The sequence below is a fragment of the Ranitomeya imitator genome, chromosome 2 (genome assembly GCF_032444005.1).
Source record: "Ranitomeya imitator isolate aRanImi1 chromosome 2, aRanImi1.pri, whole genome shotgun sequence".
In the NCBI taxonomy this organism is placed as follows: Eukaryota; Metazoa; Chordata; class Amphibia; order Anura; family Dendrobatidae; genus Ranitomeya; species Ranitomeya imitator.
In genome coordinates, this window is record NC_091283.1 from 132,593,725 (window position 1) to 132,649,711 (window position 55,987).

General features: G+C 46.6%; 1 protein-coding gene across 1 annotated transcript; it reads right to left on the reverse strand.

Moving 5' to 3' along the window:
* Positions 1 to 11,996: 11,996 nt before the first annotated feature.
* Positions 11,997 to 51,461, reverse strand: GCNA (germ cell nuclear acidic peptidase). Its single transcript, XM_069747255.1, has 12 exons — positions 51,329 to 51,461; positions 44,322 to 44,367; positions 43,439 to 43,493; positions 42,301 to 42,347; positions 41,183 to 41,243; positions 34,725 to 34,810; positions 34,276 to 34,638; positions 33,244 to 33,391; positions 32,964 to 33,108; positions 31,997 to 32,132; positions 31,694 to 31,898; positions 11,997 to 12,437 (listed from the first exon to the last, which is right to left on the reverse strand). Exons 1-12 carry the CDS (start codon positions 51,389 to 51,391, stop codon positions 12,191 to 12,193), a joined length of 1,602 nt encoding a protein of 533 aa, XP_069603356.1. The 5' UTR covers positions 51,392 to 51,461; the 3' UTR covers positions 11,997 to 12,190.
* Positions 51,462 to 55,987: the final 4,526 nt, after the last annotated feature.

Below are 55,987 nucleotides of genomic sequence, written 5' to 3' on the forward strand. Positions count from 1 at the left end.
TTTGATAGATTGGACAACACAGATAACCGTGGTTATATGCTTTTGCCACTGTGAAAAAAGTTAGACCCCCTCCCAGCAGAGTACACTCCACCAGCTGGCACAAAGCTTAATGTCAGTAGGAGGCAGACACAAGGTTGCTCCATTTCTACCTTAAGTTGTTTTTTTACTAATGATGCCTTTTTTGCAGTTACAGGTTGTAATTTTGGGTGAAAGAGTGGAATTGTGTCACTCTGTTCTCCACCGTAGAGACTGGGAGCAGTGTGGGATTGCGTCACTACTGTATCCTCCCGTGTCTACCAGGGCCAGAAGCCACGCCAACAAAATGGACGAATTAGAATTAATGTTGTTGGAGCATAATTATGACATAGCGGGGATATCTGAAACGTGGCTGGATGAGAGCCATGACTGGGCTGTTAACTTGCAGGGCTATATATAGTCTGTTCAGAAATGACCGAACGGATAAGCGAGGGGGAGGGGTGTGTCTATATGTAAAATCATCCTTAAAACCCATCCTGCGTGATAATATAGGTGAATCTAACGAAAATGTAGAGTCCCTGTGGGTGGAGATAAGGAGAGGGGGAAAAAATAATAAATTACTGATAAGGGTTAGTTATAAGTCTCCAAAAATAAAGGAAGAAATGGAGAATATCCTCGTAAAGCAAATAGATGAAGCTGCGACTCAAGGGGAAGTCGTTATTATGGGGGACTTCAACTACCCTGAAATAGATTGGGGAACAGAAACCTGCAGTTCCAGCAAAGGTAATCAGTTTTTGACAACTATGAGAGACAATTACCTTTCACAACTGGTTCAGGACCCAACAAGAAGGGGGGCACTGCTAGACCTAATATTAACTAACAGGCCAGACCGCATAGCAAATATAAGGGTTGGGGGTCACTTGGGGAATAGTGATCACAAAATAATAAGTTTTCATGTCTCCTTTAAAAAGATGTGTAGTAGAGGGGTTACAAGGACACTAAACTTCAGGAGGGCAAATTTCCAACGGATGAGAGAGGATCTTGGTGCAATTAACTGGGACGATATCCTGAGACATAAAAATACACAAAGAAAATGGGAGACGTTTATTAGCATCCTGGATAGGACCTGTGCACAGTATATACCGTATGGGAATAAACATACTAGAAATAGGAGGAAACCAATATGGCTAAATAGAGCTGTAAGGGGCGCAATAAGTGACAAAAAGAAAGCATTTAGAGAATTAAAGGAAGTAGGTAGTGATGAGGCATTAAATAAATACAAAAAATTAAATAAATTCTGTAAAAAGCAAATCAAGGCAGCAAAAATTGATACAGAGAGACTCATTTCCAGAGAGAGTAAAAATAATCCCAAAATATTCTTTAACTACGTAAATAGTAAGAAACTAAAAAATGATAGTGTTGGCCCCCTTAAAAATAGTCTGGGTGAAATGGTGGATGAGGATGAGGAAAAAGCCAATATGCTAAATGACTTCTTTTCATCAGTATTTACACAAGAAAATCCCATGGCAGACAATATGATCAGTGATAACAAAAATTCCCCATTAAGTGTCACCTGCTTAACCCAGCAGGAAGTACGTCGGCATCTAAAAATCACTAAAATTGACAAATCTCCGGGCCCGGATGGGATACACCCCCGAGTACTGCAGGAATTAAGTACAGTCATTGATAGACCATTATGTACCATTATCTACCTACTGTATCCTCACCCATCCCTTGTAGATTGTGAGCCCTCGCGGGCAGGGTCCTCTCTCCTCCTGTACCAGTTGTGACTTGTATTGTTCAAGATTATTGTACTTGTTTTATTATGTATACCCCTCCTCACATGTAAAGCGCCATGGAACAAATGGCGCTATAATAATAAATAATAATAATAATGTACCACAGGACTGGCGTATAGCAAATGTGGTGCCAATATTCAAAAAGGGGACAAAAACTGAACTCAGAAATTATAGGCTAGTAAGCTTAACCTCTACTGTGGATAAAATCCTGGAGGGCATTCTAAGGGATGCTATGCTGGAGTATCTGAAGAGGAATAACCTCATGACCCAATACCAACATGGGTTTACTAGGACCGTTCATATCAGACCACTCTGATCAGCTTCTATGAAGAGGTAAGTTCCGGACTGGACCAAGGGAACCAAGTGGATGTAGTGTATATGGACTTTTCAAAAGCTTTTGATATGGTGCCACACAAAAGGTTGATACATAAAATGAGAATAATGGGGATAGGGGAAAATATGTGTTAGGCTAATTTCACACTAGAGTTTTCTTGCGGACGTCAAAATGCGTCGTTTTGTGAAAAAAACATCCTGCAAAATCTCCCGCAGGATGCGTTTTTTTCCCATTGACTTGTATTGGCGACGCATCGCGACGGATTGTCACGCGTCGCATACGTCTGCGTTTTTTGTCTGCTCCGGGAAAAGTGTCGCGACGCATCCTGCGGCATGCGTCGTTGGATAGAATGGAAGCCTATGGATGCAGGATCCGTCGTGACACGTCGTATGATGGAATGCAGCGCTGCAATACTTTTTCTACACTGAGCATGCTCAGAATCAGGATTTTGTAGCCAATTCACTAGACATCCCCAAATCTATATAAACCGGGCCTGGGCCTTCAACCCCAAATGTGCCAGAAGGACTACAGCCAGCATTCAGACAGCATAAAACCTATGCAGCCAGGGGCCTGACTGGGCTGCCAGAAGCCAGCATCAAGCTAGAGGCCTGCCAGCCAGTGTGAGTACTGCCATTTTTGCGTGTGTCTGTGTGCATGTGTTTGTGTCTGTATGACGTACTGAATACAGCCAGAGCTAAACCTGAATACAGCCAGAGCTAAACCTCAATACAGCCAGAGGCCTGCCATCGTCCTGCACCAGCCAGCGTCCTGCCAGCGTCCAGCTCCAGCCTCAGGCCTGCCAGCATCCAGACAGTGTGTGTCCTGCCATTTTTGCGTGCGTCTGTGGGTGCGTGCGTGTGTGCGTCTTTGTCCGCCTGTGTGCTTTTGTGCATCTGTGTGTGTTTGCATAAGCCTGTGTGTTTGCGTACGGCTGTGTGCTTTTGTGTGTGTGCTTTTGTGCGTCTGCATTTGTTGTGCATGCGCCCGTGTGCTTTCGTGCATGCGTCTGGGTGATTGCGGGTGCATGCGTCCATGTGACTGGGTGAGTGCACGTGCATTTTTATTTAGTAATGTGATGTATTTACCAAGTAGTCTGTGCAGCATGTGGTTTCAGTGTGTGAGCATGTGTCTTGCGTGTTTGGTTTTTATCTTTCAATTTTTCTTTCTTGTTTTATTGTTGGAAACATTTCCAGTTGATGTACGTGTATTTAAAATAAAGAGCATTGTAGCTCCTAATTGTGATGGTAAAAAAAAGAAAATTAAAAAAGAATTAATAAAACTTTTCTTAAAACTGTCCGTAGTATCATTTCACAAAGGTAAATTTTAACCTGGTGTATATACAAATGGCCACACATGCAATACTGAGTTGGTTTAGGGTGTATTGTTTAAGATAAAAGGTTATCTAACAATTTTAAAAGGGAAATTTAATTCTTTAAAGTTATTTTTAAAGGGATTTTTTCAAATCACATATGTGATCAATACATTTTGAACTGGTATGATGGCATTTCAATTTTACAAGAGGGTATTTTTTTTTTTGGGGGGGGGGGGGGGGGGGGTTAGTTGGGGGAAATGGTTTTACAGCTTGCACATACTATTGCAGTAGGGAATCCAGCTCAGACTGGTGTGCCTTGGGTATATTTTTGGGGAGGTTTATGTCTAAAAACTTTTGCTGTTGGCCTGCATAAACATTGCTCAGATCATTTCAGCAGGGTGGTTAGTAAATCTTTTACATTAGCTAGTTCGGAGGGGGGGGGGGGGGGAATGGTTCTAGCGATAAGTTCTTTATACTTGCAGAGCCACCAGGGACTACAGCTGCCTACCCGGACTAAAGCCACCAGGGACCAAAGCCGCCTGGAAATAATCCAGCAGGGAGCAAGCCGCTTTGCTGATGTAAGTATTAAAGACCCTAAAGCTTCAATTTCAATGTGTATAGTAGATTACAAGTGTCTGTATACTTGCAGAGGCACCAGGGACCACAGCTCCTACCCGGACTAAAGCCACCAGGGACCACAGCCGCCTGGAAATAATCCAGCAGGGAGCAAGCCGCTTGACCAGCAAATGCAATGCTGCCATACTGCTCTAGTGCAGGTCAGCCCCGAAGCCCCTCCAACACCCACACCTCCCCACACAGCCACTTCAACTTTCCCATCCCAGGCCCAATTCCCATCACAGGCCCAATACCAAACCCAGTCTCAATTCCCATCCCGGCCCCAAATCCCAATGTCTTCCCGTGTTTTCTTCCTTGTCCAGCTTTCCTTCCCCATTTAGTATTCCATCTACCCCAACACCCTCCCCCCCGCTCAGCCTCCTGTTCCCCCCCCTTCCACTACACCCCAACACGGTAGGCTTTCCCCACCTATCGACGTGGTCCAACCATCCAGCCCCTCCGCTAGTATCTCCACCCCACACTTTACTGACCTGTGAATGCTTTTTTTTTTGCATGTTAAAAAAAAATTATTTTTGTTAATCTTTTTAAAAAAATTTTTAAAAAATATATATAAAAGGTTTTAACACAAAGTTTTAATAAAAAAAAGTATTACAATGTTTTGAGAAAAATTTTTTAAAAAAATTTAAATAAAATTTATTTTGGTTTATATTTGTTTCAGTGCCTTCATTTTGGTTAGCTGCTATGGTAACAAACAAAAGGTAAAAAAAAATTACACACCACACGTTAAAAGGTACAACATATTTGGTTTATTACCAAGAATACCACACTTTTGGAAACTAATTAATAAAACTTGGTGTCAATAAAAACACTTTGTACAGAAACATAAATCCCCGAGACATGAAATAAAGATCTCACACTATGTTGTCTTGCCATGGAACCCGGCCTAAAGGTGACACAAAATACTCTGCAAAGTGGTCCCTAATTCTGGTAACAGAACCTGCGGAGCGAACAGAGCTGCTGTGGTAATCCCACAAGATTGTCTCTGATTCTTCATCATCCACGGAAACAGGCTCCTTGGAAAGTACATAGTTATGCAGCACCACACAGGCCTTCACAACCTCATACACTGTTTGTGTGTGCAGTCTTATGGCAGTTAGCAAAACTCGCCACTTTGCCGTTAATATTCCAAAAGCACACTCCACCACTCGTCTGGCTCGAGTTAAGCGGTAATTGAATACTCTTTGTGTTCTGGTCAAGTCTCTGCTTGCATAAGGTTTTAGTAGGCGTCGCGATAACTGGAAAGCCTCATCACCAACACATACATATGGCATAGGTGGTCCAGTTGTTCCCGGGAGTGGTCTGCCTGGTGGAAAATCATAGCGGTCTCCATACAAACAACGGCCCATCGGAGAATTTTTGAAGACTTACGAGTCGTTGGACCGGCCATAGGCTCCAATGTCCACAGCCAGGAATTTGCAGTTGGCATCTGCTATGGCCATGAGTACTATTGAAAAGAACTTCTTGTAGTTAAAGTACTCTAAGCCAGATCCTGCCGGTTTTGCAATACGGATGTGTTTGCCATCTACGGCACCCAAGCAATTTGGGAAATGGCACAGTTTCTCAAAAAGTTCTGCACTTGTCAGCCAGATGTCCTTTGTCGGTTGTGGAATGTACTCTTGGTGCAAGGTATCCCAGATAGCCAAACAGGTCTCTTTCACAATTCCAGAAATTGTAGATATTCCAAGGCGGAACTGGTAATGTAGTGAAGTTAGGGATTCTCCTGTAGCCAGGAAGCTGTGAAAAACAAACAAAAAGGTTAGTAAAAATTGCAAAGACCAACATAACATTTTTTAAGCAATTTTCACAAATATTACATTTTTTTTTTTAAGTTTCAATAAATGGCACTGTGGAAATTTTTGTTCTGTTGTGATGCACATTAAAAACAACATTTTTACATCTGTGCATTCCTATTATGGAGCAGGTGTAAAACACTGGAATGGCCACAAACAATAAAAAAATTAACATGCTGCAGAAAATGCAACGCAATGTTTCAGCGCAGTATTCTCTGCAGCATGTTCACTGCTGATGTTGTTTTCTATAGGTTAAAACATGTTTACATGACATTAAATATGAGCAATGATATATGATAAAAAAAAAAAAAAGGCGGCTTACTGCATTGTCACCATCAGCAGCTCTGCCGGTGTGATGGCAAGCCTCATCCATGTGTCCTGCCTTTGGATGACATCCCCAACTTGTTCCAGCAACAAATCAAAATGCTCCTGCCTCATCCGAACATAATTAAAAAATTTGTCTGGGTTCTGCTGCAACTCATGTAGAGAGTTGAATGGACGCCCTGGGTCATCCGCAGTTCATTTATAGGATGTATCCATAATCGTTGCCGGCGACGTCGCTGCAGAAGAATCTTCCGTCTTGCTGCTGCCTCCTTCTCCCGAACTATTATATCCAGCCGATTGGTCTCAAAAAACACATCAGTTACCACGTTCGCAATCCTCACAAGCAGTCCTTCCATCTCTGCCACTTTCTCTAAACCCTTTCAAAGAAAGGCTGTAAAAACAGTCAGTATATAGTTTTCCCTATTTTCCAGTAGCCAATCACATTTGGGAGACTCCCATTTTTAGGCATGGAAAACGGATCCGTCATAATAACGGATGAAACGGATGGTAAAAACGGACATAACGGATACAATTTTTCGACGGAACCGTCTAGCGGATTTGCGACGGATCCGTCGAAATACTGTATGCGTTGCATCCGTTTTTCACTATTTTTGATGCATCCGTCGATACGTCATGCCGACGCATTTTGACGGCCGCCAGACGATGCTAGTGTGAAAGTAGCCTAAGTGGGTTAAGAGCTGGCTCAGGGATAGGAAACAAAGGGTGGTTATTAATGGAGCACACTCGGACTGGGTCGCGGTTAGCAGTGGGGTACCACAGGAGTCAGTATTGGGCCCTCTTCTTTTTAACATATTTATTAATGACCTTGTAAGGGGCATACAGAACAGAATTTCAATATTTGCAGATGACACTAAACTCTGCAGGGTAATCAATACAGGGGAGGACAATTTTATATTACAGGAGGATTTATGTAAACTAGAAGCTTGGGCTGATAAATGGCAAATGAGCTTTAATGGGGATAAATGTAAGGTCATGCACTTGGGTAGAAGTAATAAGATGTATAACTATGTGCTTAATTCTAAAACTCTGAGCAAAACCGTTAATGAAAAAGACCTGGGTGGATGACAAACTCACATTTAGTGGCCAGTGTCAGGCAGCTGCTACAAAGGCAAATAAAATCATGGGATGCATTAAAAGAGGCATAGATGCTCATGAGGAGAACATAATTTTACCTCTATTTAGAATACTGTGTACAGTTCTGGTCTCCGGTGTATAAGAAAGACATAGCTGAACTAGAGCAGGTGCAGAGAAGAGCGACCAAGGTTATTAGAGGACTGGGGGGTCTGCAATACCAAGACAGGTTATTACACTTGGGGCTATTTAGTTTGGAAAAACAAAGGCTAAGGGGTGATCTTATTTTAAGGTATAAATATATGAGGGGACAGTACAAAGACCTTTCTGGTGATGTTTTTAATCATAGACCTGAGACAGGGATAAGGGGGTATCCTCTACGTCTGGAGGAAAAAAGGTTTAAGCATAATAACAGACGCGGATTCTTTACTGTACGAGCAGTGAGACTATGGAACTCTCTGCCGTATGATGTTGTAATAAGTGATTCATTACTTAAATTTAAGAGGGGACTGGATACCTTTCTTGTAAAGTATAATGTTACAGGGTATATATGCTAGATTCCTTGATAGGGCTTGATCCAGGGAACTAGTCTGATTGCCGTATATGGAGTCGGGAAGGAATTTTTTTTACCCTATGTGGAGCTTACTCTTTGCCACATCGGTTTTTTTTTTGCCTTCCTCTGGATCAATGTTAGGGCATGTTAGGTTAGGCTATGGGTTGAACTAGATTGAGCACAGGCAGACAGTCCTTGTCACTACACCCCGGCCAGCTCGCCTGCCAGAACTGGAGAGTAAGGCTACTTTCACACTAGCGTCGGAATCTCCCCGTCGCAATGCGTCGGGCAGATTCCGACGCTAGCGTTTAACGCACTGCACAACGGGTGCAGGGGATGCATTTCTCCGGCGCATCCGCTGCCCCATTGTGAGGTGCGGGGAGGTGGGGGCGGAGTTCCGGCCGCGCATGCGCGGTCGGAAAAAGCGGTCCGTCAGGAGCAAAAAATGTTACATGTAACTTTTTTGCTCCCGGCGGTCCGCCACAACACGGCGCAACCGTCGCACGACGGTTGCGACGTGTGGCAAAGCGTCGCTAATGTTAATCTATGGGGCAAAAACGCATCCTGCAAACAACTTTGCAGGATGCGTTTTTTGCCATAAACGACGCATTGCGACGTCTGGCAAAAAACGCCAGTATAAAAGTAGCCTAAAACTTCCAGACGCCTGAATGTCTGTGCCCAGGTCCCTTCCCTTGATTACAGCCGTCCTGAGGTCTGCATGCAAGTCTTTTGAGATCTGCCTTCCATCACCGGTCTGCGAAGGATTCGGGATTTTCAGGATAGGTTTCTACATGGCAGTGAAGGGGGCTCCATTTAGGAAAAAAAAAAAATTTCTAGGGAGAGTTAATATTTAGTCTTGCCCTATTATAACATGTGTACCAGGCACAAATTCTCCTTCCCTCATTGTAAGCGAAGATCTCCACGCTCCCCACATTCCACTGCGGCCTACAAGTACAAATTTAGTCCCCAGCTCCGACATAGGACTTCCAAAGGGCTGGGCCACAGTTCCAACAGTTCAGCCAATCAAACGCACCAGCCCTTCCGCCTGGCCATGCCCACCACCACCAATCAGAATGTCACTTCCTCCCATCGCGCGGGCATACTGTGTGCGTTCTTCTGACGCCGCCTACCCTTCCGGACTCAAACGGGAAATCTGGCTAGTTTTCAGGCTCCACCCCTCCTCCCCGGCACAATCTCTATGCTCTCTCCAGTGCAGCACCTTCCTCATGCCTCACCGCAGACTCAGCCCTCCAGATCTCACGAGCACTGCAGGCTTAGCTCTCCATATCTCAACCAGGATCCCAGTTCTGAGTAAGCTCTGCCCCTGAGTGACAGCTCTCATCAGCAACCTCACCTTGGAACCTCACCTCTCTATGCCTAAGCTCAGGGAGTCTCACACCCATCCTCCCCCTATTGTCCTATACTTCATGTTCTCCTCCTGTAATAGAAAGTTTAACTCTGGTCAGACCATGTCTCTCTGCCAAAAATACAATACATCCAATATGCCACTCCAGGAGCCCCCCACAAGTGTGCGTCCCCCACCCCCAAGTGGGCCACATCTCTCTCCCAGTCAGTAGCTGACCTAACCAAAGTATCCCACACTTTGGTCTCGGTCCTAGAACAGCTACCCAATCCTGTCTCTGCTACGGGACCCCGGTTAGCATCCCCAGGCGTTTCGGATAATCCTGTCTCCCATACCCATTAGGAGACCCCTTGCAAGAGCTCAAAAAAAAAAAGTGCCCATTCCAGCAGATAGTCCAGCTCCCCATCATCGTCCTCCAGGATCCTGTCTCTTTCAATCTCCCCTTGTTCCGACACTCCAGTGGCGCAGAAGTCAGATCCACATTCTGAGTCAGATTCTGATCTAGACTCCGAACAGATAACTAAACTACGACATGATGAATAGTACGATTCTAGCTGTTAATCAGACCCTTAACATAAAGGATGCAGAGACGTCTCCCTCGGAACAGACTGTATCCTTCAGAAGGATGAAGTGCCCTCGCTGTAGTTTTGCCAATCACGAGATCAACAGAATCTTCACTAAGGAATGGGAGCACCGGGACAAGCGGTTCCAGAAAAGAAAATGCATGAACACCCTGTATCCTTTTGTAGACCTGCTTCAGAAATGGGTAGTCTCCCATGGTGAATCCCACCCGATCTCCCGGCTTTCCACGACCATTCTCCCTTTGACAGTTCCTCCTTAAAAGGAGCCCTATGACACCAAAAGTTTGCTACATCAACCTTCGAGGTTAAGGGCTCGTCAATCGCTGCTATGTGGGTGGCCACATTCAGTTTTGGCCTAGGCGAAAAATCTTTGCCAGGGTATTCTTTCTCTTTCCACTGAACCAAATCGGTCAAACAGGCAAGTACCTCCTGACGGCTTCCCTTGATGCAGCCACCTGTTCAGTCCTGGCAGCCGACATCATCACTACCCACAGGGTCACATGACTGAAGGCATGGAACCCAGACTTAGCATCCAAAAAGCCCCTAACAGGCCTACCTTCCCTGCTTGGGTCATTCCCACCTGAGAAGACTCTCAGGGTGGGCGGCCATCTCCTATTTCGGGGCAAATGGCTCGCTGTAGTTGAGGACGTCTGGGTACGGGAAATAGTCTCCTACAGTTACAAGATAGGGAGTGTAGAAAATTCTTATTGTTTTTTTAGACTCTCGCACACCAGACTTCGAGTTTTTAAAGGCTAGCAACTTGCTTTCCAGGGCTAGTGTCATCGATTACGTTCATTCACCAGAATGCTTTTTGGGTTTCTATTCAATCCTGGCTTCCATGGAACCAGAGGAATTTGTATGCTTGGTGGATATTCAGGATACCTATCTGCACATTTTCTCTCACTACCAGAGATTCCTCTTCTTTGCAATCCAAGAATCCCACTTTCATTTCATGGCACTGCCGTTTGGCCTAGCCCCAATCCCCAGAGTATTGACAAAGGTAATGGCAACGGTTATGACCATTCTTTGCAGTAAAGGCATTCTCGTCGCCTCCTATCTAGACAACATCCCCCCAGTATGCCACGAGAGTCTACAGATCACTCTGGACAATCTCATATCTGGGCTGGATCAACACCGCAAAGCCATCTCTGACCCCAGTCCAAGGCATAGTTTTTCTGGAAGTGCTGTTTGACACCACATGAGCAAAAGTGAAAAGTACTCAACTAACACAGAATTCGCGCTCTCTGTACTTGTTTCCATACATTTGAAAAACAGAACTTTTTTTTTTTTTTTTTTATTCGGTTCAGGTCTGGAGACTGGCTATAACACTCCACGACCTTAAAATGCTTCTTATGTAGCCACTCCTTAGATGCCTTGGCTATGTGTTTCAGGTCTTTGTCATGCTGGAAGACCCAACCACGACCCATGTTCAATGCTCTTACTAAGGGAAGTAGGTTGTTGACCAAAATCTCACGATACATGCCTCATCCATCCTCCCTTCAATACCATGCAGTCCTCCTGTCCCCTTTGCAGAAAAGCACCCCCCAAAGTATGAGGTTTCCCCAACCATGCTTAAAGGTTGGGAAGGTGTTTTGGGTTGTACTACTCCTTCCTCTAAACACGATGAGTGGTGCTGATACTAAAAAGTTCCATTTTGGCCTTATCTGACCACATGGGCTTCTCCCTTGCCTCTTCCTGATCATCCAAATGATCATTAGCGAACTTAAAATTGGCCTGGACACGTGCTGGCGTGAGCAGGAGGAATTTGCCTGCCCTGCAAGATTTTAATCCATGATGGAGTAGTGTGTTACCAATGGTATTGTTTGAGACTGTGGTCCCAACTCACTTCAGGTCATTGAAGCCTCTGATCGTAGTGGCCGCAGTTTATGGGCCAAAATGAGGTGACAGATTCCCTTTATTTATTTCATGCAATAAAATCAAATTTAATCATTTAATAATCATAGTCTGGGAGTTTTAGGTTTTTTATGTTTAGATTCTCTTACAGCTGAAGTGTACCTATGAAAAGAATTGCTGACCTCTATTCTTTGTAGGTCGGAAAATGTGTAAAATCGGCAGTTCGTCAAACACTTTTTTTTTTATGTATTCGCCAAGATATATGCAGGCATTGAATACAAGAATTCTAAACTGCACTACAGTCATAAACCACTCTTATACAATTTAGGTCCATCGCCCACAGTTTTGGTCAAATTTATCAGGATATAGAAAGACACGTCTTCTAAAAAAATATTTTATTAAATGTATACAAAAATAGACATATAGAGGAACAGTGAAGCTACAGACTCTCAGATCTTAGAGAGCAAATTTGCCCAACTCTCAAATGATTCGATCTGTTAGATTAATCTAATTAGATTGACATTTTCTCATTACGATGGCGTTTCACATGTGAACAGATTCACATTCACCATAAAATTAACTGAAAATTTTCGCCTTGGTGGAAAAATCGGCACTGAGTTTCCGCATCACTTCTGCATGGCTCATCCCAGCATGTTCTTTCTTTGCAGACCCATAATTCTCTTTAACAAATTTGGCAAATGGAGTAAGCTGATTACCAGAGGGGGTTCCGTCTTTGCGGTTGGTTGGCTGTAGGACAAGTTTACCCTTACACGAAGCACAGACAAACTTCTCGGTGTCTAGAGACTTTGAATGCCGTCCAATTCTATGAGGAGATGGAGATCATTGGTTAGTAGTTGTTCAACTTCTCAGCAACCCGACACCTATATTGTCATAAAAACCAGGACATACACGGCTAGTCCTCACCCACAATAATAATAATAATAATCTTTATTTATATAGCGCCAACATATTCCGCAGCGCTTTACAGTTTCAAACACAACAGTCATAGGTAACAATGTTAACAATACAGTAATAAAGCAAAATAAGACGACCCTGCTCGTGAGAGCTTACAATCTACAATGAAATGGGGGAGATACAAAGTACAGGTGTGTATTTACAATGATGTATTTACAATGATGGTCCAGCCATCTTCAGGGGGTGGGGGGTAGATGGAGATAGTGAATGGGCTACACACACACACAAACATAAAATGACTGATTAAGGAACGTGATAGGCCGCTCTGAACAAATGAGTTTTGAGCGAGCGCCTAAAACTATGCAAGTTGTGGATGGTCCTAATATCTTGGGGTAGAGCATTCCAAAGGATTGGCGCAGCACGGGAGAAGTCTTGGAGTCGGGAGTGGGAGGTACGGATTAGTGCAGAGGTTAGTAGAAAGTCATTTGCAGAGCGCAGCGGTCGGCTAGGCCGATAGAAATGAGGGAGGAGATGTAAGGGGGTGCCGCACTGTGGAGAGCTTTGTGGGTGAGAACAAGTACTTTGAATTGTATCCTGTAATGCAGTGATTTTCAACCAGTGTTCCGCGGCACATTAGTGTGCCGCGACACATGGTCGGATGTGCCGCGGGGAATGTGTCTCCCCCGGCGGCTGCATTCTGCCGCCCCCGCACTGGGAGTCAGCTGTTCTCTGTGCCGACTGTCAAGCTGACAGCCGGCACAGAGAAGCTGCAGCGCGCCGGCTCCCGGAGATCAATTGTACTCATAGACATCTACCAGCTGCGAGTACAATTGAGGCTCTGACCGCTGGGTCAGAGAGACGCCAGCAGCGTGATCAAGTCATGTGATCACGCTACTGACGTCACTATCCGGCGCGCAGGAGAAAGAAGAGACTTAGTGGTAAGTGCTCCTGTAGTTGTGGAGCTGAAGACAACGAAGATTCAGCGTGGGGCGGGTTTATGGGGAATGTTTAGGCCATGTTCACACAGTGCGTTTTTTACTGCGGAACCGCAGCGTTTTTGCCGCTGCGGTTCCGCAGCTGTTTTCCATGCAGGGTACAGTACAATGTACCCTATGGAAAACAGGACCCACTGTGCACATGATGCAGGAATCGGGAAAAAAAGCCGAACTGAATAGCTGCGGGAAAAAAGAAGTACCATGTCACTTCTTTTTTCGGAGCCGCAGCGGTTCTGCACCCATAGACCTCCATTGTGAGGTCAAACCCGCAGTAAAACCCGCAGATCAAAAATATATCTGCGGGTTTTATTGCGGTTTGTGCTGCAGAACCGCTGCAGCAGGAAGTGCGGGGAAGCGGGCGGAAGTGCGTGGGCGGAGTGTGGCTGCCCCGATCCCACCCCCCCATGCTCCGATGCCCCCCTCCCCGTGCTTCGATGCCCCCCGTGCCCTAATCTCCCCCCCTTATACTTACCCGGCCTCCCGGTGTCCGTCCGGCCGTCTTCTCCCTGGGCGCCGCCATCTTGCAAAATGGCGGGAGCATGCGCAGTGCGCCCGCCGTATCTGCCGGCCGGCAGATTAGTTCCAAAGTGCATTTTGATCACTGAGATATAACCTCTCTCAGTGATCAAAATAATAAAAAAATAGTAAATGACACCCCCCCCCCCCTTTGTCACCCCCATAGGTAGGGACAATAAAAAAATTAAGAATTTTTTTTTTTCCACTAAGGTTAGAATAGGGTTAGGGGTAGGGTTAGGGCATTTTCAGCCATTTTAACCCTAAAAAACTTCCTAGAAAACACACAGACTCTGCATAGAAAACTGCATAAAAAAAAGGATAAAAAAAAGGATCAAAAAACGCATCAAAAAAGGACCAAAAAAGCACCAAAAAAAGGACCTGCGTTTTCTGCAAAGACCTGCAGTCCTGAAAAAAAAAAAAGGATGGAAATCAGGAACGTGTGAACATACCCTTATTCAGTGTTTGGGGGAGTCAGGATTTAATCAGTGTGTTGGGGGGGGGGGGGATTTATTCAGTGGGTGGGATATATTCAGTGTGTGTGGGGGTATTTATTAAGTGTGTGTGGGATTTATTAAGTGTGTTGGGGAGATTCAGTGTGTGTGGGGGGATTTATTCAGTGTGGGGGGGGATTTATTCAGTGTGTGTGGGGGAGATTTATTTAGTGTGTGTGGGGGTTTATTCAGTGTGTGTGGGGGGTTATTCAGTGTGTGTGGGGGGGTTATTCAGTGTGTGTGGGGGGGATTTATTCAGTGTGTGTGTGTGGGGGGGATTTATTCAGTGTGTGTGTGGGGGGGATTTATTCAGTGTGTGTGGGGGGGATTTATTCAGTGTGTACGTGGGGGGGCTGGAATTTATTTAGCATGTGTGGGGGGGCTGGAATTTATTTAGGATGTGTGGGGCAGGGTGCATTTATTCTGTGTGGAAGGGGATGGATTTATTCTATCGGAAGGGGAGTGGATATATTCTGTGGGGGTGAGTGGGAGATGGGGGTGGACAGTAGCGAGGGGAAAAATGTGTGCTGACAGTATTGGGAGCAACGGTGATGGGATGTGTGAGGACAGTATGGGGAGTCGGGGGAATGTGTGAGGAGGAAATATGGAGAGAGCAAAGAGGTATGTTAGCAGGGGGGGGATGTACATGAGGAGGCTATTAGAAATGTGTGCAGACAGTATGGGGGGATGAAAGTGTGAGTGGATACAGAATAGATACTGAGTAGTGTGAGGGTAACAGCCAGGAGGAGACAGTATGCCAAGTAGGAGGAGTGTAATGAAGGGGCACAGTAGAGAGACTGGGCTGTCTATGAGGGACACAGTATGAGAAGGCAGTGTGAAGTATGGAAAAGAGAGAGGGCAGTGTGGATGGCATGTACCATAAGAGGGACAGTGAGGATCATATGTGCTGGGAATAAAGTGAGGGGCAATTATTTACTCAGGGGCTCAGCCTAGGGCAGATATTTTTATTCCGGAGCATTATAATAACACTGCTATCTTTAAGGGTGTTGTGTCGGGATGTGCTGCAGAAGACAGGAGAAGATGGAAGTCTGCAGAAACGAGCTCTGCCGGTGGATGAGAAGAGTCATCATGGCATCTGGACAAGGTGAAGATGAAAAGAAAGAGGCGACTCCACAAACGTCGTCATCTATCAGGTACCTGGATGTAAATGTGTTTTTTTTGTGATACTAATTCTCATATTTTTATTTATGTTAGGAACATTAAAGGGGATGTCCAAGGTTGTGAGGAGTCTGCAGTCATACTATGTGACTGCAGACTTCTGAATTCTCACTGTGCACACTGCTATCATAATTCTCTGATGTTGGTGATTTACATACATGTGGTCACGTGCTGACTAGACATGTGTGGCCTGATTCAATGAAAATGAATTGACTGAGGCCGGACACGTCTAGTTAGAATGTGGCCAGAAGTATCCAAATCACATACTTGTGCTGTCATGACCGTCCACTCTGGCCACCGGCAAGGGAGAATCCTAAAAGTGTGCAGTGCTTGCGCTGTGAGAATTCAGAAGCCTGCAGTCACATAGAATGACTGCAGACTTTCATCTCAAACCTGGACGCACCATTTTGTGCCATTTTGGTTGGTGGTGTGCCCTGGGATTTTTTAAGTATAAAAAGTGTGCCGCGGCTCAAAAAAGGTTGAAAATCACTGCTGTAATGAATGGGCAGCCAGTGTAATGACTGGCGAAGAGCGGACACGTCCGAGTAACGATTAGCCAGATGGACAACCCTGGCTGCTGCATTAAGGATAGACTGGAGAGGGGAAAGTCGCGTGAGGGGGAGGCCAATTAATAGAGAGTTGCAGTAGTCCAGGCGGGAGTGGATTAGGGCGACAGTGAGAGTTTTTGTTGTCTCCATGGTGAGAAAAGGGCGGATTCTAGAGATGTTCTTTAGGTATAGGCGGCACGAGCGGGCAAGAGATTGTATGTGGGAGGTGAAGGAGAGATCAGAGTCAAACATAACACCCAGACAGCGTGCCTGCTGCTTAGGCGTTATTATGGTGCCACCCACGGAGAGGGAAATGTCAGATTTAGGGAGGCTAGTAACTGTGGACATTGATTTCATTAGGATATGAACCTTTTTTTGCATTTCTTGCTAATAAAACAGTTATGGCTAGCAGCCATCTTGGACAATATCATATCAACTAACTTTGCTAAAGGAGCCGAGGCTCTCACTGGAATAGAGGTATAAAATGACCTCAGTGCCATTAGTAAGTATGGATGGAGCCCATGGAGACTAATTGGAACAGCTGCAGGTCACTGTGATAGTTAATAAGTGTTATATACTATTCACTACCATATAATTAGTTGAATTAAGATAGAAACCAGAACCAAGAGTTGTCAATATATCAAGAGTTGTGACTAGGCTAAGAATAGTGATCGGATTAACGACAGTAGCTAACAGGAATATGGATAGTTATGGTTCTTATGTAGTTTGAGAAGTGTTCATTAATGTTGTCATGTGTCATTGTTCTAAAACATCTTCCTCTGCAGTTTGAGGTTATCATGTATACGCCCTTTGTCACAATATGTAGTTTGTTTGCTTAAACATATATAAAAAGACCCCAATACTTGTTCGGGGTCACAATATCGCCAGTCTACCGCCAGGCCACACCACTACCAGATCATGGCCAGACCACCGCCAGATATCCTAGCGTTACTTTACTTGTATGGATCCCTGCGAGTGTCCGCGTGCTTTGTCTCACTGACTTCCATGAACTGTTCTGTTGCGCATCTCTGAATAAACTTCAGCATCGTCTTAAAGAGAAAAACTGCCTACAGTGCCTTCCCGGCTGTTTCAGCTGTCAGTAAAGACTTTCTTACAGTATTCAAGTGATGACTGGACTTGTTGGGATTCTCTCAATTGAAGCAAATTTAGAGAAGCCGGATGTCCACTCGGCATGTGAAAGCAACTCTCAAACATGTGGTCTATTGATATTGACTGTAAACGCCTGGCCCAAACCTGGACAACCCCTTTAATAGGTAGATTCAGTTTGTGAAATGTAGCTGTGTGTAAAAAAAAAAAAAAAAAAAAGAAGTGTTCAAGCCTCTGTATCCAGAAGTGTCAGACCATACAGTTTTTTTTTTTTTTTTAAACTTGAATAATTCCTTTGGCACTTTCCCATCAAAGCCAGGTTTTGATTTACCTGACAGATACAGAAAATAGGGATTTTTGTGTGTACTCACCGTAAAATCCTTTTCTCCGAGCCACTCATTGGGGGACACAGGACCATGGGTTATGCTGCTGTCACTAGGAGGCTGACACTAAGCTGAGACAAAAAAAGGTTAGCTCCTCCCCTGCAGTATACACCCTCATGCTGGCTTCCAGAGACCCAGTTCAGTGCAAAAGCAGTAGGATAATAACAACAATATATCAAGTAACATTAGCATATAACATGTCAAACAAAGAGTCAAAGACCAAAAAAGGTAACGAGCCGTAAGGCAACCAGGGTGGGTGCTGTGTTCCCCAATGAGTGGCTCGGAGAAAAGGATTTTACGGTGAGTACACACAAAAATCCCTATTTCTCCTTCGCCTCATTGGGGGACACAGGACCATGGGACGTCCCAAAGCAGTCCCTGGGAGGGAAACAAAACAACCAAATAACTCCGTGTACCATCTGACTACAAATGCGCAACGGCCGCTTGCAGGATACGCCTGCCAAGGGCCGCATCCGCAGAGGAATGGATGTGGACATTGTAATGCTTTGTGAAGGTATGCAGGCTGGACCACGTTGCGGCCTTGCAAACCTGCTCCGCTGTTGCCTGGTGCCGGATGGCCCAGGAAGCACCCATCGACCGAGTGGAGTGAGCTCTAATCCCCGCCGGGATAGGACTGCCCCTGACCCGATAGGATTCCTGGATAGCAGATCGGATCCATCTGGCTATCGTGGATTTAGACGCAGCCAAACCCTTTCTGTGACCCTCCAGGAGCACGAAAAGGGCGTCCGATTTTCTGAAATGAGCCGTTCTGGAAATGTACCTCCTGAGGGCCCGTACCACGTCCAGAGTACGGAGAGCCTTCTCGACCCTATGCTTGGGCTGCGGGCAAAAAGAGGGAAGGATGATGTCCTCGTTAAGATGAAAAGATGAGACCACCTTCGGAAGAAACGCCGGGGAAGGGCGTAGGACCACTTTGTCCTGATGAAAGGCCAGGAACGGTGCCCGGCAGGACAAAGCGGCGAGCTCTGAAACCCTTCTGATGGACGTCACCGCTACCAGGCAACCTTCCATGAGAGGACAGAGAGCGGAACGTCTTGAAGGGGTTCGAACGGAGGCTCCTGAAGAACCCCCAGGACCAAGTTGAGATCCCAGGTTTCTAACGGCATCCTATAAGGAGGAACCACATGGGAGACTCCCTGAATGAAGGTCTTGACTTGAAGGTTGGTGGCGATCCTGCGCTGGAACAGCACGGATAACGCTGAGATCTGGCCTTTGAGGGAACTCAGTGCCAATCCGGAGTCCAGACCGGACTGAAGGAAATTCAAGATGCAAGGGATAGAGAAAACGAGCGGAGGGTGCCCTCGGAGCCTGCACCATGAAAAGAAGGTTTTCCAGACGCGGTGGTAAATGGAGGCGGAAGACGCCTTTCGAGCACTTAACATGGTGGGAATGACCTGCTGAGAGAAACCGGCACGAGTTAGAATCCAGGTTTCAACAGCCACGCCGTTAAACGTAGGGCCCCTGAGCTCTGGTGGCAGATCGGACCTTGGCGGAGTAGGTCTGGGCGGTCTGGTAACCGCCAGGGAACGTCGGTTACGAGCTGAACGAGTTCCGCGTACAAAGCGCAGCGTGGCCAGTCTGGGGCGACCAGAATGACCGGAACTCCCTCCGTCTTGATTTTCCGGATCACCTTCGGCAGTAAGGGGAGAGGAGGGAACACGTATGGGAGTTGAAACGGATGCCACGGAGAAATCAGCGCGTCTACTCCTATGGCCTGGGGATCCCGAGAGCGAGCAATGAAGTTGTGGACCTTGGCGTTCAATCTGGACGCCATCAGATCCACGTCCGGGGTCCCCCAGCGAAGACAGATCTGTCGAAAGACCTCTGGGTGGAGTTCCCACTCCCCCGAGGCAAGGCCCTGGCGGCTCAGGAAGTCCGCCGCCCAGTTCTCGACTCCCGGAATGTGCACCGCAGAGATGATGGAATGGTTGGTTTCGGCCCAACAAAGGATGTGAGAGACTTCCTGCATCGCTGCCCTGCTGCGGGTACCCCCCTGGTGGTTGATGTAAGCCACCGCCGTGACGTTGTCAGATTGGACTCGTATTGGGTGACCCGCGAGCAGGGTGTGAAAGCGACTCAGAGCAAGTCTGATAGCACGAATCTCCAGGATGTTGATGGGGAGCCTGGATTCCCGAACTGTCCAACGGCCCTGGGCGGAGTGGTGAAGAAACACCGCCCCCCAGCCGAGAAGACTGGCGTCGGTAGTTACCACTAACCAGCGGATCGGGAGGAAGGACTTCCCCTGGAGAAGAGATTGACCCAGGGTCCACTATACGAGAGATTGTCTGACCCGCGGGGACAGGGGGCAAGGGCGGTCGAGAGATGGAAGACTCCTGTCCCAGTTGCCCAGCAAAGCCTGTTGCAAGGGGCGGAGATGGAGTTGAGCGAAAGGAACCGCTTCGATTGCTGCAACCATCTTTCCCAGAATCTTCATGGCGAACCGAATGGTTCGCGGGCGAGGATGGCAGAGCGTTCCGGCTCCCTGCTGAAGCGCTTGGGCCTTGGACCGAGGAATTAGACAACAACCACAGATGTACCAATCACTGTATACCAATAATTAATAAGATCGCATAAAAAGTATATTTTTGTGCCAGTGACTAGCGTACTGTGGAGAAGGAGTGTGGAAACCACTAGTGATCCAGGAAGAAACAACCACAGCCAATATCGAGTTACCCAAGAAAGGCTACCAGGCAGAGATAAGATACACAAATGCCTTTATTATATCTAATTGGCAAATGTTAAAATCTTTATATATGCATATGTGTCACTACGTGCACATGCGCATATAAATTTTTATGTGTACACTGGTGGTATCCATAATTAAGAACTAACTAAGAAAAAAATTAAGAAAAAATTAATTAAATAAATACATATTTATAAAATGGACAATGGTTAAAACCTGACAAAAGAGTATTCCATAAAATTTATAGAATATTCAAGAAAATTTATAAAAATGGAACAAAGCTCAAGTTCTCATTCAGTCCCTTAGGTCAGTGATTTTCAACCAGTGTTCCGCGGCACACTAGTGTGCCGCGACACATGGTCGGGTGTGCCGCGGGGAACGCGTCTCCCCCGGCGGCTGCATTCTGCCGCCCCCGCACTGGGAGTCAGCTGTTCTCTGTGCCGACTGTCAAGCTGACAGCCGGCACAGAGAAGCTGCAGCGCGCCGACTCCCGGAGATCAATTGTACTCATAGACATGTGATCACGCTGCTGACGTCACTATCCGGCGCGCAGGAGAAAGAAGAGACTTGGTGGTAAGTGCTCCTGTAGTTGTGGAGCTGAAGACAACGAAGATTCAGCGTGGGGCGGGTTTATGGGGAATGTTTATTCAGTGTTTGGGGGAGTCAGGATTTAATCAGTGTGTTGGGGGGGGGGGATTTATTCAGTGGGTGGGATATATTCAGTGTGTGTGGGGGTATTTATTAAGTGTGTGTGGGATTTAATAAGTGTGTTGGGGAGATTCAGTGTGTGTGGGGGGATTCATTAAGTGTGGGGGGGGGATTTATTCAGTGTGTGGGGGGGATTTATTCAGTGTGTGTGGGGGGATTTATTCAGTGTGTGTGTGGGGATTTATTCAGTGTGTGTGGGGGGGTTTATTCAGTGTGTGTGTGTGTGTGTGTGTGGGGGGGGGGTTATTCAGTGTGTGTGGGGGGGGGTTATTCAGTGTGTGTGGGGGGGATTTATTCAGTGTGTGTGGGGGGGATTTATTCAGTGTGTGTGGGGGGGATTTATTCAGTGTGTGTGGGGGGGATTTATTCAGTGTGTGTGGGGGGGATTTATTCAGTGTGTGTGGGGGGGATTTATTCAGTGTGTACGTGGGGGGGCTGGAATTTATTTAGCATGTGTGGGGGGGCTGGAATTTATTTAGCATGTGTGGGGCAGGGTGCATTTATTCTGTGTGGAAGGGGATGGATTTATTCTATCGGAAGGGGAGTGGATATATTCTGTGGGGGTGAGTGGGAGATGGGGGTGGACAGTAGCGAGGGGAAAAATGTGTGCTGACAGTATTGGGAGCAACGGTGATGGGATGTGTGAGGACAGTATGGGGAGTCGGGGGAATGTGTGAGGAGGAAATATGGAGAGAGCAAAGAGGTATGTTAGCAGGGGGGCGATGTACATGAGGAGGCTATTAGAAATGTGTGCAGACAGTATGGGGGGATGAAAGTGTGAGTGGATACAGAATAGATACTGAGTAGTGTGAGGGTAACAGCCAGGAGGAGACAGTATGCCAAGTAGGAGGAGTGTAATGAAGGGGCACAGTAGAGAGACTGGGCTCTCTAGGAGGGACACAGTATGAGAAGGCAGTGTGAAGTATGGAAAAGAGAGAGGGTAGTGTGGATGGCATGTACCATAAGAGGGATAGTGAGGGTCATATTATGTGCTGGGAATAAAGTGAGGGGCAATTATTTACTCAGGTGTTATGATAGGCAATTCAGTACCACAATGGACATAGCGGTCAGAGCACATACAGTGATCTGACAATAACCCAAAATCATAGAACGAGCTCTGAGACGTGGGAACTCGGCAGACCGCAATCCCTAATCCTCTCCAAACACTAGAGGCAGCCGTGGATTGCGCCTAACTCTGCCTATGCAACTCGGCACAGCCTGAGAAACTAACTAGCCTGAAGATAGAAAATAAGCCTACCTTGCCTCAGAGAAATACCCCAAAGGAAAAGGCAGCCCCCCACATATAATGACTGAGTAAGATGAAAAGACAAACGTAGGGATGAAATAGATTCAGCAAAGTGAGGCCCGACTTTCTTAACAGAGCGAGGATAGGAAAGATAACTTTGCGGTCTACACAAAACCCTAAAGGAAACCACGCAAAGGGGGCAAAAAGACCCTCCGTACCGAACTAACGGCACGGAGGTACACCCTTTGCGTCCCAGAGCTTCCAGCAAAACAATTAGACAAGCTGGACAGAAAAAAATAGCAAACAAATAGCAAAGAAGAACTTAGCTATGCAGAGCAGCAGGCCACAGGAATGATCCAGGGAAAAACAAGTCCAACACTGGAACATTGACAGGAAGCCAGGTTCAAAGCATTAGGTGGAGTTAAGTAGAGAAGCACCTAACGACCTCACCAGATCACCTGAGGGAGGAAACTCAGAAGCCGCAGTACCACTTCCCTCCACCAACAGAAGCTCACAGAGAGAATCAGCCGAAGTACCACTTGTGACCACAGGAGGGAGCTCTGCCACAGAATTCACAACACTCAGGGGCTCAGCCTAGGGCAGATATTTTTATTCCGGAGCATTATAATAACACTGCTATCTTTAAGGGTGTTGTGTCGGGATGTGCTGCAGAAGACAGGAGAAAATGGAAGTCTGCAGAAACGAGCTCTGCCGGTGGATGAGAAGAGTCATCATGGCATCTGGACAAGGTGAAGATGAAAAGAAAGAGGCGACTCCACAAACAACGTCATCTATCAGGTACCTGGATGTAAATGTGTTTTTTTTGTGATACTAATTCTCATATTTTTATTTATGTTAGGAACATTAAAGGGGATGTCCAAGGTTGTGAGGAGTCTGCAGTCATACTATGTGACTGCAGACTTCTGAATTCTCACTGTGCACACTGCTATCATAATTCTCTGATGTTGGTGATTTACATACATGTGGTCACGTGCTGACTAGACATGTGTGGCCTGATTCAATGAAAATGAATTGACTGAGGCCGGACACGTCTAGTTAGAATGTGGCCAGAAGTATCCAAATCACATACTTGTGCTGTCATGACCGTCCACTCTGGCCACCGGCAAGGGAGAATCCTAAAAGTGTGCAGTGCTTGCGCTGTGAGAATTCAGAAGCCTGCAGTCACATAGAATGACTGCAGACTTTCATCTCAAACCTGGACGCACCATTTTGTGCCATTTTGGTTGGTGGTGTGCCCCAGGATTTTTTAAGTATAAAAAGTGTGCCGCGGCTCAAAAAAGGTTGAAAATCACTGCCTTAGGTGACACCGTATCCAAGGTCCAAATCCACTTGGTCTCCATCTTGGCAAGTGGTATTCCAATTTCACCACCTCGCTCATCTAGTATCAATTCCTATAAATTTTAAACCAGATGGATCGCAGTTGTGGTGAATTTTAAAATGTTTCGGAAGTGTCTTTAGTTCCGATATATCCTCTACATCTTGTGCAGTTTGTATTCCACGCACGTGTTCTCTGACCCACACCTTAAATTGTCTGGTCGTCATGCCCACATAAATTAATGAACATGGGCATACTGCGTAGTAGATCACGGCCTTCGATGTGCACGTTATAGCATGTTTTTTTGCAGTCTTTTTTCAGTTTTTGCACACATTTTCAGTCCTGGCAATAATCCTTTACCAAGTGACTTATGACACATTTACACATATCCTATTATAGTGTGGATAGGGTATATGTTCACATATATCTATAGTTGTTTCATATACATATAATTTTCACATCATATCTCATACATAGATCCTTGGCATATATATTTTACGGTTTTCTCTAGGGGTTATACGTACCTGATATTTGATTCTATGTAATTGGGTTAGCCTGTACCATCTTCCACATTGTTTTATTTATGAGTTACTATTGTCCTGTTGTGCGCACAATTGTTGAAATTTGAATTTTATAATTAGTATTATTTTTTCTCTTGCCAATTAGATATAATAAAGGCATTTGTGTATCTTATCTCTGCCTGGTAGCCTTTCTTGGGTAACTCTATATTGGCTGTGGTTGTTTCTTCTTGGACCGAGGAAGCAAGACCAGCCCCCTTGAAGTAACATAGTAACATAGTAACATAGTTAGTAAGGCCGAAAAAAGACATTTGTCCATCCAGTTCAGCCTATATTCCATCATAATAAATACCCAGATCTACGTCCTTCTACAGAACCTAATAATTGTATGATACAATATTGTTCTGCTCCAGGAAGACATCCAGGCCTCTCTTGAACCCCTCGACTGAGTTCGCCATCACCACCTCCTCAGGCAAGCAATTCCAGATTCTCACTGCCCTAACAGTAAAGAATCCTCTTCTATGTTGGTGGAAAAACCTTCTCTCCTCCAGACGCAAAGAATGCCCCCGTGTGCCAGTCACCTTCCTTGGTATAAACAGATCCTCAGCGAGATATTTGTATTGTCCCCTTATATACTTATACATGGTTATTAGATCGCCCCTCAGTCGTCTTTTTTCTAGACTAAATAATCCTAATTTCGCTAATCTATCTGGGTATTGTAGTTCTCCCATCCCCTTTATTAATTTTGTTGCCCTCCTTTGTACTCTCTCTAGTTCCATTATATCCTTCCTGAGCACCGGTGCCCAAAACTGGACACAGTACTCCATGTGCGGTCTAACTAGGGATTTGTACAGAGGCAGTATAATGCTCTCATCATGTGTATCCAGACCTCTTTTAATGCACCCCATGATCCTGTTTGCCTTGGCAGCTGCTGCCTGGCACTGGCTGCTCCAGGTAAGTTTATCATTAACTAGGATCCCCAAGTCCTTCTCCCTGTCAGATTTACCCAGTGGTTTCCCGTTCAGTGTGTAATGGTGATATTGATTCCCTCTTCCCATGTGTATAACCTTACATTTATCATTGTTAAACCTCATCTGCCACCTTTCAGCCCAAGTTTCCAACTTATCCAGATCCATCTGTAGCAGAATACTATCTTCTCTTGTATTAACTGCTTTACATAGTTTTGTATCATCTGCAAATATCGATATTTTACTGTGTAAACCTTCTACCAGATCATTAATGAATATGTTGAAGAGAACAGGTCCCAATACTGACCCCTGCGGTACCCCACTGGTCACAGCGACCCAGTTAGAGACTATACCATTTATAACCACCCTCTGCTTTCTATCACTAAGCCAGTTACTAACCCATTTACACACATTTTCCCCCAGACCAAGCATTCTCATTTTGTGTACCAACCTCTTGTGCGGCACGGTATCAAACGCTTTGGAAAAATCGAGATATACCACGTCCAATGACTCACCGTGGTCCAGTCTATAGCTTACCTCTTCATAAAAACTGATTAGATTGGTTTGACAGGAGCGATTTCTCATAAACCCATGCTGATATGGAGTTAAACAGTTATTCTCATTGAGATAATCCAGAATAACATCCCTCAGAAACCCTTCAAATATTTTACCAACAATAGAGGTTAGACTTACTGGCCTATAATTTCCAGGTTCACTTTTAGAGCCCTTTTTGAATATTGGCACCACATTTGCTATGCGCCAGTCCTGCGGAACAGACCCTGTCGCTATAGAGTCACTAAAAATAAGAAATAATGGTTTATCTATTACATTACTTAGTTCTCTTAGTACTCGTGGGTGTATGCCATCCGGACCCGGAGATTTATCTATTTTAATCTTATTTAGCCGGTTTCGCACCTCTTCTTGGGTTAGATTGGTGACCCTTAATATAGGGTTTTCATTGTTTCTTGGGATTTCACCTAGCATTTCATTTTCCACCGTGAATACCGTGGAGAAGAAGGTGTTTAATATGTTAGCTTTTTCCTCGTCATCTACAACCATTCTTTCCTCACTATTTTTTAAGGGGCCTACATTTTCAGTTTTTATTCTTTTACTATTGATATAGTTGAAGAACAGTTTGGGATTAGTTTTACTCTCCTTAGCAATGTGCTTCTCTGTTTCCTTTTTGGCAGCTTTAATTAGTTTTTTAGATAAAGTATTTTTCTCCCTATAGTTTTTTAGAGCTTCAATGGTGCCATCCTGCTTTAGTAGTGCAAATGCTTTCTTTTTACTGTTAATTGCCTGTCTTACTTCTTTGTTTAGCCACATTGGGTTTTTCCTATTTCTAGTCCTTTTATTCCCACAAGGTATAAACCGCTTACACTGCCTATTTAGGATGTTCTTAAACATTTCCCATTTATTATCTGTATTCTCATTTCTGAGGATATTGTCCCAGTCTACCAGATTAAGGGCATCTCTAAGCTGTTCAAACTTTGCCTTCCTAAAGTTCAATGTTTTTGTGACTCCCTGACAAGTCCCCCTAGTGAAAGACAGGTGAAACTGCACAATATTGTGGTCGCTATTTCCTAAATGCCCAACCACCTGCAGATTTGTTATTCTGTCAGGTCTATTAGATAGTATTAGGTCTAAAAGTGCTGCTCCTCTGGTTGGATTCTGCACCAATTGTGAAAGATAATTTTTCTTGGTTATTAGCAGAAACCTGTTGCCTTTATGGGTTTCACAGGTTTCTGTTTCCCAGTTAATATCCGGGTAGTTAAAGTCCCCCATAACCAGGACCTCATTATGGGTTGCAGCTTCATCTATCTGCTTTAGAAGTAGACTTTCCATGCTGTGTCCAGGATCATTCCCAGAAAGGAGATCCGACGGGCAGGAACGGGAGAGGACTTGTCCAAGTTGATCAACCAGCCCAGGCGCGAAAGAGAATCCAGGGTAATGTGGACGCTTGACTCGCAGGCCTGAAAAAACGGGCCCTTTATGAGGAGATCGTCTAAGTAAGGTAACACGACGACTCCTCGAGAATGAAGGATGGCCATGACAGCCGCCATGACCTTTGTAAATACCCTGGGCGCCGTGGCAAGACCGAAGGGTAAGGCCGTGAACTGGAAGTGGTCCTCCAGAACGGCAAAGCGGAGGAACCTCTGATGAGGCGGGAATATCGGAATGTGAAGATAGGCATCCTTGATGTCTATCGATGCCAAGAATTCCCCTCTTTCCATCGACGAGATGACCGATCTGAGCGATTCCATCCTGAAGTGCCGTACTCTTACGCACTTGTTCAGGAGCTTCAGATCCAAAATGGGGCGCACTTTTCCGTCCTTCTTTGGCACGACGAAGAGGTTTGAGTAGAAACCTTTGAACCTCTCGTGCTCCGGGACCGGAACAATGACCCCGCTTTGGCGGAGGGAGTGAATGGCGCAACGGAGGGCGCGAGACTGAGCTCCCGAGCTGGGGAGACGAGAGGGGAAAAACCGAGTTGGAGGAGGCGCGGAGAACTCTATTTTGTAGCCAGACGATACCAGATCCCTGACCCATTCGTCGTGAATGACGGAGAGCCAGGCTTGCTGAAAAAGGAGTAGACGTCCTCCTACTCTGGTGGTATCGACTGGCGCCGTTCCCGAGTCATTGAGACGGGAATCTGGGGGGTCTCGAACCTCTGGTTGTGGACTGCCTCGGCTTTCCGCGCCAGGAAGGATTCGGCCTGAAGGAGGGACGAGTGTCTCTGTCTGTGCGAGCGGATCGGTCTGATCTGGAAAGACCGGTAGGATTGGACCAGGCTGGGCTGGTACGAAAGGGCCGAAAACGAAAGTAAGGCTGGCGCTGAAAGGCCGCCTTGGGCCTCTGTTGGGGAAGGAACTTGCTCTTTCCCCCTGTGGCGTCGGAAATCAGCTGGTCTAGCATTTCACCGAAAAGGCGCCCACTTTGAAAAGGGAGAGAGAGATCAGAGATTTTTTAGAGGAGGAATCTGCGCCACTCTCTGAGCCAAAGAGCCCTTCTGATAGAGATGGCGTTAGAAGCCGCCGATGCTGCACAATTCGCTGCATCGAGGGAGGCGTACATCACGTAATCATTAGCCATGGCTATCTGTTTAGCCAGGTCCGCCATCTCAGACGGGAGGTCCTGTTCATGAATGGATTTCGCTAGAGCATCCGCCCAGGAAACCATTGCCTTGGCCACCCAAGCCGCGGCGAAGGAGGGGGATAGGGAAGAGCCTGAGGCTTCGTACACAGAGCGAGCTAGAGAGTCTAGCTGGCGTTCGGTGGGACTCTTAATTGAAGCGCCGTCCGGGACTGAAAGAAGCGTTTTAGAAGCCAGGCGCGAGACCGGAGGATCTAGTATAGGGGGATCCGTCCAGTCTTTCACGAGATCTGCTGAAAAGGGATACTTAGATACCAGGTCCTTCTTACCCGTGAAACGCTTATCTGGACGCTCCCTGTGTCGCCTGACTATATCCAGAAAATCTGGGTGAGAGGCAAAAGTTTTGTGGGAACGCTTGGTTCTGGTAAAAGAGACAGCGTGTTCCGGAGCGGAATTAGAGTCATCATCCACCTTAAGTGCGTGATTGACTGCTACAATGAGGGAGTCAACCGTAGCTCTGAACTCCGGAGCCTCCGGGTCCAAAGATACTTCGGACTCATGTTCAGAGTCGTGAACGCTGCGAGCCCCCAAAGAGGGTGAGCGAGAGGTGGAGCTGTCAGAGTCTGAGTGGCGAGGTGAGCGCTCAGGAGAGGTAGTGCGGGTCCGTTTTCTGGATGGCCATGCCTCTTTATGGAGAGAGCGGCCCCTGCTGGCCGACGATTCCCTTGCTACGGAGGGATCTCTTAGGACCTGTAACGGATTGCCCCGTTCCCCAGGAGGATTTTGAATGGATTTGATGACATTTGCTAAAAAGTCAACGGACTGCGAAAGTGAAGCAACTCCAGGGGGGGGGGGGGGGTGGTGGGGGTTATGGGCACTAGGCACGCCGGAGTCGGTGGCGGTGGAGGGCTCCTGGGCACATGGGACATCGCAGGCAGAGCAGAGGGGAGAGCTTTGAGGGTGGGGAAGTGTAGCCTGGCAGGTGGTACACGCAGAAAAAAAAAAAAAGGTCGAATGCACCTTTGAGGATTTTTTAGTCAGACTGAGACATGGTGTACACTAATGCCAGATACCCAGGGTCTAGCCTAAGGAAGCGAGGGCGGCGCTGCAGGAGAGAGCTGACGGTCTCCTTACCCTGGTCCTGTGTCCCACAGAGTTAGAGGGAGGCGGCAGGAGGACTAGGCGACAGCCGGCGTGCACAGCGCTGCACGTGGAGGACGCTGCGGCTGGGAGACCTGGAGCTGCAGCGTGCAGAGAGGATCCAAGATGGCTGCCGAGACCTGGGGAGAGATCTCGCACACAGCGAGAAGCGCCAGGACCGGGGGGCGGCGCCACGCGATGACGCGGAAAAGGGGGCGGAGCCTATCGGGAAGCGCTAGATCCCCGGCCGGCTAGGCCGAAGCCGGGGACTAAATTTGCGGCTTCGGCCCGCCCGCTGATGGCCGGGACAACAAAGGGGCCCAGGAATAAAGTGTGCCACTAGTAAGGGGGAGCCCTCCGAACCGCAGAACCGGCGACCCCCCCCCCCTTTCCACGAGACACTTACCCTGATGGAGCAGCGCACCAGGGGCTGAGGTAGGAGTGTCTGGGGTGAAAGACAGGGACGGTGCAGGGGTTGGGAAGCCTCCATCCACCAGCCCCAGAAAGGGGGGTGGAGAGGAACCGTCCACCACCTGAATCAGCCGCGTGCAGTGGTGATGCAGGGTGTGCTGCACGGACGCCACGGGTACTAGTGCCTCTGTACAGCCGAGGGTGAAACCTGGTGGACAGGGCAGATGTCCGGCAATAAAAAGGCCTGGCTGCAGAAGAGGGTACTGGAGGTAAAACACCAGTGCTCGTCTGAACAAAGAGGGGAGATCGGCACCCTTTTAGGGAAAAAACCGTCGCCCAAAAAGAAAAAAGTCAGCTCAGGCAGTGGCTCCCACGTCGCAGGAGAGGATACGGAGAGGTAAAACTCCCGTGCTCGCCTGTTGTTGGTTCGGGGGAGATCGGACCATGAAAGAATCCGTCACCCCCTTCGTCCGGGTAGAATTAAAAAACAGTGTGCCTCCTACGGACACTAAGCTTGAACTGGGTCTCTGGAAGCCAGCATGAGGGTGTATACTGCAGGGGAGGAGCTAACCTTTTTTTGTCTCAGCTTAGTGTCAGCCTCCTAGTGACAGCAGAATAACCCATGGTCCTGTGTCCCCCAATGAGGCGAAGGAGAAATGGATACTTTGTATTAACACACACAAAAAAAGCTTTGCTCGTGAAGCCAAAGTCTAAGATAGTGGTTAAAAGGTCAGATAAATAGTATAGCTAAAAAGCATCACGCAGAGCTAGAACATCTGAATTCCAGGGTGTGTGTGTGTGTGTGTGTGTGTGTGTGTGTGTGTGTGTGTGTGTGTGTGTGTGTGTGTATATATAAAGTAAGGTGCGTCTTCTATGTATGGTGCTTGTTTTGTGTACCTTTGTTTTTACATAAACAAGTCTTACAAGTGGTGAAACATTTTCTGGGGGAGTTTGCATTTTTTCTTTTATTTATGGTGTGGTCACTAATAGCCTGCAATACCGGTGTATTGCAGGGCATTTGAACTGCCAGTTTTACACTTACAGGAGGCCTGTTAGAACCTGCTGCGCCTGGCAGATAGAAAGGTCATGAACTGACTTGCAGCTGCCATGACATCTATGGCCACCACCTGATCATGTTGCAGGCATGCTGATGGAGTGAAAGAGGAAGACTCCTCACCCTCACAACAGTCTACATGTCCCAGTTGCTATTGAGCATGGCATGCGATGGGTTTATGGGCCTCTGTCAGCACAGAATAACTGTTCAAACCAAGTACAGGCACTAGGTGTATCATGGTGGCCAAATATTGAGCTACACCTCCCCACCTGCTTGTTCTCCATCCCTCCCTGGCTCTATAAAGCCATAGCTGTCAATCAAAAAGTGAGGCTGAGAGACCGAAACCTACCAGGTGGGAGGTGTATATAAATGATTTCCCCCACCATGATGCGCCGAGCGCCTGTACTTGGTTCGAACAGTTATCCTGTGCTGATTGATTGATCCAGGCTGTTCGTAGGGACTGTGTTTGCACTGATTCACAGCAAGGTGTCAGATCTAGAATGAATAATATATATATATTGTGCTTCTGAACCTGATCCATCACCGCACATGTACAGCAATTTGCAGAACCTCCTTGTCCGCTGTGCCATAAATGTAGCGTGGATGCCGAGAAATGGTAAACAAGAATATCTGACCTCCCTATCCTTTATATTTCTTATTTCAGATTGATACAGACATAACAGGTATACAGATGTCATATGCGCATACAATCCAGAAATACAAGACTGTGGTAAGAACGTATACATACAAACAAACCTGCAACTTACGTGTTTTTGCAGCGTGAACATTCGTAGGTGAACTTGTAATTGATTTCATACGAGTGACATCGGCTCACCATTGGTAACTCAGGGTGAATGAGGGAGGCCTTGCGAGCATAAAATTTCCAGAACTGCCCATGCCCATCTCTTACGCCATTAATGAGCCAAGTGGCAGCATGACAAAGTTCATGGATTAAGGTATCCCTGAGTCTATCTAAAAAGAACAGAAAGTTTCATTAAATCTGCTTAACAAGAAATCAAACTACTGTGGTACAGATCATCTGGGAAAGGCGCATACAATATGAAACCTACCTGCAGAGTCACAAACCTTCTCCGATAACTCGATTCGGGCATATCGCTCCAGCGTCGGCTGTTTCTGCCCTGTAACACAGTAACCAGCTGTCTTTCTCATCTTTTTATTCCAAGATATTTCTAAATTCTCTGGAAGCTTAAAGAAGAGAAAGATTCAATTAACATTTGAATTTAATGCAAAATTGATTAAAAAAAAACAAAAAAAACCCCACACTGGAGGCAGGTTATACTTAATAACATGAAGGGGTATAGCGTCAGCATGTCAGCCGTATTAGGGATCTCCATACAGCACAATGGTGTATCTGGTTCTAAAAGTAAAATTGCACTTGCAGAATAAGAAGTTGTGTATGTACCAGCAGAATGCCATCTTGTCTTGCATTTGCAATGTTGGCGGTTTCACCCTCAACAATAGAAGCCTCGTTTTTTTTTAATAAGTAATCATAATGAGAGCAAAGCTAAATAGTTTTCGGTAATAATTGCCGACGACACTGATGAATGGAAATTTACACTTGGCACTGTAGCCTATCCTACAGACAGGTGCTACAGGGACTAGAAAACACCGCCACATCCTACAAATGAACTTATTTGATGACAGGACCCCTTTTGGGGAGGGGAGTCTTTCAAGTGGCAGGTGCATAATTAAAAATTGTTGTCAGGTGGATGACCAAGTTTATAATGTAAATTTTCCAAGTCAATGTCTCCTATGCCTTACAGCAGAAAGGGACGGGCAGTCTCAACTATCAAGCTCAAGTCAGACATGTGGCAGGAAAAGTTTTTTTTATTTTTAAAAAACATAAGTGTGATTGTTAGTTGACATTTTTAAGTAGTGTAAGTGAAGATAACTTGATATCATTTAAAGAGACCCCGTCACATCCCAGTACACCTAACCTGCAGATATGGGGTTAATCTGTAACATACTGGAGATATTTCCGCATGCGTGCATATAAGCAAAGGTTCTGCATTATACCTCCTGCTCAAATATTGTCTGGTTGTAAAGACTGTACAGTCGCACGGTCAGCTCGTGCTTTTTCTGCTTGAAAGTCTTCACATATGTAGATGTTGCACAGGAAAGATCTTGAAGGAAGCAGCCTTCTACTTTACAAGGAGTCATTCTGGGAAAACAGCAGAAGATCATTTTAAGCCAGTAGATTCCTTCTCTGAGCACACATGAATCATGTACGGCAGCGATCAGACTTATTACACGCCGAGCTCTATAGCATGTCACTTTGGGGTCCTAACAGACTCACATTTTCGCTGCAGGGGTCTTTTCCACACAACGATCTGGTTCTTTCAGTACTTTCTCTTTGGAAAAATATGGACTTGAATGAATGTCTGTGGCTAATCTTGGATTCCTTTCCTTAGTGTTCGTTAGATCAAAGCATCGCAATTTTGGTTCTAGCAAGGTTGAGATACAGAAATATATACGAGTGAGAATACAGAAAATATATTCCCTGGAATGTCCAAAACCACCATAATATGACATCGCAGCCCCTCTAGGTCTGGTACACAAGGCTTCGCTTTCATTACCATTGTCGTTGACCAAGATATACAAAACTTGGCTTGCAGTCCACATTTATTCAGTTTGTTGTCTACCCTCTGAAACAGCCGGCACTTTGCAATTATACCCATTTAATAAGACTATCCCTTTAATATACCAATAGACAGTACAAACCAATGTAAGAAGGCATTAACACAGCCTTTTGCCGTAAGTATGAGTTTCTGCATTTATTTAATGAGGGGAATTAAATTTACTGCGAGTTAATAAAAAATAAATAGAGAATTATTAGTCTTATGAAGGAACTTTACCAACCTAAAAATGTAACGCAACTACAGTGTACCGATATGGGCCCAATCAAAATATTTTTTGAGTGCGTTAAATAAAAGGGGTCCTTATAATTACCAGCATTTCTATGCAAGGACAGTTCCTTGGGCAGAGATGATCACCAAAGCAAATTCTCCTTTGCGATGCTTTGATCTCTCCCACCCTCCCCAAAAGATTTTAAAATAAAATTCCCATACATTTCCTGTAGAGTCCGATGTGCTACGATTTTTTTTTTTTTTAAGAAGGAAATATTCCAGACAAATTTGTGCTATAGCCAGAACATGACCTGAAGTGGCAGTCCATGACACGGATTTAAGGACCACCAAACACTGTATATTGGTCAAGCTAAGCCCTTTCGGCATTGGACAAGTCAAACTGCACTTTTGCCCAAAGTGCCAATTATACAGCAGACAATTGAGGAGAATGTTCCCTTATATTGTCCATTTCAATAGCTAACCTGTTGCAAACTTTGGCTTGATTTTATTTGTGGTTGAACAAGGTGTTTGGGTCTTCGTACGGTTTTTAATGCGATCCATCAGACATTCAAACTCCTCATCAGAGCTCCCGGTAGAAGCAAACTTGGACTGATGTCCAGCGGGCCATATCTCTGCTTTCGGTCCACCCAAGTGGTTTGTGTTCGGGGTGTTTTCTTTGCAATTTGTTTCCTCTGATTTGGAGTGCTTTGTGTTGTGATTTTTTCTGCGCCGGTCACGCAATGTACTTTTAATTACTATGGAATCATCACTGTCACTGTCAAACACCGGAGAATCCCACCGCAGAGAGGCGAGGCTGTCCTCAGATTTCTCAGATACCTTCTTTCCTAAGAACCGAAGAGAATAGTAATAATCCGGAACAATGGTCCAATTCTAACAAAACAGCTAGGAGACATAACTGAACACTACCCACCATTTTTAATTTTAGATGATGTACCATTTTTAGAAAATATTGAATCAAAGTCATCATCATCCGATTCAACAATGAAGTCCTTCAAACTGTGAAAGACAAATGTGTTTCATAGAAATATTAATATTCACATTTCAGATCTAAAAAATAGGCATCTATTTAGTAAGTAACAGTTAGTAAGGCCGAAAAAAGACATTTGTCCATCCAGTTCAGCCTATATTCCATCATAATAAATCCCCAGATCTACGTCCTTCTACAGACCTAATAATTGTATGATACAATATTGTTTTGCTCCAGGAAGACATCCAGGCCTCTCTTGAACCCCTCGACTGAGTTCGCCATCACCACCTCCTCAGGCAAGCAGTTCCAGATTCTCACTGCCCTAACAGTAAAGAATCCTCTTCTATGTTGGTGGAAAAACCTTCTCTCCTCCAGACGCAAAGAATGCCCCCTTGTGCCCATCACCTTCCTTGGTATAAACAGATCCTCAGCGAGATATTTGTATTGTCCCCTTATACATGGTTATTAGATCGCCCCTCAGTCTTTTTTCTAGACTAAATAATCCTAATTTCGCTAATCTATCTGGGTATTGTAGTTCTCCCATCCCCTTTATTAATTTTGTTGCCCTCCTTTGTACTCTCTCTAGTTCCATTATATCCTTCCTGAGCACCGGTGCCCAAAACTGGACACAGTACTCCATGTGCGGTCTAACTAGGGATTTGTACAGAGGCAGTATAATGCTCTCATCATGTGTATCCAGACCTCTTTTAATGCTCCCCATGATCCTGTTTGCCTTGGCAGCTGCTGCCTGGCACTGGCTGCTCCAGGTAAGTTTATCATTAACTAGGATCCCCAAGTCCTTCTCCCTGTCAGATTTACCCAGTGGTTTCCCATTCAGTGTGTAATGGTGATATTGATTCCTTCTTCCCATGTGTATAACCTTACATTTATCATTGTTAAACCTCATCTGCGAAAAAAATTAAAGTCAGACTGTCAGCAAACCAAATCCTGGGTGCAGAAGTGCTGCTGAACACTAGCATGGCACTCAAGCATAAGCCCTGACGATAAAAAAAGGAGCATGTTGATTAATTTGGCGGATTTTTCTCGTTTTTTTGCCGCTATATTATTGTATTGGGGAATGTCCGGAAAAAAAAAAAAATGCGGTAAAAAAGTGAAAAAAATGCGAACGGATTTCTTGCAAAAAAAGTCCGGTTTTCTTCAGGAAAATTCTGCAGAGATTCCTGAACGTGTGCACATACCCCAAGAGTGGCTGTCAGGTCTCCTACATTCCCCTATCTGACAGCAGCATAAGATTGAGGAGAGGTTTCTTATTATTTATACAGTATTTGCATGCCAAGAACACCAGGATATTACGTTTCCCCTCCACACACCGAGATTGACAGTTTTACACGTTTTTTATTTTTATATTACTCAGTAGTACACGTGAATACGTAATATTTGTAATCATTAAAAACTTTACACCAGAATTCTGGTTAAAAAAAAAAAAAAAAAAAAAAAAAAAAGCTTAGAAAAAAAGTCACAAATTTAACAACAATGTGTTCTCACACCATTTGACAAGTTGGGGCAGTGGCAACCCCGACTCAATTTCGAGGGATTGTCCACTACTATGACAACCCCTTCTCTTTCCTCATGTTTGTCGCCATCAAAATAAGAAGACTTCTATTCCCCACCGTTGCCAGCACTATTCCAGCAGTGTCGGCACTTGCGTTCCTGGGGCTCACGTTAGGTTGTTACAGTAGACTAGCCTTGCACCCAATCAGTGCTGACGTCACTGTCCCCTCCTTCGGACAAATTGGACATCAAGAGGAAGTCAGACTGGGAGAATGATTGTTGGAGAGGCACAAACCACTTTTCAGATGCGTTGGCTTCATAAAGAGGCAAGTGCTTAACCCCAAGGGTGGTTTGCTCGTTAATGACCAGGCCAATTTTTACAATTCTGACCACTGTCCCTTTATGAGGTTATAACTCTGGAACACTTCAACGGATCCCAGTGATTCTGACATTGTTTTGTCATGACATATTGTACTTCATGCTAGTGGTAAAATTTCTTTGATAATACCTGCGTTTATTTGTGAAAAAAAAAAACCTGAAGTTTGGCATAATTTCCCAACTTTGAATTTTTATGCCCTAAAATCACAGAGATATGTCACACAAAATACTTAAGTAACATTTCCCACATGTCTACTTTACATCAGCAAAATTTTGGATCCAAAATTTTTTTTGTTAGGGAGTTAAATGAGTTAAAAGTTGACCAGCAATTTCTCATTTTTACATTTTTTTTTCTATTAGGGACTACATCACATTTGATGTAACTTTGAGGGGTTTATATGATAGAATGGTGTCACACTTGGGTATTTTCTAAAAACTGCACCCCTCAAGGTGCTCAAAACCACATTCAAGAAGTTTATTAACCCTTCAGGCGTTTCATAGGAATTTTTGGAATGTTAAAAAAAAAAAAAAAAAAACATTTAAAGGGAATTTGTCACCCCCAAAATCGATGGTGAGCTAAGCCCACAAGCATCAGGGGCTTATCTACAGCATTCTGTAATGCTGTAGATAAGCCCCCGATGTATCCTGAAAGATGAGAAAAAGAGGTTAGATTATACTCACCCAGGGGCGGTCGCGGTCCAGTCCGATGGGTGTCGTGGTCCGGTCTGGCACCTCCCATCTTCATCAGATGACGTCCTCTTCTTGTCTTCACGCTCCGGCGTACTGGTTTGCCCTGTTGAGGGCAGAGCAAGGTACTGCAGTGCACAGGTGCTGGGCCTCTCTGACCTTTCCCGGCGCCTGCGCACTGCAGTACTTTGCTCTGCCCTCAACAGGACAGACAAAGTACGCCTGTGTCGGAGCGTGAAGACAAGAAGAAGACGTCATCCTATGAAGATGGAAGGCGCAGGACAGGACCGCGACGCCCATTGGATCAGACCGCCCGGGTGAGTAATTAACCTTTTTCTCATCTTTCAGGATACATTGGGGGTTTATCTACAGCATTCCAGAATACTGTAGATAAGCCCCTGATGCCGGTGGGCTTAGCTCACCGTCGATTTTGGGGTTGACAGGTTCCCTAAAACTTTTTTTTCACAACAAATTTACGTCAGCTCCAATTTGTTTTATTTTTCAAAGGGTAACCGAAGAAATTGGACCCCAAAAGTTGGTGTACAATTTGTCCTGAGTACGCCAATACCCCATATGTGGGGGTAAACCACTGTTTGGGCGCATGGCAGAGCTCGAAAGGGAAAGAGCGCCGTTTGACTTATCAATGCAAAATTGACTGGAATTGAGATAGGACACCATGTCGCGTTTTGAGAGCCCCTAATCTGCCTAAACAGTGGAAACCCCCCACAAGTGACACCATTTTGGAAAGTAGGCCCTGTAAGGAGCTTATCTAGATGTGTTGTGAGAACTTTGAATCCCCAAGTGTTTCACTACAGTTTATAATGCAGAGCCATTAAAATAAAAATAAAAATTTTCCCCCACAAATTTTTTTTTAGCCCCCTGTCTTGTATTTTTCCAAAGGTACCAGGAGAAATTGGACCCCAAAAGTTGTCCAATTTGTCCTGACTATGCCGATACCCCATATTTGGGGGGAACCACCGTTTGGGCGCATGGCAGAGCTCGGATGGGAAGGAGCACTGTTTTACTTTTTCAACACAGAATTGGCTGGAATTGAGATCGGATGCCATGTCGCGTTTGGAGAGCCCCTGATGTACCTAAACAGTGGAAACCCTCCCAATTCTAACCCCAACCACACCCCAACACGCCCCTAAACTTAATTCCAACAACACCCCAAAACACTCATAACCGCATATGTTTTTCAAGCCCCAACCCTAATGTGTAAATGGAAATTAATATATTTTTTGAATTGTATTATTTTTCCCTAACTAAGGGGGTGATGAAAGGGGGGTTTGATTTACTATTTATAGCGGGTTTTTATGTTTGGCAGCTGTCACACACTAAAAGACGCTTTTTATTGCAAAAAATAGTTTTTCCACATTTTGAGAGCTATAATTTTTACATATTTTGGTCCACAGAGTTATGTGAGGTCTTGCTTTTTGCGGGACAAGTTGACGTTTGTATTGGTAACATTTTCGGGCACGTGACATTTTTTGATCACTTTTTATTCCGATTTTTGTGAGGCAGAATGACCAAAAACCAGCTATTCATGAATTTCTTTGGGGGTTTGGGGAGGGGGAGCGTTAACGTTCCGTGCTTGGTAAAGTTGATAAAGCAGTTTTATTCTTTGGGTAAGAACGATTACAGCAATACCTCATTTATGTAATTTTTTTTATGTTTTGGCGCTTTTATACGATAAAAATTACTTTATATAATAAATAATTTTTGCGTCGCTTTATTCTGAGGACTATAACTTATTTTTTCACTGATGCTGTACGGCGACTCGTTTTTTGCAGAACAAGATGATGTTTTCAGCGGTACGATATTTATATCTGTCTTTTTGATCGCGTGTTATTCCACTTTTTGTTCGGCGGTATGATAAAGCGTTGTTTTCTGCCTTTTTTTTTTACGGTGTTCACTGAACGGGTTAACTAGTGGGACAGTTTTATAGATCGGGTCATTACGGACACGCCGATACAAAATGTCTGTACTTTTATTTATTTACTAGATGGTGGCCCGATTCTAACGCATCAGGCATTCTAGAAATGTGTATATATTATATAATATATTATTAGTATATAGCACTGGTCACGTAATATATAGGAGGCATGTAGTATATAGCAGACAAATACTACGTGGCCTGTGCTATATACTATGTGGCTGCTATATACCGTATATACTCGAGTATAAGCCAAGATTTTCAGCCCACTTTTTTGGGCTGAAAGTCCCCCTCTCGGCTTATACTCAAGTCATACCCAGGGGTTGGCAGGGGAGGGGGAGCGGGGGCTGTCTAATTATACTCACCTACTCCTGGTGCGGTTCCTGCTTCTTCCAGCGCTGCAGCTTCTTCATGTAGTGAGCGGTCACATGGTACCGCTCATTACAGTAATGAATATGCGGCTCCACCTCCCATAGGGGTGGAGCCGCATATTCATTACTGTAATGAGCGGTAACGGTGACCGCTCACTACAGGAAGAAAATGCGGCGCCGGGGAACAGGCGTACAGCGACGGTGCCAGGAGCAGGTAAGTATGATGGGGGCAGTGCGCGATATTCACCTGCTCCTTGTTCCACCGTCGGCGCCGCTGTGTCTTCCGCAGTGACACTCAGGTCAGAGGACGCGGTGACGCGATTAGTGCGCGCCGCCCTCTTCCTGAACGTCGGCGCAGAGGATGGGAAGACACAGCGGCGGAACGGGACAGGGGAGTATAGCAAGTGCCGGAGAGGTGAGTATGTAATTTTTTTAATCGCAGCAACAGCATATGGGGCAAATATCTGTATGGAGCATCTTATGTGGCCATGTGCAGCATGATATGGGGGCAAATATCTGTATGGAGCATCTTATGTGGCCATGTGCAGCATGATATGGAGTTTTCCCAGTTTTTTGTGGCAAAATTTGGGGGGGGGGGGAAAGGGGGAGGGGGTTCGGCTTATACTCAAGTATATACAGTACATACTTATTGTAGAATACCCGATGCGTTAATAATATATAACAGTGGCCACGCAGTATATAACACAGCCACGTAGTATGCCCACGCGGTATATAGCAGCCACGTAGTATATAACTGTGCCTATGTAGTATATAGCACAGCCCACGGAGTATATCACACAGCCCACATATCACACTGCCTATGTAGTATATAGCAGCCACGCGGTATCTAACAGCCCACGTAATATACAGCAGTGTGGGCACCACATCCCTGTTAAAAAAAATAATTAAAATAAAAAATAGTTATATACTCACCCCTGGGATCCAGCAAAGCTCCGGCGATACGCGCACGGCTGCCGCCATCTTCCGTTCCCAGGATGCATTGTGAAATTACCCAGATGACTTAGCGGTCTCGCAGGGAGCCCCCCGCAGCGATGCTTCCTTATGTCGCCGGAATGCTGCGATCATGTTTGATCGCAGTGTTCCGGGGGTTAATGTGCCGGGAGCGGTCCGTGACTGCTCCTATAGTGCCGGATGTCAGCTGTAATAATCAGCTGACACCCGGCGGCGATTGGCCGATCTCCCCCCGTGAGCACAGCAGATTGCCTATGATGTACTATCCCATCCCTGGGAATTAAGTCCCAGGTCACCTCGATGGGATAGTACGTCATATGGGATAAAGGGGCTAATGAATCAGGAATATCTGGCTCCAGGACGCTATCAAAACGGATGTGGAAATCAAAAGAATAAAAAAAGAAAAAAAAAAAAAAGAAAGAAAAAATTTGCCAGTCTCGATGAATCGGGGCCAAAAAAGTATAAAATGTATCCCCAATCATTCAAAAACAAGATTAGGAATTATATATGTAACTTGATACATTTTACCAGGTGTCACATCATACCTGTTTTTTTTATTGCAAACTTTGTTTGCTGAGCTTTTTGGCGTTTTCAGTTCTGTTAAAACTATAAAATAAATATTAAAGAATTGTTAATGTAATGAATAATATAACTGAAGATGAGCAACAATATAATAATGGACATACAAAATTAGACAAATACATAACTTTCTAACCAAAATACTTAGCACTCTCCACAAGGAGAAACTAGACCCCCTAGATAGGGAATCTAGATTGTGAGCCCCATCGGGGACAGCGATGATAATGTGTATAAACTGTAAAGCGCTGCGGAATATGTTAGCGCTATATAAAAATAAAGATTATTATTATTATCTCCTGTCAGAGGCCTCTCACCCACCCAATCCAGATCTGCTTTGCACTGATGAGGGGCAAACACCTCGAAAGATTTGTCTGCAAATGGAGATTCTGGTTTAGCTTCCTATTCTGATCATGTGGCAAGGACCTTTAACAAGTCAATAATAACTTTTAGGATTGCCACCTTCAGTAGATGTCATCATAGTTCCTTTCCTCTCTCTGTCTGAAGCAGCCAATTGTATAACCAAAATTGTGAAATGTATCCAATTAAAATGTCCTTCCAAACACAGGATAACCCTTATATAATAAGTTTCCTTTATGTCAAATCTTCACACATCAAAGGAAGTATCTTTATTTCAAAGGGCATATGAAATCCTGAAAAACAGGTCAATCTTCCAGGTTCAAAATGTGTCAGTCCTCTAAAGCAGAGGTCCCCAACTCCAGTCCTCAAGGCCCACCAACAGGTCATGTTTTCAGGATTTCCTTTGCATTGCACAGGTGATGCAATTATTACCTGGGCAAGACTAAGGAAATCCTGAAAACATGACCTGTTGGTGGGCCTTGAGGACCCCTGCTCTAAAGGACCCCCTAAACGCAGGGATCCTGGCAGCAGCACACTCTACAATAAGCCCAGTGAAAGGTTTGAGTGGGAGTATCTGGATTCTAGTGCAGGGAAGGCACAGAATAAATCCTAATGATTTCTACATTGCACAAAACCTATTAAAAATAATAATCATTGGCAACAATAATAAAAGGTGGAAACAGTTTAATAAACCAGATGTAATAATCCACAAAATTAATAAACATACATTTCTCAAACTCTTCATCACTGGAATCAGTTACCATCACACACGGCCTAGGCAAAGAGAAAAAGTTAACATGTATGACTATGTATAATCATGTAATATTGCTCTTTCTACCCCTGTAAATAAGTGATCAATCATCCGCATGTCTGTAATCCACACAGACCGGACAGCGGAGAAACCGCAGAGTGTACACTATGTGGGAGTAGAGAGCCGTCTGATCAGATTTAAAGGGACTGTCAGCACAGAATGTTCAAACCAAGTACAGGCTCGGTGCATCATGGCGTAGCCAATCATTCAAGTTCACGTTCCCCCTACCTCTGCCGTTCAGTAGCTCTATGAAGCCAGAACAGCGGCCAATCAAAAAAGATGGTGGGGGTTGAAATGAAGGAAAACAAGCAGGTGGGAAGGCCCCGCCATCAAGCACCGAACACCCCTACTTGGTTTGAACTGTCCTTCTGTGCTGACAATTCCTTTAAGGGCTCATACTAACTTGCTAGAAAAAAAAAAAACAACGGTCTGTAATCTGGACCGAAAAAATTGGATACAAACTATGCGATTATCATGCGAGTTCAGTGCGATTTTTAATCGCGCCATCCGTTTTTCGTTCATATGACATCTGTATGTAAAGCGTTTTTTTTTTTCTCTGCAACTTTTTTTTTTTTTTGACAATCATTTACAGGACCATTTACAGTGTTCTATGACACAGAATGGTAAGGGATCTGTAAAAAATGGACAGAAAACGGATGGTCCGTATTCCGTGCATTTTTCTCTTGCACCCACTGACTTGCATTGGTGAGACTCGCAGCAAATTGCAGCATGCTGCGATTTCTTTCTCAGTCCGATTTCGGCTGAGAAAAAAAAATAAAATAAAAATCACAAATGAGATGTCACCTATTGAATAACATTGGTCCGAGTGCAATCCGATTTTTTATCGGATTGCACTCGTCCGCTTTGCTCGCGAGTATGAGCCCTAAGAGGTGAACATTGGTGGATAATAGTTAGTACAGGTAGATTAGTAGATGCAAGTTACACCTTTGGTTACTGGCTGAGGGTTTATTTACAGCTATTGCTTAGGGTGACATAACATGACCAGTATTTCACAGCTCTCCACATTTCCCTTACAAACAGGCACATAGGTTACCTTGGCTTCTCAAACACAGATCTGGATTTACTGCTCGTTACTGTACATTTTGGCTCTAAAAACAACAGATAATTAATTAGTGACAAATATTTTAGTGAACCTTACAACTAGTGATGAGTGAGTGTGCCAACAATGTCTTCGGCGTGCTCGAATACTATGGTCGAGTCACCGTGGCTGCATGCCTTGCGTGTGAGACAGCCACAACACATGCAGTGATTGCCTGTGTTAGACACGCAGCGCGGGGACACAAACACCTTATCCGAGCAGGCTCTCTCATCACCACTTATAACACCCCCCTCAATAGTGCAGGTACCTGGTTGTCTGGCCCAATGGCTTTGAGGCGACAGTTGCTTTGGGGGAGTCTTAGGCCGGCGTCACACTGGCGTATTGCATCCGATGCGAGATCATCGGATGCGATATGCTAATGACACTCGGCTCCTGCTCGCAGCAGAGCAGGAGCCGAGTGTCATGCGTCTGTGCTCCGATTCTCTCGCACAGGGGAGGATCGGAGCACAGCTGCGGAGGAGGCGGAGAAATGAATTTCTCCATCTCCTCCATTGCCGGGGTCCGCTTATAGCGCACATCACTCGGATGATATCCGAGTGGTGTGCGCTGTCTCAATCGCACCCATAGGCTTATATGGGTGCGAGTGAGCCGAGAGTTTTCCTCGGTCCGAGACAATCGCAGCATGCTGCGATTGTCTCGGACCGAGGAAAACGGCCGACAAAAAGTCGGCTGCTGGGAGCTGCCCCATAACTTAATATTGGTCCGAGTGCAATGCGATTTTTTATCGCATTGCACTCGGCCGTTTTAAACGCCAGTGTGACGTCAGCCTTATCCTCTAAACCCTGAGCACAAAACCTCAGCTGAGAACTGCAATCACCTTCTGGACTCCGGGGCTGTGGAGCAGACTTTTGTCTTGTACAGGACTAGAAGAAAGAAAGTAGAAAATTTTTTTACTCACTGGGATAATTTTTTTTGGGTAATTAGAAGAGGCTTAGTCTTCGTTATGCAAGATCTTGGATGTGTTCTACCGATAATCATTTATGTCACTGCATACTTATAGTGCAGACTTCTGGGTATTGTAGTGGGTGGATTGGGAGGCCTTAGTCAGTATATTCATTGTATGGAAGGTTTTGACCTGGTGACCATTTAGAGTACAACAAGTATGAGAAGAACCAGATGTAACCACTAAAGATGACCTCTCAAATCTTAGAAATAGTTGCATGGGTAAACAACTGGCGAGAACCAGCCCTGATAAACCATCATTTGTAGCCGCACACATTTTAGTCTATGTTCACATTTCCATATGCAGATTGTTCCACTTGAAGGCACAAACGTCATGTGCAAAACAGATCCATTACATATGGAATGAAAACAGGAGCAGAAGGAGCCCAATTATGATGCCGTCCCGATGCTTTTTTGCATCAGTTATTAGAACAGACCGTGCTGACTTTTTTTTTACGTTCAACAGACAAAGATACCCAGACAGTCCCGATAATAATCAGTGGGGTCCCACTTCTAGTCACATCTCTTATGCGAAGGGATCATTTTGCCATACCTCCCAACCGTCCCGGATCCAGCGGGACTGTCCTGATTTTGACAGTCAGCCCCGCGATCCCGGGCGGGACATTAATTGTCCCGCACTGGTTGGGAGGTATGTGAATCACCCGGTCGGTCAGCTGAGAGCTCCCTTCACCAGGCCAGCACAGCAGCACATAATGGCTGCTCTGTGCACAGGACCTGTGATGAGGTCACAGGATGGGAGGAGTCAGGGGTCACATGATCGGATTCGGGAGGAGGACCTCCGTGTACAGGACTTTGCTGGTTGCCATGGCGCCGGAGGAGGGTAAGGCAGCGTATGTGTGAGGTCAGGAGGTGTTTACAGGGTGGATGTAGCGGAGCCGCGTGCGCACGAGGTGTGCGGAGCGGAGCCGCGTGGGCACGAGGTGTGCGGAGCGGAGCCGCGTGGGCACGAGGTGTGCGGAGCGGAGCCGCGTGGGCACGAGGTGTGCGGAGCGGAGCCGCGTGGGCACGAGGTGTGCGGAGCGGAGCCGCGTGCGCACGAGGTGTGCGGAGCGGAGCCGCGTGCGCACGAGGTGTGCGGAGCGCAGCCGCGTGCGCACGAGGTGTGCGGAGCGCAGCCGCGTGCGCACGAGGTGTGCGGAGCGCAGCCGCGTGCGCACGAGGTGTGCGGAGCGCAGCCGCGTGCGCACGAGGTGTGCGGAGCGCAGCCGCGTGCGCACGAGGTGTGCGGAGCGCAGCCGCGTGCGCACGAGGTGTGCGGAGCGCAGCCGCGTGCGCACGAGGTGTGCGGAGCGCAGCCGCGTGCGCACGAGGTGTGCGGAGCGCAGCCGCGTGCGCACGAGGTGTGCGGAGCGCAGCCGCGTGCGCACGAGGTGTGCGGAGCGCAGCCGCGTGCGCACGAGGTGTGCGGAGCGCAGCCGCGTGCGCACGAGGTGTGCGGAGCGGAGCAGCGTGTGAAAGGTGTATGGAGCGGAGCCGTGTGTGTAAGGGGTGTACGGAGCACAGCCGCGTGTGTACGAGGTGTACGGAGCACAGCCGCGTGTGTACGAGGTGTACGGAGCACAGCCGCGTGTGTACGAGGTGTACGGAGCACAGCCGCGTGTGTACGAGGTGTACGGAGCACAGCCGCGTGTGTACGAGGTGTACGGAGCACAGCCGCGTGTGTACGAGGTGTACGGAGCACAGCCGCGTGTGTACGAGGTGTACGGAGCACAGCCGCGTGTGTACGAGGTGTACGGAGCACAGCCGCGTGTGTACGAGGTGTACGGAGCACAGCCGCGTGTGTACGAGGTGTACGGAGCACAGCCGCGTGTGTACGAGGTGTACGGAGCACAGCCGCGTGTGTACGAGGTGTACGGAGCACAGCCGCGTGTGTACGAGGTGTACGGAGCACAGCCGCGTGTGTACGAGGTGTACGGAGCACAGCCGCGTGTGTACGAGGTGTACGGAGCACAGCCGCGTGTGTACGAGGTGTACGGAGCACAGCCGCGTGTGTACGAGGTGTACGGAGCACAGCCGCGTGTGTACGAGGTGTACGGAGCACAGCCGCGTGTGTACGAGGTGTACGGAGCACAGCCGCGTGTGTACGAGGTGTACGGAGCACAGCCGCGTGTGTACGAGGTGTACGGAGCACAGCCGCGTGTGTACGAGGTGTACGGAGCACAGCCGCGTGTGTACGAGGTGTACGGAGCACAGCCGCGTGTGTACGAGGTGTACGGAGCACAGCCGCGTGTGTACGAGGTGTACGGAGCACAGCCGCGTGTGTACGAGGTGTACGGAGCACAGCCGCGTGTGTACGAGGTGTACGGAGCACAGCCGCGTGTGTACGAGGTGTACGGAGCACAGCCGCGTGTGTACGAGGTGTACGGAGCACAGCCGCGTGTGTACGAGGTGTACGGAGCACAGCCGCGTGTGTACGAGGTGTACGGAGCACAGCCGCGTGTGTACGAGGTGTACGGAGCACAGCCGCGTGTGTACGAGGTGTACGGAGCACAGCCGCGTGTGTACGAGGTGTACGGAGCACAGCCGCGTGTGTACGAGGTGTACGGAGCACAGCCGCGTGTGTACGAGGTGTACGGAGCACAGCCGCGTGTGTACGAGGTGTACGGAGCACAGCCGCGTGTGTACGAGGTGTACGGAGCACAGCCGCGTGTGTACGAGGTGTACGGAGCGGAGCAGCATGTGAAAGGTGTACGGAGCGGAGCCGTGTGTGTAAGGGGTGTACGGAGCAGAGCCGCGTGTGTACGAGGTGTACGGAGCACAGCCGCGTGTGTACGAGGTGTACGGAGCACAGCCGCGTGTGTACGAGGTGTACGGAGCACAGCCGCGTGTGTACGAGGTGTACGGAGCACAGCCGCGTGTGTACGAGGTGTACGGAGCACAGCCGCGTGTGTACGAGGTGTACGGAGCACAGCCGCGTGTGTACGAGGTGTACGGAGCACAGCCGCGTGTGTACGAGGTGTACGGAGCACAGCCGCGTGTGTACGAGGTGTACGGAGCACAGCCGCGTGTGTACGAGGTGTACGGAGCGGAGCAGCATGTGAAAGGTGTACGGAGCGGAGTCGTGTGTAAGAGGTGTACGGAGCACAGCCGCGTGTGTTACGAGGTGTACGGAGCACAGCCGCGTGTGTACGAGGTGTACGGAGCACAGCCGCGTGTGTACGAGGTGTGCGGAGCGGAGCAGCGTGTGAAAGGTGTACGGAGCGGAGTCGTGTGTACGAGGTGTACGGAGCACAGCCGCGTGTGTACGAGGTGTACGGAGCGGAGCAGCATGTGAAAGGTGTACGGAGCGGAGTCGTGTGTAAGAGGTGTATGGAGCACAGCCGCGTGTGTTACGAGGTGTACGGAGCACAGCCGCGTGTGTACGAGGTGTACGGAGCAGAGCAGCATGTGAAAGGTGTACGGAGCGGAGTCGTGTGTACGAGGTGTACGGAGCACAGCCGCGTGTGTACGAGGTGTACGGAGCGGAGCAGCATGTGAAAGGTGTACGGAGCGGAGTCGTGTGTAAGAGGTGTATGGAGCACAGCCGCGTGTGTTACGAGGTGTACGGAGCACAGCCGCGTGTGTACGAGGTGTGCGGAGCAGAGCCATGTGTGTGCAAGGTATACGGAGCGGAGCAGTGTGTGCAATGTGTATAGAGCGGAGCCGTGTGTGTACGAGGTGTACGGAGTGGTGCCGTGTGTGTACGAGATGTATGGAGAGGAGCCGTATGTGTATGAGGTGTACGCAGCGGAGCCGTGTGTGTGCAAGGTATACGGAGCGGAGTAGCTTCTGCAATGTGTATGGAGCGGTGTGTGTATGAGGTGTACGTAGTGCCGTGTAAGAGGCTGTAAGAGGTGTACGGAGCACAGCCGCGTGTGTTACGAGGTGTACGGAGCACAGCCGCGTGTGTACGAGGTGTACGGAGCACAGCCGCGTGTGTACGAGGTGTGCGGAGCGGAGCAGCGTGTGAAAGGTGTACGGAGCGGAGTCGTGTGTAAGAGATGTATGGAGCACAGCCGCGTGTGTTACGAGGTGTACGGAGCACAGCCGCGTGTGTACGAGGTGTACGGAGCACAGCCGCGTGTGTACGAGGTGTACGGAGCACAGCCGCGTGTGTACGAGGTGTACGGAGCACAGCCGCGTGTGTACGAGGTGTACGGAGCACAGCCGCCTGTGTACGAGGTGTACGGAGCACAGCCGCGTGTGTACGAGGTGTACGGAGCACAGCCGCGTGTGTACGAGGTGTACGGAGCGGAGCAGCATGTGAAAGGTGTACGGAGCGGAGTCGTGTGTTACGAGGTGTACGGAGCACAGCCGCGTGTGTTACGAGGTGTACGGAGCACAGCCGCGTGTGTACGAGGTGTACGGAGCACAGCCGCGTGTGTACGAGGTGTGCGGAGCGGAGCAGCGTGTGAAAGGTGTACGGAGCGGAGTCGTGTGTACGAGGTGTACGGAGCACAGCCGTGTGTGTATGAGGTGTATGGAGCGGAGCTGAATGTGTACGAGGTGAACGGAACGGAGCCGTGTGTGTTTGAGATGTATGGAGTGGAGCCGTGTGTATGGAGCGGAGCCGTGTATGCAAAGTGTACGGAGGGCAGCCGCGTGTGTAGGAGTAGCTATGTGTGGCCATTATACGGTACGAAGTATCATGTGCGGCCAATATACAGTATGGAGCATCATGTGCGGCTGTTATACAGTATGGAGCTTCATGTGTGGCCATTATACAGTATGGAGCACTGTGTGGCCATTATACAGTATTGAGCATCATGTGTGGCCATTATACAGTATGGAGCACTGTGTGGCCATTATACAGTATGGAGCATCATGTGCGGCAATTATACAGTATTGAGCATCATGTGTGGCCATTATACAGTATGGAGCATCATGTGCAGTCATTATACAGTATGGAGCATCATGTGCGGCCATTATACAGTATGGAGCACTATGTGGCCATTATACAGTATGAAGCTTCATGTGTGGCCATTATACAGTATGGAGCACTGTGTGGCCATTATACAGTATTGAGCATCATGTGTGGCCATTATACAGTATGGAGCATCATGTGCGGCAATTATACAGTATTGAGCATCATGTGAGGCCATTATACAGTATGGAGCATCATGTGTGGCCATTATACAGTATGGAGCACTGTGTGGCCATTATACAGTATGGAGCATCATGTGTGGCCATTATACAGTATGGAGCATCATGTGCGGCCATTGTACAGTATGGACCACTGTGTGGCCATTATACAGTATGGAGCATCATGTGAGGTCATTATACAGTATGGAGCATCATGTGCGGCCATTGTACAGTATGGACCACTGTGTGGCCATTATACAGTATGGAGCATCATGTGCGGCCATTATACAGTATGGAGCACTATGTGGCCATTATACAGTATGAAGCTTCATGTGTGGCCATTATACAGTATGGAGCACTGTGTGGCCATTATACAGTATTGAGCATCATGTGTGGCCATTATACAGTATGGAGCATCATGTGTGGCCATTATACAGTATGGAGCATCATGTGTGGCCATTATACAGTATGGAGCATCATGTGCGGCCATTGTACAGTATGGACCACTGTGTGGCCATTATACAGTATGGAGCATCATGTGCGGCCATTATACAGTATGGAGCACTATGTGGCCATTATACAGTATGAAGCTTCATGTGTGGCCATTATACAGTATGGAGCACTGTGTGGCCATTATACAGTATTGAGCATCATGTGTGGCCATTATACAGTATGGAGCATCATGTGTGGCCATTATACAGTATGGAGCATCATGTGTGGCCATTATACAGTATGGAGCATCATGTGTGGCCATTATACAGTATGGAGCATCATGTGCGGCCATTATACAGTATGGAGCACTGTGTGGCCATTATACAGTATGGAGCACTGTGTGGCCATTATACAGTATGGAGCATCATGTGCGGCCATTGTACAGTATGGACCACTGTGTGGCCATTATACAGTATGGAGCATCATGTGAGGTCATTATACAGTATGGAGCACTGTGTGGCCATATTTTTTTGTTTATAATTATTCTTTATGAACAGTGTGATCAGCAGTGCTAAATGGGTGTGGTTGAGACGTGGATATGGGTGTGACTAGTGAATGGGTGTGGTCAGAGGCGTGGCCTAAAATTTGCCCCCTTTGTCCCTCTTTCCCAGCTTCAAAAGTTGGGAGGTATGATTTTGCACATAAAATCCTCTTGCTACTAAAAAAGGAAGAAAATTCTAACGCCCAAAATGAAGTGGCAGAAGCAGATTGGCCGGTTCTGGTGACTGATACATTCAACCACACTGCATGAATGATTCCTGGGAATATAGATCTTTTGTGGACTACTAATTTCAATTTTCAACCATTAGGCACACGACTGACTTGTGGAAAATAATGTAATTATCCTCTTCAGAGAGGAAAGACAGGGACCCCTAGTGCGAGCTATCAGAGGTAGCCATCATAGAAGCCAATATTGTGCCCTTCCACAAGGCTCTGTGCACGAGCTGCGCGCAAAGCCTGCTCTCTTGGCAGGAAAGAGGCTGATTATCAGCCGCTGATTATATATATATATCTATATATATAGATATATATAATGGTTTTTCCATGCGGATCCACGTGTGCCCGGTGACAGGTTCTCTTTGGGCAGTTGATGATAATTACACCCGTGTAGTGTGTGGGGCTTTGTAGGCTCTATAGCGCCACTGCCCGGAAACCTGCACCGAGCTAGAAGTCCCACAGTGAGATCAGATGGCGGGGGGGGGAGCAACATATAATGCCGCCTGCAACTGACATCAGCCAATGGCACCCGGAAAGGAGCGACACACGGTTACTGGGGTACGTGGGACACTGCCTCCCGCCATCACTCACCGGCCGAGTCCCCGCCAGGCGGCCTGAGATCCTCTCCAGCAGGCTTTGTGTCTCCGCGGCCATGATCCTGGGGAATGACGTAAAATACCAAAAGTTTAAAGTTCCCGCTAAACAGAAACATCCGGCGCCGCTCAGTGACGTCACACAATCACATCCGGACTATAAACGCATACTATGCCGCTCGAGCGCGTCTGTACCGAGGGTTGTCAGCGGATAGAGCGCCCTCTGGAGGTGAGTTGATTCCAGTCATCCTGCTGTGTGGGCAGCCGAGCCTAACGTGACGGTCACATTAGTATTGTGTCATTCACATTCATTGGCTGATAGGATTGTGACAGGGGCAGTGCTATACCAGTATGGGGTGACAGGGTCACTATAATACCAGTATGGGGTGACCGGGTCACTATAATACCAGTATGGGGTGACCGGGTCACTATAATACCAGTATGGGGTGACAGGGTCACTATAATACCAGTATGAGGTGACAGGAGCAGTACTATACAAGTATTATTATTCATTTTTATAGCGCCATTTATTCCATGGCGCTTTACATGTGAATGGGGCAATATAGACAAGTACAATAAACATGAGTAAAACAAGGCACACACAAGTACAGGAGGAGAGAGGACCCTGCCCGCGAGGGCTCACAGTCTACAGGTATGTATGGGGTAACAGGGGCAGTGCTATACCAGTATGGGGTGACAGGGGCAGTGCTATACCAGTATGGAGTGACAGGGGTAGTGCTATACCAGTATGGGGTAACAGGGGCAGTGCTATACCAGTATGGAGTGACAGGGGCAGTGCTATACCAGTATGGGGTGACAGGGGCAGTGCTATGCCAGTATGGGGTGACAGGAGCAGTGCTATACCAGTATGGGGTGGCAGGAGCAGTGCTATACTAGTATGGGGTGACGGGGATTGCTATACCAGTATGGGGTGACAGGAGCAGTGCTATATTAGTATGGGGTGACAGGGACAGTACTATACAAGTATGGGGTGACAGGGGCAGTGCTATACCAGTATGGGTTGACAGGGGCTGTGCTATACCAGTATGGGGTGACAGGAGCAGTGCTATATTAGTATGGGGTGACAGGGGCAGTACTATACAAGTATGGGGTGACAGGGGCAGTGCTATACCAGTATGGGGTGACAGGAGCAGTGCTATATTAGTATGGGGTGACAGGGGCAGAGCTATACTAGTATGGGGTGACAGGGGCAGTGCTATACTAGTATGGGGTGACAGGGGCAGTGCTATACCAGTATGGGGTGACAGGGGCAGTGCTATACCAGTATGGGGTGACAGGGGCAGTGCTATACCAGTATGGGGTGACAGGGGCAGTGCTATACCAGTATGGGGTGACAGGGGCAGTGCTATACCAGTATGGGGGTGTCAGGGGTAGTGCTATACCAGAAATAAAAGCAATAACATAATATGCAATCGGAAGATGGATAGTTAGAAAAAGCCAAATCAACACCCCAATGCATCTATGGACAACTTGCAGGACAAACTGCAAAATTCAACAAGAAAAAACAAAGCGCCAACAACAGTTTATATAGAAATGACAGAAAAACGACTGGCACATCCAAACTAGTGTGAAGGTGCATACCAGGAGCAGCTACCTCCATATATAATATACAAAAAAAGGTTGCACTCTATCGTGCCAAAACACGTCAAATATGAAATACATGAAATATGAATAGCAAAATGGCTTTTTGAACATTAGGAAAAAAATTTTGAGACGCTGAGAGAGGTGTCCATATTCACCCAAGCAAACAGACATTAGCCTTAGATAAGTGTTCACATTTGGACAGGGAGGTCAGGTATCCATCAGTTTAATGAAGCCATCTTGATGATGGTTGATGGGCTCACACTATTTGGCCAAATTCTATGCTAAGCGTCTCAAATTTTTTTTCCTAATGTTCAAAAAGCCATTTTGCTATTCACATTTCATGTATTTCATATTTGACGTGTTTTGGCATGATAGAGTGCAACCTTTTTTTGTATATTGTATGTGGAGGTAGCTGCTCCTGGTATGCACCTATTCACACTAGTTTGGATGTGCCAGTCGTTTTTCTATCATTTCTATGTTAGCTTACTGACTGAGCACTCCTCCCTTCACCATGTGGTTTTTAATTATATCTAATCACATCTGGTTCCGGCCAACCCATATATGTAGGCTTTACTGACAGAGGTGTCCACATTCACCCATGCATACAGACATTAGCCTTCGGTAAGTGTTCACATTTGGAAAGGGAGGTCAGGGACCCAAAAGATTAATGAGACCACCTTGACGATGGTTGATGGGCTCACACTATTTGGCCAAATTCTGTGCTAAGCGTCTCAATTTTTTTTTTCTAATGTTCAAAAATCCATTTTGCTATTCATATTTCATGTATTTCATAGAAAACAACAGTTTATAGTCCAAAATATTAAATATAATTTATTGTAATTGAAATAACAAACAGGTACAGGGTAAAACATGAGAGACATGCAACAATGCGGCACATGATGGTGGGATTATTATTGTCCTTAATTTGCATTTTGTGTTTTTGTTGTATTTTTTGTTTATACTCCACTAATCATATTTGCGGCCTCTAATGAATATATCCACTCTTTGGTTATCTAATTGGTTTCCTTTGTTTGTAATAGGTAATGGTTGTTTATACTTTGACCTCACGTAATATGTCCCGTAGTGTACCTGGTTTGGTCTGCGCAAGTGCCGCCTTTCCTTTACGGCTTTGGCTCCCGCAGTTCATTTGATGTCTGGTTACATGGGGCCCCACGTGTTCCGGCATCAGCTGATCGGACGGTGATGCATCCAGCCGACATAGTCGTCACAATGGCGACGCTACCTCATTTCCTGTCGCAGCTACACACTATAAACTCTTGCGCACATGGGACTATGACACGCCCCCTGAGGAAGGTTTCATTCCGAAACGCGCGTCGGGGTGAGGTGTGGACGACACGGTAGTTATACTTTACACTAAGGGTATGTTCACTGGCAATTCCCCCTCTCATGTTGTATCTTTCTCTATTGTTGAGGTGTTATTTAGTTTTGGGTGCTAGCTCATTACTGGCTGTGCGATATACCAGCTTCATTATGGCTTAGTTTGGTGGAATTGCCCTCCTACACCTATGATTTACCCCTCGTGCTGTCCACCGCTCTTTTGGGCACATACATGTGCCGCATTGCTGCATGTCTCTCTCATGTTTTACCTTGTACCTGTTTGTTATTTCAATTACAATAAATTATATTTCATATTTTGGACTATAAGCTGTTGTTGGCGCTTTGTTTTTTCGTAGTGCTATACCAGTATGGGGGTGACAGGGGCAGTGCTATACCAGTATGGGGTGACAGGAGCAGTACTATACCTCTATGGGGTGACAGGGGCAGTGCTATACCAGTATGGGGTAACAGGAGCAGTACTATACAAGTATGGGGTAACAGGAGCAGTGCTATGCAAGTATGGGGTAACAGCAGTGCTATACAAGTATGGGGTAACAGGGGCAGTGCTATACCAGTATGGGGTGACAGGGGCAGTGCTACACCAGTATGGGGTGACAGGGGCAGTGCTATACCAGTATAGGGTGACAGGAGAAGTGCTGTTATGGCTGGCAATCAGGCAACACAGCGTGCAGTAATCAGCGCACATACAGAGATCTGGCAATAAGCAAAAACAATAGGACGAGCTCTGAGACGTGGAATCTCTGTAGACTGCAGTACCTGATCTATCCTCACACAACTATAAGCAGCAGTGGATTGCGCCTAACAACTACCTATGCAACTCGGCACTGCCTGAGGAGCTGACTAGCCTGAAGATAGAAATACAAGCCTGACTTACCTCAGAGAAAAACCCCAAAGGAATAGGCAGCCCCCCACATATAATGACTGTTAGCAAGATGAAAAGACAAACGTAGGAATGAAATAGATTCAGCAAAGTGAGGCCCGATATTCTAGACAGAGCGAGGATAGCAAAGAGAACTATGCAGTCTACAAAAAACCCTAAAACGAAAACCACGCAAAGGGGCAAAAAGACCCAACGTGCCGAACTAACAGCACGGCGGTGCACCCCTCTGCTTCTCAGAGCTTCCAGCAAAAGACAATAGCAAGCTGGACAGAAAAAAACAGAAAACAAACTAGAAGCACTTATCTAGCAGAGCAGCAGGCCCAAGGAAAGATGCAGTAGCTCAGATCCAACACTGGAACATTGACAAGGAGCAAGGAAGACAGACTCAGGTGGAGCTAAATAGCAAGGCAGCCAACGAGCTCACCAAAACACCTGAGGGAGGAAGCCCAGAGACTGCAATACCACTTGTGACCACAGAAGTGAACTCAGCCACAGAATTCACAACAGTACCCCCCCCTTGAGGAGGGGTCACCGAACCCTCACCAGAACCCCCAGGCCGACCAGGATGAGCCACATGAAAGGCACGAACAAGATCTGGGGCATGGACATCAGAGGCAAAAACCCAGGAATTATCTTCCTGAGCATAACCCTTCCATTTGACCAGATACTGGAGTTTCCGTCTAGAGACACGAGAATCCAAAATCTTCTCCACAATATACTCCAATTCCCCCTCCACCAAAACAGGGGCAGGAGGCTCCACAGATGGAACCATAGGTGCCACGTATCTCCTCAACAACGACCTATGGAATACAT

Coding starts and splice junctions, on each gene's coding strand:
- GCNA (XM_069747255.1), bottom strand. CDS start 51,391: ATGGCCGCGGAGACACAAAGCCTGCTGGAGAGGATCTCAGGCCGCCTG. Junction 33,109..33,243: donor AAGACCCCTGCAGCGAAAAT/GTGAGTCTGTTA, acceptor CTGTTTTCCCAG/AATGACTCCTTGTAAAGTAG. Junction 32,133..32,963: donor AGACAATATTTGAGCAGGAG/GTATAATGCAGA, acceptor CTCTTCTTTAAG/CTTCCAGAGAATTTAGAAAT.